Below are 64,667 nucleotides of genomic sequence, written 5' to 3'. Positions count from 1 at the left end.
TTTATACATTTTCATTCTGAGGATTTCCACTGAACAATCTATTTCCTGACTAAAAACGCATCCTTTGAAAAACACAACCAAAGTGCTAAGGCATTTAAAAACATAAGAAAAAAGAATGTCCAAAGGGAAGGAAAAGAAGAAAAAAGTCACAAGATTCTCTACTTAGGATATACTACTGGCAAGTTAGTGATATATATGATTTACTTTTATACTGGTCCATGACAACATTTATCAGATTGCAGTCATTCCCATTTATCAGACTGCTCTCAATGTCAGAAGCAAAGCTTTTTTTCTAGAGGATTTTCTTGTTTACTTAAAACAAACATTTCATACATCCAGGTTGCCTTCTATTTAAAGCAGACATGCGTCAAAGCGTTTTAGTCAGCTGTCAGGAGCTTCTTATGGCAACAAGCACTATGTGGAGACAAATTAACAGCAAGAATAGCCTGGAAAAAAACCTGTACACAGTAGAAATTAAGACTGGATTCCAAACCCTCCTACCACTCCAGCTTCTTATGCTGCCTGTGGAAAATGTTTACATACTTCTAAGCCCTGTTTCCCTATCATGTATGGTAACTGTGATGTACATGAAATCACACATGATAACACTCTTCTCGGATCTGTAAAGTTACATGAGAGAGATTGGAAAGTCATGACTGCTTTATGGCCTGTGCTGTGGGTATAATAACAACACAGTGGGATAACATAGGGAGGAAGGAAATATGGTGAGTTGTTTGCAGAACTCAACCAAAGCAGATTAAAGAAAGCCAGGCTTTAGAGTATTCTGTTCTTTGTCTGGATAGACTCAAAATACAAAAAGACTGTGGTTGCACATATGGTTTTAGGGTACCTGCTGTCATGTTAAAAAATTACTGCCACAAGCATTCAAAGTAGTGCTTTTGCTTTAATGGTTCAGCAAACTATATGCCCAATCAAATGTCACCTATTGTCTCACACATTACACGAAATCTGTACCATGTGCAGAAATGCAATCGTGCTCTTGTTTTACTTAGGCCTACTTATCCCAGCAGGAGATCTGGCACTTTACAGGTCCAATGTTAATGGATGTGGCTATTTGAAGCACTGCAATAGGTTAAACAAGCAATCCTATGTCAAAACACATTTGGTGACACAAGTACATCATCTTTAATATGCATAGTGAAATATTTTGCTGATTTAGATTGTGTCAGTGGGACAATGAATGTGAATTACACCACTATAAAAAATTCCTAGAGAATGCAATCTTATTTCTGTATGTCCCAGGTCTGGTATATACCAGAAAATGATAATATGTCTACTTTAATATAGATTTTTCTGCATATTCAAGCATGCAACAGTAAGACAAAGCTCTCCTGCTACTGATGTCACTACATCTATATAAGAGATGTACGTTTGTCCACATCCTGGGCTAGTACAGCTATGACACTAATTTTTTCTTGCACAAAGTTGGCTGAAAGGCTGTAACAGACAAATCTGGATGAGTCTTCTGGGAGAGTTTAAAACAAAGGATTATAAACCTTTGTTAGGGGCTATTAATCCACCTTCAAAGGCTGGTAACGATCAGAAAGGAACACATATCCATCCGTAGGTGGTCCAGTTTGTACTCTAATCCATTGGCTTAATCTGTTGACAAAGGTGAGCTTGCACTAATGCACAGTGTTGTAAATCGATGCAGTGAGCAGCAGGCAGCTTTTCCCCTCTGTTTTTTTCTGCTATGAAGAATGCCAGCTGGTGTCTGGAGGACAAACGGACACAGCGACATCTTCACTGCTGAGATTTTTTCATGGTGTAGTTTAAAGTCAGAATCCTAAATGTAACTTCACCAGGGTAACAGACACAAATGTTCCTTACACTGGCATAACTTCCAGGATTATACAAGTGAAATCTGTTGTACTCCACAGACTCTTTATTACACTATAGTTATTGCGTCTTTTAGAAGTGTTGAATCCAAGAAAGGTATTTCAAGGATAAGAGTAAACATCACATCCTCTACAACTCTTAAAATATCACAGTTGATACAATGAGAAAGTCAATTAAACTCTTAGCATGACAGTTAAGTATGTCAGCTCCGTAACATGGAAACTCTACAGATTATTCTATTGTCTGCTAGAATTTCATAAATAATTTTTACTGCAGGATTTATTTATTTATAAATCTCACTTTAAAAGAAAGTTTCAATTCCAGTAAACCTTAAGGTAAGTTGAAACCCAAGCAGAAGCAGGAGTGAAGAACAGATAACACAGTGTGGAATTTGAGAAAATAGGCATTTAAAAGTGTGTAGGGGGCAGGATGAGGTTGTATGTAACAGATAGGAAGGGGGGAAATTCCAGAAAAGGTGATAAACACAATGCTCAAGAGATGAGACTGTGCACGAGGCATGGAGCAGTCATGCAGATATGCATGCTGCTGCAGCAAAACAGTTCTTACTCTTAAACTGATTTGAACAGCTTAATTAATCCTCCTCAGAGATGCATACGCATAAAGATGAACTGCCTTCTGACGGTGGTCAGAGAGCACACTCATATCAAGTGTGCTCCACAGTTTTGTTTGAAATAGTTTTATTTCCAGTCCTCTGCTCTTCCAGGATTTAATAGGATGATGATTATCTTTTTCTGGATGAGCAAAACCAATCCCTGAGCATGCAGGGATTGTCCTGGCATATTATTTGAGACTCTGGTCATTTAATGGCTTTTAACTTCCCTTGGGATTTTCTCAGCGTGAGAAAGACTGGGTGACCTTCTCAGATTTCCACTCAGCCATTTACTAAGTTTATGTTTACCTGTAGGTGAAGTAGCTGCCACTTCCTTGATTCTCACTAAGCTAAGAATTAGTTGGCCATGTCCTTCTGCAGAACTGTACCCATTTGTCTTTTCTCAAGTTGCATTGGTGTACTCTTCCACATCTCTGGAGTTAACACTTTAGGTGCAGGTGGAGTTGGAAAACACTTTTTAAGGTAACAATAGCCTGATCTGGATACTTCTTTGCATCTAATGCTGTGCATGTGGCTACACCCAGAAGGGGATAACATGGGCAGATTTGCTTTAAACATGAGTTTAAGACAGAAATCACCTAGGTAACACAATTAGATATTATCACTCTGACAATGCCGAAACAGCAAATGAAACCACGCTGCTTCCCCTCTTTCTAATTATTTAGCTTCCTTGCTGAAATATGCATCTCACTTGGGCATCAGCAAAACATTTACATTTTACCTTGTGCACTTTGAATGCTTGGGATGACTCTCCATCACTTGTCACAATTCCAGCACTCTCTTGGCCCCTGTGAACAAAATACAAATAAATATAAAGAATGAAAGTACTTAGAAAGAAACACCATACTATGCTATAGATTAATGTTTTTTCATCTGCTCTTTACAACATGAACTTTTAATGTAAATTTATTTGTTGTTTCATTTTACATACTTGTATTCAAAGCAGTTTCTTGCCCACGTCGTGCTCTTTTTTTCAAAACAGTCACATAAGTTTTGTGCCTAAGCTCACTGAATTCAGTAGAAATCTTTCCATTAAAAAGCACTGGCTCAGCCTCTTACTGCAGTCCAATTTCAGTGTAGGCATAAAATAACAGCAGATGTTTAATCTGAAAAGAAACTCTGCAGTGCTACTAGTCTAGCTACCATTTTGTTGGGGTTTGTCTTAAGAAACTGCTGGTTTTGCCTCAAGGAATGCATTTTTTCTCCCACTGATCACCTACACAAATTTTTTGCACTCTTGCACTTAAGCAGTCAAACTAGCATTTACACCACTAACTGTTGTGTGAACCCTCTGGCAAAGTGCTTGAGAACATAAACCGAAGCTTCTGAACCATAGCAAAACAGTTCTGATGTACGGTGACATTGAAAACGGAAATGCTTCCACTATGGCAGACCAGTCTCACGCTGGCAGCTGTGTTTTGCTAAGCAGAAGAGCACTACCAGCTAAATGACAGCCTTGTCCCTAGATTGCTGCTTTTCCTCCCAGCTGTCTTCCCTGACTCCGTGCAGGGCCTGTCTGGCCTGCTCAGATCCCACTGCATTCTCGTACTTAATAAGGAGTAAAAGGGAAAGATGTTTTTCTTAGAAAATGAACCACTTAGAATATTTTTAGAATACTAGAAGCTGCTATTCATCCATCAGACTGGTTTAACTCAACTGAGGAATTATCTAGCATAAGCAGTAATCAAAGTAGCTGCAAACCTACATAACAGATTCTAATCTACAACTGAAGACTTTCTTTAAGCCCTAAAACCCTTATATTTGTCGCTAGACCCACTTACATGTACAGCAACATCGAAAGAACAAAGTTTAAAGAACAAAGAAAGCAGAACAAAACAAACTTTACACATATCTGAATGAATTTATAGCTGACTTGAAAGATCCCTGAGGAAAAAAAAAATCAGAGATAAGAAAACCCGTAAGTTCATTTATTTTAACTCAGGAAGACATCCTATCTGTTAACATAATGACTGACCTTAATCTTATTAGATTAAGGGTTCATACACCACATTCAGCAACTTTTAATTCAAATTTCAATATTATAGATGATTTCCAGTTCAATATTGATAACGTCCCTTAAAACATCACCAAAATCAAATAGAGGGAGAGAAGCCGGCATCATGATTAAAAGGACTTTGCAAGTAGTGGGCTTACATCTTTTATGTAGTCTAATAGAAGAATAGTAAGCACAGGCAAAAAGGAAGCAAGGAGCTTATGCCATTTTACCAACTTAGTGATTTTTAAGTAAGCAAGCACTTAATTAACTCATCACCAGTAGTAAATGGACAGTAAAAATGAATATAGAAATGCATGTAAGCGCCCACCAATTTTACAGCAAATGCCACTTGGCCACGCAATGGTGAGACTGTGCATCATGCCCACATTGCTGCCACACCACGCACACCGCCTGGCAGCCCACACAGCGGCCGGCAGCAGCCTCAGGTTGCTGGTGGAGAGGAGGTGCTGCGGCGCTCACACACAGCACCCACACAGCGCGTCCGCGCAGCCTGTCCCCAGCATGGGGGGGGGGTGCCAGCACAGCTTGCTTTCTGCACCTGTGTTTTTCTTGCTCAAGGCATCAAGCCAGCCCAACCGGCTTTGTTGCCCTGATGGCAGCACAGTGGTGACATCGGCACCATTTTCCACACGGAGGGCTGAGAGGCCACTCCAGGGGCCGGGCAGAGAGGCGGCTGATGGCAGTGTGGCTGCCAAGGGCCTGCCCTTGTGTGCCTGCCCGCTGGGGCTCTGGGTGCCGGTGTGGAGCTCAGGGCGGCCTGCAGCTCGCAGTGCTCAGGGCGGCGCACGGAGCTGCCGAGAAGCAGGCGCCTGGTTGCCTAGGGAACCAGATCTTGGCTAGAAATAGTGAATCATTTCCAGGTCACTCTCAACATGGAGAGTGGAGCGGGGAAGCACTGGACTGAGGAGGAGGTTAAAGCCTTGCTAAGCATCTGGTCGGAGAAGAGCATCAGGAAACAGCTCCATGGCACCCTGAGGAATAAAGGAATATTCATCTACATTGCCAAAAGGCTGCAGGAGTTAGGAGTTTGTAGAGATTGGAAACAGTGCCGAGCAAAGTACAAAAACCTGAAGTATGAATACAGAACGGTTAAATACGCCCGCAACTCCGGGGATGCCACTAAAACCATGAAGTTTTTTCATGACCTGGATGCCATACTGCGATGTGAGCCTGTCGCACACTTGGCTGCCGAGGGGAACGCCAGGTGCTCCACCACCGAGGCACGGCTCAACGCCAGTCCCACCGCAGACAGCAGCCAAGGTAAAACTCTTTCTGCTTCTATATCCTCCCTTTGTTTAAAAACTACCAAACAAAAAGCCCCCAGCCCCAGGCAAACAAGCCCACATCCTAAGTTTGCCGGCTCTGCGCTGAGGCTGCCCAGCCTGGCAGTGCTGTAGAGCAGCCCCAGACGGGATGCGCTCCGGCACAGGGCAGGACATGTTAGCACCCACCAGTGTTGAAGCCTGTAAATACAGAGTAATTCTCACCAAAACACACTAACTGCTTGCAGTAAAGCCTCTGTAAGTATTCTGATGTCAAGGCTCCTGCACAGAGCTCAGGCATTAAATTAAGGAAAGATGGTTGTGTGTGTTGCTTTTTTTTTTTTTCCCTTTAATTTCATTTGTGATACTTTGCAACCCTGACTATTAGAGCTCCAGTTCTAAACTTAAAGAAAACTGAATGTAGATGTGGAAAATGTCACGATTATTTCAAGAACTGTTACTTGTGGCACAACTGAAATTTCTAGTTTTTATTTTTATTTCTCTGTAATTGAAATTTCAGCTATGACCAAAGGTAAATGAAATTATTCTATTAGAGATTAACTTCATTTTTCTGAGAAACAGAGGGATGTTTAATAATTTCCTATTAAAAATTGTAATGTGCCAAGGAAAAATAAAAATTGTAATGTTTGTCTGAATATTCTGAGGCAAAACATGTAACTACAACTGCTCTTATTCTGAAAGGGTTTTTTTAAACCAAATTAGTTGCATTCCTTGTTTGATTCTGCCCTCTTTACATATGCATTTAAGCTGTGCTTAACATTTCATTAGGGTTAATCTGCTATTTGACAGCACTCAAAACCTCCTCATCTCATTCTGAATGTCACTGAAGCACAAGCTCCAGTAATAGTTCTAAGTATCCAAATAATATGGCTACAAAGAGAAATTCAAAGATAAGCTCAATTTGTTCCATCCGTATATGCCAATTTACATTAATTAAGACTGTGAATCTTTTTAAAGAAAACAATAAACCCACTAAAATAGTATTAGAGGAACTTGCCAATGGCACAGAGATGCTGGACATAGCTTACCACTGTACTCTTCCAAGGCTCCTTCTACAACGCTGTCTTACAGGTCTGATAAAAAGGAATTAACATTTCTCTTGCCACTGTTTACCTTAGCTAAAAGCTCGACCTTAATTTGTCATCATTAGCATAAAGCCTCTAATCTGTCACAAATCACTTAGAAATAAAATGCCAATTTCATGCTATTTTAACATGTGCTGTCTGCACAATGCATTGCTACTACAATCCATTTTTGTTTTTAAATATGCAGAACTGAGAGCCAAATCTGTGGCTGATATAAGCTGTTAACTCCTGAGGAGTGCACAAAGCTAAATCAGAGTCCCTCCTCTCAGGATCTGAACTTAGGTTATCCTCTGTGTTTTGATGCAGTTTGCACCAATTGTTAATCTCATCTCATGTAATTCTCATCTGCTTTCGACCTCTTGCAAGTTTAAATCAGGAAGAGTTGGTTGCAATTATGAATCCCAAATTGGAAAAAAACACAAAAAATAAAATAAAAAATTTTCGTCCCCGAGGTGAGATGCTTCATTTTGAAGCATTCACACAATCTAGTTTTAAAGGTGGTATAATGAAATGCACAAGCATTTCTACTACTTCCTTTACAAGGAAAAAAAAAAAGCCCAACCAAGTATTTTATAAACAGAAAGTAAATGAAACTGTAACAGCAACTGTAAAACTGTAAAAATAACTGTAATTGTAATAATGTAACACAAGTGGTAACAATTTAAATGCAAAGACTCCTACAACCATAATTGAGCCACCCTGGAAGCTGGCTAAGCAATGAATGTGTCCTGCAGGTATGCAGTACACACACATCTGCACCACGGGCAGAGCGAATAGCCATGACAGCATCAACTTCCTTCATTTAAGGACACAAGCCAAGTAAGCAGCAGCGCTGCTTCAGGGACAGTTTTTTCCCATTGCCATCAGACGATGGCAATGCCATCATCATTGCCATCATTGTGGTGGCTATGAAAGGAGGAGTTGCCAAGCTCAGTGTTTCGAAATTCAGTTGTAAGGCTGAAGTGGCATTTGTGGCTGTGCTGCTGCCGGTCAGAAGTGTCTCGTGGGTACAGATGTGAATGTGGCACTCCCACAGATGGCAGCGTGAGTTTGCACAGCCTGCTGTGCCTATCCAGCATGAACCTCACAGCTCCTCTGCTGCCTTCGGGAAGAAAGGGACTATTTCATACAAGTATCTCCTGTTAAGACCTGTGTACATCTGTGTCCTTGCAGGTGCCCTCCTGAACTTCTGTTTAGCCACTGAAAGCTACAGGAGCAGAGGGAGGCACAGTTCTACCCCTCTCTTTTTCAGAAGGGGCTGAGAAAGTTTATTTTAACAACTGGAGGAACCCAAGGCTTCTGCCTTGCATAGGAGGAGCAGCAACAACAAAAGGCTATCAGAAAACTAAAAGCTGTGCCAAATAATAATATTCACTATGCAGATCTTATCTGGAGAACTTAGCTGTTGTAAAGTGTTATTTAAAATGCACGACAGGGACAGGGCACACTCCCAAAAAAACTCTTTTACCATTCTGCTTAGCCTCAGTTTAAATATTCATACTCATCCTTCATATAAAGCTACAAAGTTTTGTTTGATTATTTCATCTACTACGATACTGCTGAGGAGGGAGAGGAAGGAGAAGAAGGGAAAAAAAGAAGTCTAATTCTATGGGACTGAATGGCATTTCTGCAGTGTTTTCCTCATTTTCCTGATTTTTTTTTTCATATCTTATAAAGTCAGATTCCTTTAGAAAGTAATTTAGATAAGCTAATAGTTAAAATCACAAATCTGAGAGGTGTCTGAAGACAAACTCACTTTCCTTGCCCTTTGCTTTACAACAGCAAACGTAGAAAAAAAATCTAATTTCAGTTCAGTCAGAATAGAAATACATCAGCAAGGAAATTGTTATCATATGCACTCAACTTAGATGGCTACTAGAAAAGATCCTCTGAAAATGCAAACTGCAAATGCCACACATATTTCATTTTCCATGTCTGGACTTGAACATTAAACTTAGCATTCACAAATATTCTATATACTTTACTATAGCTTTATTAATAAAAGAATGCAATACATGCATGTAAACTTTTTTACTCATCAAATACTTTTTTTCCATCAAATATCCTTTCTTTCAAATACAACATATTTCGTGTTTGCTGTTCCTATTTGCTTACGATATTAAGCAGTTTATTTTTAAAGCGTACCTTGTAAATAAAGCTTCTTTATCCCACTGCCCACACATGGCCCATTCAGTGGGCCTCCAACAAAGAGCTTGTTTCCCTCTCCACAGTTTGCGTTGCGGCTCTCAGGCAGATAAAGCACAAGGCCTGGCACTAGGGGTGGAGGCAGGAGCACACCTTTCTTCCTGTCAAGCCAGTTGCAGGGGATTACAGCTTCTGCCAGAGAAACAAGGTGGACAGCTGGCAGCAGTTAGAGATGAGGCCACAATATCTGTGAGTCATTCTGGGTCTTGCTGAAAGTCAGGAAGGATTTAGGATAATGTTTTCAAACAAATCTAGATGCAGTTTTCAATTTCACCTACGTCAGGGATGCCACATTCCATCAGGACTGCATCTTGTCACTGCTTGCTGTTATTACTGCAGTACTGCTGTGCAGGTAGCTTTGATCGGTGTGACCTACCTGGTTGGAAATGACAGCAGCTCACTCAGCATAACTGCAAAATCATCACTTCAAACTTCCTGTCAACACAGTGTGTGTTGAATAGAGCACAATTTAAAAGTCTGTCCTCTCTGAAAATTAAGCTGACTCATAATTTGAGCTACATGTGCTGCTTTCCAAATGCATGTAGCAATTGGTATAATGTTGCTTGTTAAAGAAATGTAGGAATGCAATACTTTAAAAGCTAGATTGAATACAGTTGGCTACAAGTATGTCCATGCTCTACACAAAGTATTTTCCCGCATTCCCTGTACCATTAATCGCTAGATTTCCACAACTCTTTGCTGAACATCATTACCTTCTTTCTATTCTTCTCTAAATGTTCTTTTTGGAAATTTTTGTTTGGTTATATAAATGAATTCATGTTTATCTGAATCCATGTGCAAAGTCTACTTTTTTGTACATCTCTACATTCTCTGTTTCCAAACTACAGTTTTAACGTGCAACCTCAAATACCTAGAATCAGAAAAGCATATGGGTCACTAGAATCTGATCAGTTCTAAGAATTAAGAATTTTAGAATAAAATATATTTCTAACAGACGTTGTATGTAGATGTAAAGTAATTTAATTTAACGCCTGTAACTCCCGTCCTTTTATGGGGACAGGCCAAATGAGTTTAAGTTTAATTTAAATACAAATCAAGTGTGGAGATTACAAGGTTACTGATTTCATTTTGTATGGACATTTTCACTTAAACTAATTTCTAATTTTGTCCATACCTGTTTTTCATCTGAAAACTCTTTCCTCCCCAGGTGAATTATCAGTTTCTTTAGAAGACGATGAGGATGCACCAGGAGATCCACTACTTTTTATGTCACATGTCAGACCAGTTCAACTAGGTATAGTATGATGGAGCAGTGACCCAAAATTAAATGCATAGCTTTCTGAGCTTTCAGAGCATTTTCAATAGCTTGAATATGCCATCATTGTCTGACCAACAAAGCTTTAAAATAATCACACTATTCCACCTTCTCCTTCCTAGTCTTAGTACTTAGCAGTCTCAAGCATTACTAAATACTTTTCACTGCATGTGATATGCCTCCTGCTTGACCACCACTCCCACTCAAAAGACATCCCATGTTGTAGTTTAACCATATCAACCATATTAGTTTTGTCAAATGCTAGTGGAAAGCATGATAAATGGTAGTGTGTGATCCACATGTCAACTTGTGGATTTTCTCCAACTCGTGTAACTTTTGCTTGAAGTAGTAATAGTGAATGGCCTGAGCCAGGACAGCAGTGCAGAAGTCTGACCTCTCCTACTAAGTAATCCAGGTTCACAACAGTTTTCACAGCAACTATGTCTTCTCTTCAAGCAAAGGGTGGTGAACAATGTTTTAGTCCAACAATACAACTTGAAACTGGCCAGTAGGACTCCTGTAAGAGTTTTGCTAAGGCAAGTTATTACAGAGCAAAAGTACAAATCTGGCAAGCTTTAAGGAAGGTGAATATCCTAGATGTGAACCCCTTCAATGGGCTGCTGAAGACAACAGAGAGATCTGAACACATTTTGGGGAGAATCAGAGAGAACTGATGAGCTCATTCCTTCCCTGGATGAACAGCAGCACTGTCCTGAATCTTCCCAAGTGCTCTTTTCACTTCTGTCAAGTCCTTTATGCCCTAGGGTACATCCCAGTCCGTTCTCAACTTTCATTACATAATCTCCAAGGTGCAATATTCTGAGAGAAAACAGGGCCCCAGCTAAACCTATGGCTTTTAATAGCTACACTACACTCCTTCTGCCTGGCATAACAAGAAATCAAGGATGAGACAAGAATACCACATGCAGTAACTGTATACACACATTCACATAAAACCAAAACTTTTATTGCCATATCTGAAACAAAGTTTACAGGAATAAGTCTGTGCTATTCATTAGTGCTCTTGCAGCATACTCTTCCTTTTGGAGTTTTCTATTGTGAGCCTAAGACACAGGTGAGCATTTCATTTTTGATTGTCTCTTTCCACCACGATAATCTTTCTAACTACAAACCTGTAAAATACTATCCTAACTACGCTACTCTTTTAACTGTACATTTGTTAATTGTACACCTACTAAATCACTGAAGTTCTGGAAAAAATGCTTTCTATGAAGACAGCTCAATAACTTAAATTGCATAGGCTCTCAGGTATGTACTGATACTAAAATGTCTTCTCTAATGCCCCAGTTGATCTTCAGATTTCAGACAGTGGTTCAGACACCACTGAAAAAAAATATTGAGCTCTTCATACCCATGTTGCTTAATATTTTGGTTTCATTTCAGCAGATTGCTCACTTTTTTCATGTTGAAGAAGCTGAGAAAAATACCAAATATGGCACATACACCTTTCTGATTAAAAAACATTTGGATATCCTATGTTAATAATTTCAAAATCATTTTTAAACAAATTTGAGCTGAAATGAAGTTAAGACATTAAGGAAAAAATAGAGACTATAACCGCTTTGTCTGATTAAGGGTAAAATATTTTGATTTTTTTTTTTTTAAAGGTAATGGGGAACCAATTTCTATTCTGCTCTACTTGCTCTGCATATAGTAGAACAGATGAGCAATTCACTGAGTCACTAGAACTCATTCAAACTAATGTTTATAACTGAAAGTGAGCTCAGTTGCAAATGAACTTCATAATGAGAAATACTGGACTATACAAGAACTAAAGAAACCTTTTCCCTCTCAAACTACCATATACTGTATGGGTTTGACTGACAAATACAGAGCCAATAGAGGGCTGTTCTTCCCCGGGGCTTTTTCCTCTGGTGTTCACAGTGCTCTCTGACAGCGAAGAATGAGCTACTTTGGAAACACAGATAGGTGAAATACTCCCAGTAATACTAAGCAGAGACCACATCAAGCTTATCTGATGCTGACAGTTGACAACCATGGCAATTCCTATGGTTGCATTCACATGTAAGCTAGCATTTTCCCTCAGGAAGAAATGAAGAAGGCATATCTTATCTGAAAATTACACTTCCTAATAAAACATCAGTCAGTTGGCTGCTGCGGAGTTCCAGTTATCACAGGGCTAACAGGAAAAATATTGGTATTAGTACAGCTTTCTCACAAATGGAATGAATTACAGAGCAAATAATGCCTGTATCTAGGACAAGCTTGTCCCCAGACAGGTTATTATACTCAACTATGTTCCACTTCTGCTGTCTGTGCAAGCAAAGGTCAGATATTTTTGCCATCACACAAAGCCCACTGATTATACCATATCCAACCCCTGTATTCTGGCTTGCCCTGCTAGAATAAGCCACTTGCAAAAGCATTTATGACTTCAGTATGACTGAAAAAAAAAAAAAAAAAAAAAAAAAAAATCAGTTACTGTTGTGGACTTTCAGTTTTGCTCTCTTTGATAAAACACTGTTTTTTTTATATTTTTTAAGTTATTTTTTGAAAAGATTTGTAAAATGCATGAGATAAAACTTCCCAAACTAATTCAATAACTAATCAAAATGACGTCTTTAAGCAAATTTATAATTACAAATAAGGATTTCTTCTTCAATGCAAGAGATCATATTTCAGTGTTTACAGTGATTGTGTGTATCTCCTTTATTTCCTAACGCTAAAAAAAAAAGCTGGAGACTGGAGGGAGTCATAATATATAACACTAATACAGTTCTACAAAATAAGTCGCTGAAATTGTCATTTTTCATTTAAAAATATGTATTTTTTTGATCATTGAAATCTTGATATTTATGCTGAACTACACTGAGAAAGGGAGCAGTTTTGTACCAGCAGATCACAAAATGGCAAAATTCTCCACTTGTCCACTTCCCTCAAAAGGGGTGCTTTGTTTGGAGTTAAGAATTGGATTCTTCAGATCCTTGTGCAATTTGAGTTCTGCATGTATGTAAAACCAGAAGCATGAGATGAATGCAGGAAGTTAAGTCTTTACGCTACAAAAATCATTAGGAACTAGCATACTTCATCCTCATTCTCTCTGTCCTTTCCCTACCCCACCTACCTAATGCAGGTAACCTGTGTCTGTGTCTCTCCCCTACCCCACACGATGCAGGTAATCCACCGCCAGCAGTAGAGGCTTCCAAAACACCGGCTTTCATTCCAACAGTAGCAAATGAAGGAGGAAAACACTGGACTGTTAATGAAGTCAGAGCTCTGATACACATATGGTCAGACAAAAATATCCAGCAACAACTGGAGGGGACAGTGAGAAATAAAAGAATATTTGAACAGGTTGCTGCTAGACTTCAAAAGTTCGGAATTGACAGGGACTGGAAGCAGTGCAGGACAAAATATAAAAATCTGAAACATGAATACAAGAGCATAAAAAATGGCCAAGACTCAGGGAGTACAAGTAGAAGCATGAAATTTTTTAATGAACTGGATGCTATTCTGGGGCATGGTACCATGGAACGAGCAAGTAAATCAGATAATGAGGAAAGTGAGAGGCCTCCAGAGTGGACAGAAGCAAAATCAGGAAAGGACTCCATAGGTAAGTACTCCACCTTCCCACATATCATTTAAGATTTTTAGTTTAAATTTTTTTGCAATAGTAATCTTAAAAATGAATCACAAAAAAACAAGCAGGTAGGTGAATCAATTTGCTGGGTGGGGTGGTGGAGGAACCCAGAGTAAAAAGTTTTTTGTCCAGTAGTTCACTTAATATTATTCAGTGATTTCCTCCAAGCATTTTCTATAGAATTTGGAAACGAAAAGAAGAAAACAAGATGAAAAGAAAGAGACAATTGTAATCAAAATCAAGTCTGAAGACTGTTTGCAGCTTAGATAAGAAAGGATCAGACTGCTACTGGACAAAGAAATCTACAGTTGTAGGCAGTAGTTAAAAAATGTTTAATTTATTTTTCTTATGTTGTCCAACAAATTCAGTTTTACTGGCCTTTTGAGCTAGGTTCCCCAACTAGTGAGACAACTATTGTAAAAATAGCAGAATGACTGGTGTAAAGAATCCTGGCAGTTACTTGTTTTTGTGTGCTTATTGATGGATAACTTCATACTGAATGGACTAATGTAGAAATAGAAAAGACCAATGAACCTACAGTGCAAGAGAGTTAAATTATTTTTCTTATGTGTATACATCCATGTAGAGGCATGTTGTTTAAAAACAAAATTAAAATTAAAGTCATTTATTACACAGTAATAATCCTACATGGTGGACAACTTTATGGCCAAAAATATAAGTCTAGCTTAATGGAAGAAGTCAATGAAGAAAAACGTAATGCAAAGATGAGTGGATAGTCTGATCAAAAACTATAAGAGCATTTTGGGAGAAGTTTCACTCTTCAGTTGCAGTTTCTAAATTCTTTGTTTATGTATCTACTAATGACTGCTAGCATAAAGGGAATCAATACGTTGGATGGCTCATTTGACTTGACACAGCACAGCTGTTCTTCTGTGGAACACAAATGCAATGCCCTAATTAACACTGCATTATTTACACAGAAATACCTGGAGACACAGGTGAAGAGGACTCTGTTAGTAATTTGTCTGAAGACCTACAGGTTGCAGATGTAAAGAAAGTTTCTGATTCAGGTAAACTGAAAAGTCTGCTTTTTTTATATAAATTCTTACATTTAGTAACCTTGGATGGATTTCTAAAAGAAGCGTGCACTGCAACAACAGTCAGAAAATGTAGAGGTCTTCAAAACAAAAGATATCACAATAATAACCATACTTCTAATAATTACAGGCACACGTGCACATTTACAGTGCTATGCTGAATTTGACAAAACCAGTCTATTAAATAACCCTTTTGAAGATTTAGGGACCACAAAATAAAGAAGAAGCTATAGATTTAAGGAAGTTGAGTATAATATTACTACATTTGTTTAAGCAGTATATCCTCAAGGCACATAATTATCCATCTCCTGTGCATAGTCTAATACAGTGTTCTCAATTTCACAACATGATTTGGTCAGTATTTAACAGAATTCTGTCAACACCCATGCCGGCGGTGAGAATTTCATTTTCAGATATCACTTTCTAGCTTGTGGTGGCCACTGAAAACGAAAGTCATACGCTCTTTACAAAGAAACATTACAGCTTACTTCTGAAAGCATAACTTCTGGGGGAAGTGGGAGTTCAGCACTGAGCTAAAGGCATGTATGAAAGTCTGGAAGGCTGAAGGGTGCGTCTTTCCTTGGCAGAGAGGACCTAATGGTCTCCTTCAGTAGCACAAGGTAGAATGTGCACATAAATAAGGTGTTAAGCAGTACTCTAATACAATTTAAAATGGTCTAAAGTGAACTTGAAAGGTTTTAATGTCAAATTAAAAATCTTCTGTCAGTGATGTTACTGTAAATACTTCTCCAGAGAATCTGGCAGCTTTTCATATAAGGAAAGAAACAGCTATGACAAGTAAAGAGATAGTTGATGATTAAATGTAATTTGAAGTATTCTGGGCATTAGCATTCTTGCTTCACTGCTCAAATGTAATTAGATTTATTAATTTAAGTTTACTCACAAAGAAATATGCAACTAGCCTTTTACCGGATTACCACAGACACCTCAGGCATTCATTAGGGAAAAACTAGGTTGTCACAGAAAGTACATTTTCTAAAGAGACAAAGTATATAAGAAATCATAACCGCTATTCAGTGAGATCTACTCAAGACAACTTGTAAAATGCATCAAACTCCATTTTCCCCCATGAACAGGTAAAATCACCACATTGTAATAATACACAGACTCAGCAGTGCTACTAAACTGTCCTAAGGCTTAGCTTTTTTTTTTCAAATGCTTGCTGTGTTAATATTGTAACCTTCTTGGATTGCAAGCTTCTGAACCAGTTAAGGGAAAATTAACTGTATATTTCCACGACAGTTCTGAGCACTCATTTTTAACTTTTTAACATTCCATTAGGATACGTGTAGTAGTTTGGCAGCTACAGCTTACCATAGTTACCATTTCCCTTTTCAAATATATGTACTTTAATGGCATTTCTTCTTTGTTTCTGGGTAATTGCAATTGCGATTTGTAAAATCTCATTTTGTAGGCAAAAAATAAAATTGCAAGTATATCACATGTTTCTCTAGATTAGCCTATTCACTCTGAAGACTACTGTTCCAACTTCTGTGGGGAAAAACAGGCAAAAAACAGGACCCACTCTTGATAAGATGCCGTTTCAGTTCCCAAAATCCTTTTCTCCATTCCCAAATGAACAATACAGAATCAAATTATTTTATCACAGATGGTAAAAACTACTTCATCTTTAATGTTATTTATGGCACAACCATTAGGCACTATATAAAGCAGAGAACAGAAGTTTGCTTCTTACTTCAATATCGTTGGCACTCTATTTTCTAGTTTTGATACTAGCCTTTCCTTGATAATTCAAGTGAATTTAGAGTGAGAAACTTAAATAAAGAGTATGTAGCTTTGTATTCACGAAAAGGCAAGCAGCAGCAGGGATACCATGTTACAGGGATTCTTCGGTATCAACAGAATTCTGGCAATCCATAGCTTTTAGGATGTGACCTCTGTTACCTATTACAGCAGAACTTCCACAGAAAACCTCAACAAGTTTATGATTCTAATCTATATATATACATTTATTTATTTTTCTTTTAAAGAATTGTAAAATAAATAAATAAATGGACATAAATATGAATTTAGAAATTCAATTAACCTTGCTCTGCATTTTCATGCTGGGGCATCTTCCAAATTTGTACATAGAAACAGCAAGTGGAATTAAGTGCATGTTTGTTTCTATGAACTAGAGACTTCTGCTTTCTGGAAACTGCAGTAGCATAAAAGTGCAGAGGTGTATAAGATTCCTCTGCAGTGTATGTACTTCTAATGGTCTTATGTGTGCATCTGAGTTAAAAACTATAGTGACATTATCACCCACTGCCAATCATTATGAACAATCCAGTCAGGTATGTCAGGTTCCAGCAAGGAAAAAGATTGAGACAGTGTTAGTCAAAAGACAAACCCACCAGTCTGAGGCAAGTGCTCAGTTATTTGATGTTTCATTATTTTTTCACTACTGTGCATACTATTTGCCACTTAAGGAGTAGCAAATGTCCACCTGGGAAGGAATAGATAGAGGTAAATAAATCCTTATACATTCTTTGACAGACTGCAACTGTACTGCAGTCTCTCAATCCATTGTGTTTGAAGAGCTTTCAGTGACTGGCCAGCAGAGTGCACCAGAGCCTTGTATCAATCACAGAACCCATTCTCCAGTCAGAAACAGGCAAACCCAGGGTCCCTGTAAACTTTTTCCTATCCTGATAACAGTTATCCATATTAAGTCAATCTGGAAATTAAACCAATGTAGTCACTTTTATTGCTGTTTCATAAAACATGAGATTGCTTTTAAGGGCAGCTAATTCCAGAAATCTATTTAGAAGAGCCAATTCAAAGTCTGCATGTGTAAGCACACATTCCAAACATGTTACTTGCAGCGTGACCACAGACTGCGTACAGGTATTTGATTAAATCTAAAGTAACACAGGAAACAACAGTGAAAATAAAGACAAGACTCTAAAGAATGCCAGCAGACTGATGCAAAAACATCTATGTGTTTTGTTTCCAACAAATTACTTCTCTTATTTATTTTTTATTATTTTTGTTTTTCTTTGTGCTGCTTATGTTACTGTATGTCTCCCTAAGGACAAATTTGTGATAAGCTGTGACACTGCCATGGTACACTGTTAAGAAAATTATTTGAAGTGGTTGTTTAAAGCTAAGGTCTTAAGTCAGAACATACTCAAGGCATTTATGTTGGCTTCTCTTGAATATTGCCTGTGAGTAGAATTTTTAAATGCTTAGTCAAAAGAGAATGTTTTAATGCATATGTCTTAGGCTGGTATGAAGTAGGTGCACTTTTGTATCATAAATGACACAGATGAGGGTAAGGATTAAGATACATTACTAATCTTGCTTAGTGAGCCAGAACACAGGATAAATAGCAATAGTGAGCACAGTACTGAAAGAGAACATAGCTTGTTATCAGTCTGAAGAAGTAAATGGGAGAAGACTGCTACAGTATTGCTCAGGTGGCTTTGTGAGCAGTGTTCCAAATACAAAGTAGAGATTAAGCACGTTTGCTGGCAGTCATTTATAGCTTGACAAAACAACGTGGATGGAGCCAGTATCTTTTATAAATGTCAGAAACCAATGATGGTTTGCTCTGTTTGGCTCAGCCATGCTCTCCTCATGCCCTCCCCCAAAAGCTCAGGCAAATGGTTCAGAAAAAAAGGCAGGCTATCTACCCACACAATCTTGGCTCAAAAGAAAAAAGAAAGAAAGAAAAGCACATGATGCTGGTCACATCATAAAGAATGTCTGATGCAAACAAGTCTGTATTGATTCAGGGGGTAATTTTTAATAAAATGACTATAGATCGTGTGCTATTGCTCAATGTTTGTGGGCAATATTCTTGAATGGACTGAGGCTGGGAGTCAGCAGCTGCTGTCATTGATCTGCAGTGTGGCCTTCAGCATGTAATCTTTGTATACCAGTTTCCTCACCTAGAAATGATGATTGGAGAGACCACTTGCATCATCTGCCAATTTGTCTGAGGGCACAGGGGTGGAGTTCCCCATTAAACAAGGAAGAACCAATGACAGAGGTGCAGAGCTCTCCTCCCCGTGGAGGAGAGCCCATGGACCCACTGTCAGTGTGCCCAGAGCCTGGGCCCCAACAGTGTGAGGTAAGCGCTGCCACAACTGCAGCAGGGGGGGATGCTCTGAGGACAGGAATGTAATACTTTGTCTCTATCAAGCAAGCAATCAGTCCTGCAGATCAATTATCCAGGCAGAGCACACTTATGCCAATGAAAGGACTCTTGCTCCAGCTGAGGCTAATTCAGTGACTCCTGGCATCACTCACCTGGGAGTCTTTCAAATTTCAGTGGGTACTGAAACACCCCCTACAAAAGTCACTGTCTTGCCTGTTCTGCTGCATGCAGGCTTATCAATTACTATGTTATTTACAACCGTGGTCAGAGAACAATTCTAAACATTCTGATCCAGCTTTTACTAACTTAAGAGTTTGCACATTTCATCCATAAACTTACCTGACAAGTTGTCACGTGGTATTCTGGAGTTATTTTATAATTGCTTACACTAGGCTTTTAAGCCCAGCATTGTCAAGAAGTGACAGTCTTAAATTAAGAGATGAAATCTCTAGCAATAGTAATCATTACAGACACTGTCAAGTTGGTGGTCCTAGAGCCATATCTTAAGGACTGTTTAGTTAATAAGAACTCTAAATCTCTATTGCAGAAATCCTTGAAGATGAGGAGGACTTCAGCAATTCCACCCTGGCAGCTCTGGAAGCTACACAAATAAAGAAGGAGACAATTGATATAGGTAAGTGAAGACCGTGTCCTGATATTTATAACAGTTCTACTTTAATGGGAGCTGTAGATCCCTAAGATTCATGTTACTCCTACGTATACTCATTCTACTTCTAGGTTATGATAAAACCTGTTCTTGTTTAATTTCCTAGTGAAAAAAATGCATAAACAGTTACCTCTCCTTTCATCCATTAAAAAAAGATTGTATTTCACCTGACAACATACTTCTTATGCTATATGTGATAAATATGTGCTTGTTTGTGACACAAATACAGGTTTGGTTTTTTTTTTCTTCACAGCTACTAGAGGGTGACCTGGATGACTAAATAGCTATCCCATAAACACTAAACGTTTTATGCCTTGTCTGTCTTTTCCAACTATTTCAAGACAGTCCATTAAATTTGAGACTGTTCACTATCCAACAGTTTGCATAAATATTCTGTGTTATCTTACCTCTAAAACTGAAATCAGAGTTGAATACATTCAACAACACGTATTTGGGAAATATATTAAAACCACTTAAAATTGACATCAGAGTACACGTGGGATATTAACCTTCTGGAATAACTGAACATAGAAGCTATGGATGGCCATGGAAGAAAGGCATTAGAGAAAAATAGCAATGACATTGAAATCTACTATCCTGACATCCTGAATCAAATCCTACTATTACAGTATTACTGTTTATGCCCAGAATTTAAATGAATGAATAAAAAAACTCAATGCAGTGATTTTTGGAATGAAAATTCTTTGCCCTCTTAGACTGAAAGAATATTTCCATTGTATGCATCAGTATTTCTGCAATCCAGGCAAGGAGCTGTCCTTGGCAATTACGTTATCTGAAATTGGTTGTTCAGACCTCCTGTTCAGCACAGCTTTTACAACTGTTTACATAACTGTAAGGAATATGACACTGAGGACAACACCAGAGCAATGCCATCACAGCAATGACACTGAAAACGCAAATTACATTAAGGATAAAGTAAGACCTTGTCCCTGAAAGTTCAGGGGCATAGCAAGGCCACCTGAATGCAAAGAGAAGAGTTCATGCACAGTGAAACAGAATACAAATGATTGCTTTAGTTGCACCGATTCCATTTTCTTGTCACATAATATCCATTGAAGATAGCAATCACTTAGGTCAGAAGTACACAAATGCACAATGAGATTAGAGTGCACGGTTGAGAGAATGAACACGAAAGCAAAGCCATCTTTCCTGGGTCACAGTTTAAAAAAGAAAATAATAATAATAATAATCACTCAAGAGCCCAGGAATAGAATCATAGAATGTTTTGGGTTGAAAGGGACATTTAAAATCATCTAATTCCAATCCCCCTGCTACAGGCAGGGATACGTCCCTCTAGACCAGGTGTGCTAGTGCTGCCTTTGGGTTCAAGGCTGTATTTCCAACAGCTGAAAATGCAAGAATTTTCTGAAGAATTATGGGGTGCCTAGTCATGAAATAGATGTTTATGAAACAATTTTTCTTGTTGTCATCCCAAGTTAACCACACACACTTTTTTTAAAAAAAAAAAGAATGTAATTTCTGATTATAATTTTCAAGAAGTTTGATCCCTACTAGTATGAGTGAATCTGCAAGAGCACACCTGTACAAATGGCACCCAAAATGGGTGGCACACCTGTGCCAGTGAATGTGCAGAAACATGTTATGCAAATCGACCTATATGAGAGATACAAACCATTGATGTACGCCTACACATTTAATTAAGTATTTAAACTTGTGTGCAGCATCCACAGCTACCTTTCGGGGAACACAGCAGCAGAAACAAAGATAAGGCTTATGAGATATGCTAACAGATAATTTGATTTAGGGAGGCATGTAGCAAAAGACTTATTAAAGCCCTCTAAGACCAATGGGTTATGACATTTTTAATTAAGACAGGTGTTACCTGCAGAAAATGACAATAATCCCTGTGATTAATTTGCCTATGTCCACTTTCTTTAAACCTGTGTGTTTCTATAGATGATGATTCTATAAGCTCTACCTCAGAAGACAGATCATGTACGCCGCTAGCAAAACAGATAGTTGGAACAGGTGAGTATTGATTTCCATGCATTTACTCTGAAACAAAGTTGCATTGTGATTTCAGGACCAAAGCTGGATCAATCAAATCTCTACCATAAAGGCTACTTTATTTGCTTTTGTCTGTTGTCTAGTCTTTGCACTACACCCGAAGTTTAGTTTCTTATCATTATTCTCTGTCATTAGTAAAACTTGAATTAATATTTTAGTGAAGCTTTGTATTTATTGTATAAACACCATCTGCTTTCTTCTAAATATCCATAAAGATGTTTTTTTCTTGTATTCAATCCCTAGAAGCACTGTCATTTGAATAATACTTCTTCTTGCCACTCTAATTTGACAAAACACTGGAAAACCAATTTCCTACAACTGCTGATAAATTGTTGCTTTTAAAGCTTTAAACCTATTGCTGTCCTGCACATAGCACTCAGATACATCTGTCTTTAGTTTGACAACAGCAACAAAATCGAAAGAGAAAAAATGTTGAATTTTTTATGATTACCAGGGACAGGAGATTATATATATATCTTGCACTAGATCTATATATATATAGATTATATACATATCTTGCACTGAAATCTAGAAAGAAATGTAATCACATCTGGATATTAACATTGCAAAACTAAAAGATTTTTTGCAACCAGACAATTATTATAAATGTTAATTAATCCTTCAGCTGTCACTTAACTATTAATTACAATTACACTTCAATGTGTGTATAACTCAGCAGTATCCGGTTGCTTCATTATATTTTCAGATAATCATATCCCCTTGGAAGAAGCACAAAATCACTTTAAAGTTATCACAGTTAATGATACTGGAGCAGGAAAGCACTGGAGTGACAATGAAGTCAGAGCTCTGATAAATATATGGTCAGATGAAAAGATACAGCAAATGCTTGAAGGGGCAACAAGAAATAAAGAAATATTTGAGGAAATTGCCAGAAGGTTAATGAAATGTGGAATAGACAGAGACTGGAAACAATGTCGCACCAAGTACAAGAACCTAAAATATGAATATCGTGCACTGCAGAAAGAAAATGAACATCTTGGTAATCCCAGGAGGAAAATGAGATTTTACGATGAAGTTGACTGTATCTTAAGAAGACAGCCTCTAGGTCCATCAGGCTGGGGATGTGAAAGTTCAAGCCTCCTGTCAGGTACTAAAAACTTCCATAATGAGATAAAGCAATTACACACAATGTTAAAAGTTGCTTGTTTGACACGTTGTTCTAGGGGTGAAGTACATGGTCATAATAAGGAGGGAAAATAACTAAAGAGCATGTATCTGGACTTGATGATCTTTGTGGGTGTTCTCCAGCTCAGGATATTCTAAGATACTATGATTATTTGATTCTGTGCACAGTCAAATAGGCAATACTCAAAGAATAGCAGTGGTTCTCTGGAGGAGTTTAGAATTAAGAAAATTACCAAAAATGTACAAACACATGAAGTATTCAGTGTTACTGGAGAGTCTTTGTGCTTAGGGAATCTTAAGTGACATACAGTGAAATGGTGCTAGAAAAATATGGCAGATTTCAGAGGTGATCCAAGAGGCATGTAAAGCACTTATGGATAGAGAGCTGCAAGCTGATACCAAGTGCAAGGGCTCCAAACATACAAACTTCATTAATTCAATTCACAGCCAGGAGAGAAAAAATCCAGGGCTGTGATACATATTTTGATACATATTTCAGCACTTGTAATTATTACCTGCCTGGAGCAGAGGCAGGTGCCCCTGAGAGTCAAAGCAGTCAGGTAGATCAGATCATATAGAAGCAACTTTGCAAAGCATCTTAGAGCTCAATGAATTATGGTAAACTATGATTTTTGTCAACGTATTAGGCAATAATTTGCAATGTTGCAAATATTATTTGAGGACTTGAACCAGTTTGGTAGCAGAGATCACAAAGACAGCTTGAGTAGAAATGGCTGAAGCCACCCTTACTTACATCCTTAAGTAAGCTGTGCTCACTCATGAATCCGAGCCCTAGTGAGGTGTCCAGTGGCACCATCTTGTAGTGCCATCAGTTGTAGCTAGAATTAAGTCCACACAGTTATGAGATGACACTTTCCCAGCTCCCTTGTTCTTACTCTAAATGATATTCTTAAAGCTTTCATTTTCTTCCAAATCTTGAAAATGCAGATAGTATCACTCATTTCTAGTCTTTTTAAATAGAATTTTTCAGCACCAAAAATATTTGAGCCAAACTGGTTGCTTTATATTTTATTATGCTAGAAAAGGGTTGTGTAACCTGTGCTGTGAGTACTGCTGCTGAATAAAGGAAAACAACAGCCATTCATAAAAGATGCTTTAATTATTAGCTTTGCTAAGGCATCTGCCAAGCAAACACATGTCTCTACCTTCATTTTGTTTGCCAGTCCAGTGCCTGACTTTTCTAGGAGACTCCTATTGCTCCAAGTCACTCATCGCAGTGCATTTGCTTTTACAGTACTAAGGCATTTTGGTTTGTGACTATGTTTTTAGAATCTCCGCAAAATACTGAAGTTAACTTGCTTCTCTCTTAAGTTTCAGTAGGAGATGTTACAGCAAACGCAGGATCCTTGGCTATCAAGAGAAAAACATGGAATGATGGTAAGAGCCTCTGACTTTTTAAAGCACCTATACATTACTGTTAATTGTAAGCCATATACTAGTTTACACTTAAGAAAAAGAACCATCCTAGAACTTAATACCAACCCCCAAACTAACATTCTTCTTGTACCACCAACAATCTGTAAAAAGAAAACTTCAGATTAAAATGTGAACCAGAGGGAAAAAGTGCAATTCCTTTGAGACCTCATCTGTGATAAAAATGAGGAAAACATCAGGAAGTAATTCTCTGATTTAAAAAAATTAAATGTAAGGAAAAAAAGAATTAAAAAGAGGAAGCTGTTTTAATAACCTGTGCTGCTCAGAGGAAAATAATGATGATATCACAGTCATGGTTGTGGTTTCTTTATATTATACTATGTAGTGAGTAAATGAGAAATTTTGGGCCTAAAACTGCACAAGAGAAAAACGATTTAAGACACCTATTCTCAAAGAAATATGTTATAGAATTACTGTGAGAGAAAAATGAAGGGATGGACAAAAATATATGATATGCAATTTGATATAGGAAAGTAGAGGAGCTATTTTCATTCCTGCCAAAATTGGCAAGCCCTAAATGATCAAAAACTCCAACAATGAGGAATAAGAAAGCTAGTTTTTGGGAGGTTCCCCCTTAATGTCTGTCTGCAGGCAAATGAACACAAACAGGTCCAAACACTACAAAATTTTTGAATTCAAGCTGCTCAGTGCACTGTTACAAACTACCCCAAAAAGACTAATTTTATGTGATTAAATACACTTTCATTTATTGTCACCTAGATAACTATGTCTTGTAGAAGGCAATAGGTAAAACTAAAATTTTCAAATACATGTGAGCAACACAATGATTTTCACAAGGTCTACTTCTTTCCTACCAGTCATTATACAGTGTCCCGTTATGCAACATTAAGTAATGCTTGCCAAAAGAGGGTACTCCAAGGCCAGTATTAGGAAAATCTAGCATGTGCTAAACTTCAGAGTCAGCATTTCATTGACTTGTGCACTCTAACTAAATACTTTGCTTTTGTCCACAGAGATGTCACCCATTCCACTTAAGAAAAGCGCTTCTGAAAACACCATATTCCAGTTTCAAAAACTATTTACAGAGAGAGTGAACACAGTAGCAGAAGGCAAAAAGTTACTATTAGAAAGGCTTTGTAAGCAGGAAGAAATGCAAGACCTCAACAGAACACAGCTGTATGCACATCCTTCAGCCATGCAACAGGTTGGTTTAATGAACTTTCTACCAAATTAGCATGCAAAAAATTCTCTCGGATGGTAAGAAGTTAAACAGACTTTTTTTGTGAGAGAAGGTCACCCACATGAGTACATGGTTGCTCCCTTTTGATTTTTTTCACCTTCTGTTATTTAAATTGAAAAAGGTATGAGTTTCAATTACAATCTTTAACAATGAGATTTTGGAAGTAGCATCAGTCTAATAAAAGATATAACTTCTCCCTGTATGCCTTAGCTTACCTACATGACACAAATAACAGGCTTAACTGAAAGCAAATACCACTCTGATCAAATAAAACATCTACACTTAACATTTCAACCATCAAATATGACCATGTTAGCAAGTCAGAAATTTTTATGATAATTATACCATTCCATGAGTGCAAAGCTAACGCTGCATAAACAAACTGAAGCTGATTTGATAACTCACTGCAACAAGATTCACTCTTTATTCTTTCTGGATCCCGTATAAATCAGTTCAGTTTGCTAATACAGCCCAGATGAAAAAAAAAAGAAAAAGGAAAAAAAGAAAAAACAAACTGTATTCTGTGTAGGTAGTGAACAGAAGCAGCCCAGCAAGTTCTCAACAGTGCTAGCCCTAACTTGGAGCAGCTCAAATGTCAGATTTGTCATACTGTGTCTGTCCTCACAGAAGGGCGACGCTAGGAAGGCTGTATGACAAAGAAGACAAACTTCACTTAAAATTCTGAGTAATGCACTCTGAGGATTGCAATCCTTCTAGAGCTTTGCTATCATTCAGTACAACAACCCCACCTGCACCCTAAATCCTTTTTTCCTCACCCAGAAAATAAAAAATACATTTATTTTATTCATTAAAATATGCAGATCTTTCAAGAAACAAGTATTTAAATGGTACTGTTCAGGTAAGAACTGCACAAAAGCACGGAGGCAAATGACTGTCCGAATTCTCAGCAGCTCAGAGCAGGTATTGGAGAATGCATCTGCAATCTACATATGGAAATTTTCGTATCAGCACTAGAGGGTAGGCACAAAGCAAGAACTGACAGGAAAAAAAGAAAAAAAAAAAGAGCACATGGCTTTCTAACCAAAAGGTGTTGGTTTTTTTCCCCTCAGAAAACATGTCTGCACATGCCATAGAGCAGGATTTACCTAACAAACAAATGTGCAAAGAAGGTGGATCTGCTTTTGTGTATTCTGCTTTGTGACTACAAAACATAGCTTATTTTCTAAAATTGTTTTAACATTCTTTATCATTCTTTTTTGCCATTCACATTTATTCTCAGTCAGTAGTGGCATGAGATCAAATGTATAGGGCCATTTGGCATCATCTAATATTTTCTTGCTACTCCCACTTACTTGTTACAATTAACCTGAATATATAGGAAGATTAGACAGATAAATCCAAGTGGTGTAAGGAAAGTCCTCCTTCATTGCAGCCGTGGTTATGATTCAACACCATTTTTTGGTTAGAGATAAAATAACATGAATGTTCCACTTAGAATTCCAGTTGTGTAGAGCTATGGTGTGTCACCTTTAGACAGCATCACCGAGGGTAGTGACAATGGGCCAAATCAAGTATCACCAAAATGAAGGATTTCTCAAAAAAAGTCCCTTGAAATTAGCAATTACTTAGGCCAATATTCTCATCCTTTGAGAGTATTTTTACATCCACTTGAGCTTGTGCTGTGGCTCTGCTCTGCTTTAAACTTATAATAGTCACACAATATGTAGTCTAGGCACACTTACAAACAAGTTGAATGGAACCTGGGGTACTGACACATGCTAAATGTTAGGTGTGAGAGCACTGCAGGAAAACTGAAAGGGCTTGGGGAGTACAACTGCTTAGAATCACGCTCTTAGGAACCGCAGTATGGTTCCTGTTCAGCAGCATGGCCAGACCAAGTTGTTCACATATAACTGCTCTGAAAATCTAATATAAACTACTTCATAGAAATGATCCAGTTGAAAAATCAAAACCAACATCAAAGAAATGATGGGAGTAACAGCAAACCTATAAAAAAACAGAGATCTTTGCTCTTCTCCCTTCTCAAATATCCATGCTTTTGCCAGAGGACCATTCAGAATAGCATAAGGACAAATCTGTTTCTTCCCCAGTTTGCAAATCACAGAATGGCCAGGGTTGGAATGGACCTCAAGGATCATGAGTTTCCAACCCCCCTGCCACATGCAGGGCCACCAACCTCCCCACTTACTACTAGACCAGGCTGCCCAGGGCCCCATCCAACCTGGCTTTGACAACCTCCAGGGATGGGACATCCACAACCTCTCTCTGTAAAGAACTCTCACCACTCTCTCTGTAAAGAACTTCCCCCTGACATCCAACCTAAATCTTCCCTCCCTCAACTTAAAACCATTTCCCCTTGTCCTGCTGTTATGTACCCTTTCAAGGAGTTGATTCCCCTCCTGTTTGTAGGCTCCCTTCAGGCTGCAATGAGGACACCCCACTGCCTTCTTCAAATGAGGATATTGATTTTTTTGAGATATAGCAGATAAACATCACAATCACCTCTCTGATCTATATTAAGTGTTCAGTTCACCTCTAAAACACACTTGTTCTGATATGAATGGCTCACTTTATGTGCCTTTGGTAGGGCTATTACACTGCAAGGAATGCCCCATTTAGATTTCCTGGTAGACCAAACTACATCTGGGACAAATGCACGGAGAATGGGCTTCACTGAGCAGAAGTACTTGCTTTCTGGGTGGATCCACAATCACCATTGTTGCTTAAAAGGCGCTCTCCTCCAGACTCCCACTTTCTTCTGCAGCAAAGTAATCTTTGTGCTGGTACAAGCACTCGTGCTCAAGCGAGTTGTCCAACCATAAGTTCTAATCTGATAAAAAGCCCCTCCAAACAACTCTGTGTTGCTGGTTTTGTTGTTGTTGTTGCTGCTTTTTTTCCCCGTTAAGATCAAGAACAGGAATGCAAGACATGTCAGAAAGAGCAGCCAAGATAGTCTGTTTTACCCAAACTTCCTGTGTCATGTACAAGCCTCCCTCCATGCATCAGGCTCTATTGTGAAGTATGGGAAGTCAAGCCAACCAAGAGCAATCCTGTGAAAAGAACTGGAGAGCTGTATCACACCTGCATGGATGACTTAACTAAAGTCAACGAGAAGAAAAATTAACAGTTTCACTCTCACTCCATGGCTAGGTTAACGTGATGGAATTAAATTCCATTGGCCACAATGAACATAACAGCTGTTCTGAAAGATCTTCATTTAATAAACATTTCAGCACCACTTCCCTCCTGTTTTTCCCACTGCTTATGTTATTTCATTCCAATTGCTTACTCTACATCCAGAAATAAGACCTAAGGCTGAGCTGCATTTTGTGAAATGAGCATTAGATTTCAGTGATTTTAACTTACAACATAAACCTGCCTTCACTTTCCGGAAATCAGCATGCAGGAAGTTATACAAAAGCAGAGCAGAGCAACAGCTCACCACACCCAAAGGTCTCCATTCTCCTCTTCCTGCAGTAGTGAGGGTTGGAACATATAATTGTCCACATCTAGCAGCACAGAATGGCCTATAAACTTACACCAATCTTAACTGAAGATGAAGTGTTAGTACATCTACATGCAGTATGTGTCTCTGAAAGTACTCAGGAATGCTTAACCAGCACATGCAGCATAAATTTGCTGTAAAATATCACAAAAGGTCAAATAATTACTAGACAAATATCTTTCCCAGCATATTCCACAGGTAAGGTATATAGAAATATGATTAACTAAAAAAACCTGGCATTTAGACAATTAAAACATTAACAATACTACTTTCACCTCTTAGGATGGAGGATGTGCTTAAGTTAAATATACTGAAGGTTAAATATACTACATAGCAAATTATAAGGATCACTACCTGTAACACATCCATGCTCCTCAGAAAATTCTCATTCAAATACTGCTGAGTCCAATTTGCTCCAGTAAGACTCACAGTGTAAGATAGGATACCAATAGCTTGCTAAAAAGCCTTTAAAAATCCATCTTGCAGCGAACAGGATGCATAGAAAAGGTAGATAACGATATTTAATATGCTATACTGATTACAGATATTAGAAAGAGTGGCTAATTGGAGGCAACAAGTAATTCCACGGGAGAGAAAACGAAGTAAAAATTCTAAACATAAAATGGTGATTGTTTTGGCAATACTGCGTGAGTTTTAATAGTGGACAGTAAGAGGGAAGACATTAGAAAAGCATGGCTTCTTCTCCATTTACTTTCATTCTCCTAACAAATCCCATACACAGACCCAGCTGAACTGGGATAGGTAGGATTCCCTTATTTAACCAGGCTTCCACCTGCACAGAAGAGGACTTTCAAAGACTTTGTTAAAAAATCAGTTTCGGTATATGGCATTACTGCCAAAAATATTTCCCAGAGAATTTTGCAAAAAGTTAACAGAAATCACACTTGTTCCAAGATTAATGTTGCAAATTTGTCCTGGTCAAGGACTTCAATGACGTTTAATAGATTTGTAACTCAAAGTACTCCTCCTCCCTCTCTCATTGCCCCCAAGAAAATCTTCTCCTTACCAATATGCTTTAACTTGACTTTGGCACGCTGTCGGTCGATTTTACAGTGACTTTGTTCTCTAGCTTACTTTTCATAAAGATGACTTAGAATACCTGTTTTTAAGTTTTCTTAGTGTTAAATCCAAAGTAACAGTTTTAACTTTAATAGCCTTAAAGTTTTGTGTTTAATGAGAATTCACTGCTAACGCAGCTATAGAATGTGCCAAGATCAGACGAAAATCGCTTAAAAATGGTTTTAAGTTAAATTGGGACTTAGTGTTCTTAGTGCAGGGAAGGCCTTGATTAGTGTGCAAGTAGGAATACACTCAGTTTTTGTTTCAGTTCACAGTACATGACTATAAAGTAAAGCCAATAAAAAGCCATATACTGCCTTCTGCTTTGAAGAAGTGCAAATTTAAGCAAATTCAGGCAGCTGTTTTTTCATTAGAGAGGAAAAACTAACAAACAAACAAACAAAAAACTTAGAAGTTGTTGCTCACGTCAATGCAGTGAGATCCTAAGTCTGTCTTTCATGTTGTGCCTGCTTGTGGGCTCACTGCAGAACCCAGCTGACACATATACCTGACTTCATGCAGATGAGTTTCAGTGGTAGAAAGAGCACCATTCAAATACATGCATTTGAACTCATGCTAAAATATTTTCCTGGAGCAATCCAGTGTACTGAGTTTTAAGTTTTCAGTTGCAAAGATCCTCACTGAAGTAAATCTCTCCAGTGTCTGACTATCTTTCTAACACTATAAAAATCTCACCTCATTTTAGGCCACTTAGCACAAAAAGCAAACCCCTTCACATTGCTGAAAACAACTTTATCAATCAGGACATTAAGCACAAAGAATTCATGCCATGTGTTCTTGTGTCATGTAACAAAAACTCTACGCGTACAGATATGATTTCAAAGACCAGAAATTGTAACAACTTCCCAATAGCTTTCTCTTTTTTTGTGGGTCATCTCAAGAATGCCTGAAGATCCTAATTTTTAAAATCCAAGATGAATTAAAGGACAATTTCTGACATGTATAGCACAGGAATAATCAGCAATGTAGAAGAATTGTGACCGCACCCATCTCAAGCCAGCAGTCACTACCTACACATCCCCACTAATTTCAATGTGAGGCCTGAAGACTATATGTTCCATTGGACAATGAAAGCTCTGTTAGTTGCTGAGGGCATGGTTAGGACTATCCATTAATATTTACCGCATCCCTTTCATATTTAACCCCCTCAAAAGGAATATGGCTAAGAGACACTTCTTAGCTTTTCAGTTTAAAAGAACAGTCTTAACAGATTTTACCAATGCAGTATATGCAATGCAGTATATGCAGTATATACCAATGCATATGCAGATGTTTTATCTTGGTTTTCAAGAAGTGTTCCAAAAAGAAGTAAGAACAAATTTGGTACCCTATTATCTCTGGAAAGGGGATGGCACCTTTCACTACACCTCACAGCAGAATGCTAAGGAGAAATATAGAGAGGACGGACAGAAATGGTAAAGAAGGAAAAGGGAAAGTTAACATCTCAGCTATACAACACTTCTATTGACTGCTTGCAAACGTGTAACAAGTTGCATGGCTTCAAGCAAGTTTCCTTTTACATATGCATCAAAATTTATGTCTCCAAGAAAGCAGCCTTTAAAATCTTTGACTTATATTGAGTTAAGAGATCAGAATCAGAGGCAGGGTCTGTATGCCTTTATTCTGTAGTTTTGTATAACTTGCAAACTGCTTACAGCTTCAGCCACAACATTAGTATTACTATCATATAAGATGCCACAGGAAATATTTGATATTAAATAGCTCATGGAAATCAAATAGAGCTGTCAAGTATCCATTAGAAAAAGAGAGGAAAAAAAACTATTTTTTTAAAATTGTGAAACAAGGTTGCAGTAAACACTGAGAGAGTACGTTGCAAAGTGACGAAAATACATCGTTTTATTTCCAACTAAGAAACTTCATCCATGTCCAGCAGTGTGACTATAAGCACAAATGAACTAGGATGTTTTTCCAGGCTCTTTACAGAAAAATGGCTCAACCAAAAATGAGGCCACTGATCACATGGCTTCATTCCTTGCATTCTGTAGCTTTATCATTCCCAATAAAAATGATTTTGATGGACACTGACAAACATGTATAGTTCACAGATGACACACCTGCAACCAAAGAAGACTTAGGATGTAAGTGTGATGTAGGGGTGCAGCATTTTACCTGTAATGTATATGAGACTCAGATCTAACAGAAAAACTGATTGTGTTGTCTACTGTTGATCCAAACCAAATTCGGAGCAACCCTTACATGTTTGTGACCTCAAAAATGTAGAGAACAAATTTGTGCATGTGTACTTAGAGCAGCACGCCTTCCCGAGTTGCCATGCATGTGAATGTTGCCTACCGTCCAGCAAGAGGAAGTTAAGCAATATTGTGCAGGTGTTCGCAGGCCAGCAGCCAGACGCAGCATGTGCATGTGAGCCTGTGCGGGTGCTCCCACGAGGAGGTCGCACTTTCCACAATGAATCGCAGCGAGAACCGTTCTGTTTCTGTAGATTCAGGTCGGCGGGACTGCACTTAGGCACGAGCATCTCGCACAACGCCGGGCATGGCATGGCAGAGCAGGGAGTCGCTAAGGCAGCCGCGGGGCGGCCGGGCCGGGCGCATCCCTGCCGCCTTCCCGCGCGGCCCAGGGTCGGGAGGAGCGCAAAGCCGGTCCGGGGCGATGCCGCTTCCGAAGCGTGCCCGGGAGCAGCTCCGAGGCCTAGGGAGGCTGCCCGGCCGGTGCGGGATCGGGCCGGGCTGGACAGGTCCCCAGCCGCACAGTTCCCTCCTCCGCCGTCGGCAGGACGGCCCGGCCCAGTGCCCGGCCCCGCGCTAACTTCCCCCCTCAGGGTGCGCCGTCCGAGCGGCCGCGTCCCCCTTACCTGTGCTGCAGCCCCACCAGCCCCAGCGTGATCACATGGGGCACGTCCAGTTCGGTGGGCCACACGCCGGAGGCGATGCAGCCGAACACGCCGCATTCTTCGCGGATGCCCAGCTCCTCCAGCTCCATGGCGGCACGTGGCGGCGGGGCCCGGCTCGGCCCGCTCCGGCGGATCCCTCCCGCGCGCTCCTACGGACGCCGCGCGCAGCCAACAGCGCCGCGCCGCGCGGAGCCGCGGGTACCCTGCCGGGCGGCCTCCTCATTTACATGCGTGGGGGGCCTCCGGCCTCGCTCCCCGCCCGGCCCCCTCTTCGCTCTCCACCCCCCGCCCCGCCGCCGGGACGGCGGGGAGCCGGCATTGGTCGAGGCGTGGGACGGGGCAGCGCTCGCTCGGGGGTGGGGATGGAGGGGCGCGGGTCGGCCCCGCCGCGTTGGGCGGCGATTGGCGCGCGGGCTTCGCCGCCCCGCCTGCCCGCCCCTTCCGCCGGGCCCTTCTTACTCCCGCGGCGGGCTGGCCGCGTGTGCTCAGCTCTTCTCCTGTGCCCTAGGTGCCCGTCGCCGCCGCAGTCATCGCCATGGCCCCCGCCGCCTCAGGTAACGCGCGCCGCGACCGTTGGGTGCCGATGGGGTGGCGGTCGCGGGGAGGAGGGCGTGGAAGCGGGAGTCGGAACCGCGCTGCCGCGCTCCCCGTTGGGCCGTCTGCAGAAAAGTTTCTCTTTGCGACGCAGTCTTCTAACCGTTTCTCGTTCCCTCGCCCTGGAGGTGGAGGTGCCGCTATCCGCGTCCCGGAGGAGCGGAGGCGGAGCGTGGGCGGTGAGTCCCGCGGTCCCGGAGCCGAAAAGCTCCGCGCCTCGCGGTCGGAGCGCCGCGGGGCGTGTCGCTCAGCTGCGCTTCTGGGCTTCGGAGTCTGGAAAACGGTGAAAAAGTTGCGAAAGGGGCTCCCGCCGTACCAAGCCCTCCAGGCAGCGCCCGCAGCCCCGGGCTGCATGTGGAGATGGCGCTGGGGCTGGTTGCGCCTCTCACGCGAGCTGACGTACGCGACCAAAACTCGCATCTAAAATGCTCTTAATTTTACTTTTTCTCTAGAACTGAAACTTGGTAAAAAAGTTAATGAAGGTAAAACGAAAGAAGTGTATGAGCTGCCGGATATCCCGGGATGCGTTCTGATGCAGTCCAAGGACCAAATAACGGCGGGGAATGCCGCCAGGAAGGACCGGATGGAGGGGAAGGCTGCCATCTCCAACACCACCACCAGCTGCGTGTTCCAGCTGCTGCAGGAAGCAGGTTTGTATTGCAGAGGTGGAATTAATGCCTGCATGCTGCACGTGTTGTTGTTACTCAACACTGCCGATTCCATGCTCCTCCTTAGCCTCCCTGAAGGCTCTGATATGTTTTGTTCAGACTTAATTTTTAGTTCACCTTTTGTCTCTGACACTACAGAGCTGGGTGGGTGGCCCAGTCATTTGGAACATGAGAGTATCTGGCATAATCTTCTGACCACGTGGTAGAGGTTCTACCTTAGTCTGAATGTAGCCCTGGACCTCCCTTTTGCTGCTCAGTCCCAGCTGATGTAAAAACTGTATGATCTATTATAAAAAGTAATAAATCTTAGTCAGCAAAGTCATAGCTAGTATGTTCCATGTGTGAGAAAGAGAAAGAAGGCCTCTGTAGAATTTTATCTACTTCTGTACAAGTAGTTCTTAAAGCATTAGCAGATATTGAGGTCTTCTGCAGATTGGTGAAGAGGAGTGCATGATTGGGTCATTCGGTATAACCTCCAGCTGCTGGCTTCCCTGGGAAGCCTGTTGTTGATGCACGAGTTAAATACTTTGCCTAAGTTTGTATGGCCAGTAATTAACCTAATAATTTAAATATCCAATAGCCTACGGGTATAGTATGAGTTTTAAATGCTAAGAAGGTGCCTCAAAGATTATTAAGTGGCTTTTATTTGGTGGCTTCTGGCACTATAGAGTAAATTCCAGTTACGTTTTAAAGCAACAAAATAATTTCCAGGATTCTTTCTATTCTGGTTTGATTATTTGAGGGCATAAATTGCAGATAACGTGAATGTCTTATTGTAGAAGTTTGTTTGCTTTTCGCAACTCTTCTTAACCTTAACTTCTTCAAAGGTGGTAGTTCAACAAATTCTGTTAAAGTTTTTCTTTCCTTTATAATGGAACCAGTGTGAGCCTTTGAAAAGCACATATACAAGGGGGGAAAAAAAAAGCCCTTTTCTTAGGCTTAAAATATCCTAAAGAGATTCACTTCATCCTTTAAGTACAACAAAGTGCAAGATTTCGTTGTGCTTAAACTTAGTTCCTTGTGACTCTTGACTCAACTGTGGAGTTTGCCTACTAATGAAACTAAGCTGCCATCCTTCTGTTTAGGAATCAAAACAGCTTTTGTCAGGAAACAGAGTGACACCGCTTTCATAGCAGCTCACTGTGAGATGATCCCAATAGAATGGGTCTGCAGAAGAATTGCTACTGGCTCTTTCCTCAAAAGAAACCCTGGTGTCAAAGAAGGCTATAAGTTTTACCCACCTAAAATTGAGATGTTTTACAAGGTAAGTTGCTCTCTTGTGGTGAGAATCAAACTTAGAGATAAAACTCTGTAGTATCTTATTAAAAATGCTAATGGATAAGAGGTTGCACTGACTGACCTCCTTTTAAGGAGTAACTAGTTCAGGTATTCTGATGTTTTCGTGTGTTCTCATCGATACAATAATGGCTCAAAGCCATCAAAGAATAACAAGCCAAATTATATAAAGATAACTCAAAGTGCTTTTGAAAATGCTGAAAGGTAAAGAGTATATTTAAGTTTTATTTATTTTTTTTTTTTTTTAAAGCAATAACGTTATTTTCTAATGGCTAATTTTCCCTTGTAGCAACTGAACTTGCGTGCTTTATGTTTGTTTCCTTAACAGGATGATGCTAATAATGATCCACAGTGGTCTGAGGAGCAGCTAATTGAAGCAAAATTCTCTTTTGCTGGACTTACTATTGGCAAGACTGAAGTAGATATTATGGCTCGTTCTACTCAAGCTATTTTTGAGATCCTGGAAAAATCATGGCAGCCCCAAAACTGCACTCTGGTGGACCTGAAGGTATGAAAATCTGATTTCCCGTGATCTTAATTTTGATTGCTATATATTGCTATAATTCCTTACAGAAGCTTCTTATTGTCTTTATAGATTGAATTTGGTGTTAATATTTTGACCAAAGAAATTGTTCTTGCTGATGTTATTGATAATGATTCATGGAGACTGTGGCCATCAGGAGACAGAAGCCAGCAGAAGGACAAACAGGTAACATGTTGCTCTTTAAATTTTAAGTCAGTGGGAAAGGAGAAGGATTAAGAAAAATTCCACCCTTTAGTTAAGCATCTGTTTCTGTTTTCTTTAAATAGTGGGGGAGAGTAGGGAAGCAGGGGTGTTACTTCATTGTCATCAAACTTAAAGCAGTTCTGCTGTCTGATTTATTGTATTACTGAATGAATCATGTAGTGGCATCCTCAAGTGAATTGCTCTGAATGTACTTTTATTCATCTTTCTAAAATAAGGTGCATGGTAACATCATGCAGAACCTTGGTTGGCTAGTGCAGTGCTGTTGCAGGCAATCAAATCACTGCAAATTCCAACTTCAAATTGGTTGTTTCCCTAAGCTTACCCACCCAGAAGCTACTGAAACCTTGATAGCCCTGTGGCAAAAAGCTTTCCATGTTACAAGTGGCCATGAATTCTAATGTAGTTTGTTGGTTTTTTTTTTTCTTGCTTCCATATCCATGTTTAAAAGAAGTAATCACATCCACTCAAACTCTTATTTTTGTAGAATTAAAGACTTTGCTCTTTCCATTTCCTTTTCTACATAAAGAAAAAAATCACAGAATCACCCGGGTTGGAAGGGACCTCAAGGATCATGTAGTTCCAACCCCCCTGCCTAGCAGGGCCACCAAACATACACATTTAGATCAGGTTGCCCAGGACCCCGTCCAACCTGGCCTTGAACACGTCCAAGGACGGGGCATCCACAACCTCCCTGGGCAGCCCGTTCCAGGGCCTAACCACTCTCCTTGTAAAGAACTTCCCCCTAACATCCAACCTAAATCTTCCCTCCTTCAACTTGGATCCATTTCCCCTAGTCCTGCTATTGTCAGCCCTTTTGAAGAGTTTACTCCCCTCCTGGGTGTAGGTTCCCTTCAGGTATTGATAGGCTGCAATGAGGTCGCCCCGCAGCCTTCTCTTCTCCAGGCTGAACAAGCCCAACTCCCTCAGCCTGTCCCCATAGGGGAGGTGCTCCAGCCCCCTGATCATCTTAGTTGCCCTCCTCTGGACCCTTTCCAAAATCTCCATGTCTTTCTTGTACTGAGGGCTCCACACCTGGACACAGTACTCCAGATGGGGCCTCACAAGAGCTGAGTAGAGAGGGACAATCACCTCCCTGTCCCTGCTGACCACCCCTCTCCTGATGGAGCCCAGGATCCCATTTGCCTTTCGAGCTGCCAGAGCGCACTGCTGGCTCATGTTAAGTCTTTCGTCCATCAGGACCCCTAGGTCCTTCTCTGCCGAGCTGCTCTCAAGGACCACTCCTCCCAGCCTGTACAGGTGCCTGGGGTTCTTCCGGCCCAAATGCAAAACCTTGCACTTTGCTGTGTTGAACCTCATTAGGTTCACCCAAGCCCAGCTTTCCAGCCTGTCGAGGTCCCTCTGAATGGCAGAAAAAAGACTCACTTTAGAATCTCTCCTGTAACTGTACCAATGTCAGCTCATCTTCTTTCCTTGAAATGGCATAAATGCCTCAGTTGGGGTATTTGTACCAATGGTGGTAGCAAAAAGAATTGCTTTGTGCACTTGAAGCAAAAGATCAGCTTTAACTCTTGCTTTTGTTTTTTGTGGGCTTTTTTTTTTTTTCCTTTTTAGTCCTATCGAGACCTGAAGGAAGTGACTCCTGAAGCACTGCAGATGGTTAAGAGAAACTTTGAATGGGTTGCAGAAAGAGTAGAGGTATTTTCTGCTGGCTTTTTTCTTCTAATGAACAGTGTATGTGGTCTTTGATAACTGTCTTCAGTCTCTTGACTGTTGTTTTTTTTCCTCTCCTTTTTTTTTTTTTTTTTTTTTTTTTTCTTCCCCTCCTTCTTCCTCCTGTCTTCTCCCTTAATTCTTTCTTGTAGCTGCTTCTGAAAACAAAGAGCCAAGGTAGAGTTGTGGTATTGATGGGATCTACTTCTGACCTTGGCCACTGTGAGAAAATAAAGAAGGCATGCGCAACCTTTGGAATTCCTTGTGAGTTAAGAGTAACCTCTGCTCACAAAGGGCCAGATGAAACTCTGAGAATCAAAGCAGAATATGAAGGTAGGTGTCAAAGAACTAATGAATGAGAATGAGCAGTATCATGTACAGAAATGACTTGTCAACTTAAGTATCTCTGTAGGCTTTTTCCAGAAGTTTTTTGCTTGTTGAACACAGCAATAAGCTGTTACAGTGCAGTTCTACTCTTGTTAATTACATGATAGATAGTAGACTGCACTAAGCAATTACAAAGTAACATATTGTCTCAGAGCTTCCATTATTCAAGAGCTTGAACTCTGATCATATCTCACTACTGAACTTCTTTGCCCAAGCCTTGATTGTGCTAATACCTGCATCAGTAGGAAGATACTACAGTAAATGTATTTCTGAAACAGGGAAGAATGGTGGTTTCCTCTAGCTGACTATAAACGTTCTTTGCTTACCTACAACACAGATGATGTTGCCATCATCCCACCCATTTGTTGAAAATGTTCAATCATTTTCTTATGCAATGAGAAAAATACTTGATTTTAATTCAGATTTTTACTAAGAAAACTTGACTTTTCTTTGAAATGGTTTATAGGCTAGCAGAGAAGAGATAAAAAATTAACTTGTAGGAATATTCCTTACACAGCAAAAAAATCAGCATTTGGTGACGGGAGGAAGCAGTTACATTGGGTCAAAAGTACAAACATGGTAATCACAGCTGAGATTCACTTATTTTGCGATGAATTAAGACTATAGGAAAAAAAGAACACCTGTAGTTTAACACTTCAGCCAGAACTTAGCTGACTAAATCCCTCATTTTTAAATGTCGCTCTTTCTAAAAGCAAAGCAGCACCCATTCCTCTGATACTTTCTCTCAAGCAGAGGCAGAGTAAGTCATGCTAACTTGTTCAGTTATGGTAAATAGTATCTGGGTTTTAAGGCTGTAAGATCAGTTGTTTCTGCGAAGGGGAAAATTCAGCATAAATTTTAGTGCTGTGTAACGGAATGGAAGAAATTAACTGCAAACTGAAGAACTGTATACTCAGATAAAACTCCAGAAAAGAAAGTGGGAGGAAACAAGATGGACTGCCCTGCATGTGGCAAGGGGGTTGGAGATTCATGATCCTTGAGGTCCCTTCCAACCCTGGCCATTCTGTGTGATTCTGTGTGACTGCCTATTTTTTTTTTTTTTTTCCCCCCTGCAAGGAGATGGAATCCCAACTGTGTTTGTTGCAGTAGCTGGCAGAAGCAATGGTTTAGGACCAGTAATGTCTGGTAACACTGCTTATCCTGTTGTCAACTGTCCCCCCCTCTCATCTGACTGGGGTGCTCAGGATGTGTGGTCTTCTCTCAGACTGCCCAGTGGTAAGATAATCTTCAGCATGTGCAATTGTACAGACCTAGCTATAGTTATTTTATCATAAATATGTACATGCACTGTTTGAAACAGTGGTTTGATCAGTACTGAACAGTCTCTAGAAATCTGCATGCAGTCTTTGTCTGGGCTTTTTGCAGCTGGGAAGTCAAAGAGATTATGTACAAATACTCCTTAGAAAGATATGATCCTTTGCTTATCCTTGCTAAATATACGAGTTTGAAAGAGGAGTTAGTAACAATGGGAAGCTGTTGTTTCTGCTTATACTACTCCATTTTTCTTTAGTAAATTTACTGTGATGAAAGATCGAATAATTTCTTTCTCTACAATTAGCTTGACTCTTCTACAGCAGTGTATTGCTACCATATGAATTCTGATCAGTTAGTGACTAGAACAGGTATTTGGCAACTTACAGGCCCAGCAGCCTGTTAACCTCTTTCCTCATAAACTTATTGCTATGCTGGCTTTGGGTTTCAAATGCCATGGTGAGAGAAGTATTGAGACGTTTGACACTTCAGTAGCTTTAAAACTAAATCACATGCCTCTTGAGGGCTGAAACAAGCACTGTCTTAAACAAGCATTTAGAGGCAACGTTTTGCTTGTGCTTATAAAACATGTTTTTTGAAAGTAGCATTGTGCTTTCTTTGCAGGTCTTGGCTGTCCTACTACTTTGTCACCTGAAGGAGCTGCTCAGTTTGCTGCTCAGATTTTTGGGTTAAACAACCACTTGGTATGGGCCAAACTGCGATCAAACATGTTAAATACATGGATCTCCTTGAAACAGGCTGACAAAAAATTGCGGGAGTGCACCTTGTAAGTCCAACAAGTAACTACTCCTAGCTAGGCAAAGATAAGGGTGTGCACATGCATTTGCATCAGGATTTGCAGTTGTATGATGTGAGAAATCTTTTCATACAGAAGGAAGCATCTTTAGAGCAGCAGATAAGTTTGCTGTGTCCTCATCCCTCTCATGTATTTTTTTTTTTTTTTTTAGTATAACCACTTAGTAAAAGATGAGAATATTTTAGACATCTTTCTGTTGTTGCAAAATAGTGCTGTTCTGCTCTTTAGTGTATACTGTTAACTACTGATGATGGTTTTGTCAACATAAAATTTGTGTGATTTAAATAGAAATCCATTTTTTTTTTTCTGTAAAAGTAACATTTTTACATAGTAATAATGTATGTCCTGAAGCTTATTAACTCAATGGGACTGCTAACTAAAACTAGTGCTGATACTGTTCTGCTTGTAATAATGGTATGCTTTCTTTTAGCAATAAAATGGCAACATGCTGTATTAATAAGAAAATAGGCTAAGAATGAGTAAGAGCCTGAAAGAAATAATTGCCTTATTTAAAAAAAAAACATATATTTTTTCATGTGTACATGTGTGTATGTATATACACCCCATCAATAACTTTATTACATAACTTCTCAAATTAACAGTTCTCTTGTTTGTGACAAACTCTAATTTTGAATGGAACCATAACTAGGCTTGTTGCCTACTTGCTGTATAACTCTTGACTAGTCCAGTCTTTGTCCTTCAAATATTAGGCAGATCTACTGTGGATGTATGTGATGCTGTCAATTATCCTCATACACATCAATGTATCTATATTCCCTCATTCTGTTTCCATGGGAGATATACTGAACTGAAGGTGGGAACAAATAGTAAAGCAACAGAATACCAGGGGCAAGCCTAAGCATGACTGTCTTGTCTTTGCACATAACATTCTTCAAAATAGGTACCGATTCCAAGAAATATGCAATTACTCAATGTATGTACAACTTATGCTTTTATAATTAAATAAACTATTTAATTCAAAGTTGCCTTGTGGAGACTTGATAAGATACACAATAAGTCATCAGCTCTTAAGGTACAGTAAACACTTGTAAAAGAACCTTATGTATTAAACCAGCATAACGTAGTAGATAATGTTGCTTACTGTTAGAAGAAGCCCTGTTGCTTTTTCATAAAATATAGTTTTACTAGTGTGTAGCTCATATTTACTTAATGAGGGTAAACTGGATTGATTTCTGCTGTTCTTGGCCTTCACATGAAGGACCACAGCTTCTGTGTAGCTATAGCAGAGCTCCAAATAGTGCTGTCTTTCAGAGTTGAGTGCAGCCTTCTTAAATTGATCAAAGCCTACACTGAAGCAAAACAACTCTACCTCTTTGTGTAGTTTTGAGGGGAATGTGCTTTTTTTTTTTTTTTTAAACAACTTAAAGCTAGTTAGTGACAAAAAGGTTGAAATTTCATGGCAAAATATCTTTGCAATAAAAACTAGTAGTGGGGCTATGCTCTGTGTAGTGTCTCATTTCTTATATCAAATCACTTTCACCCTGATTATACTAACTTCGTTTGTAAACACTGACAACCTATGTTAGGCATGAGCATATTAAGTGCTTTAGTTGCCATGGAGAAGGTCATTCTTCAGTTTTTGAGTGTTTTTCCTTTCTTGCAGTCTGTACTAAATCCTCAAAAGTGAGGCCCCATTTGTGAAGTTGCCTTACAAAAAGTATTCACTGTAGTTAGCACTGATGATGTATTGCTGAAAGCAGCAGAGAAAACCTGCACTGTCAGTTGCTGAGATATTGAGATTGCCCTAGAATGGGGCAAATCAACTGTTTAATATAAAATTCTTCCCAAAGTTCTTGCTATGAAAGGCAAGCACTTCCCATTGGTTAAAAACAAACAAAAACCCAACACCTTAAGTGTTTGTATCATTGTAAAACAAATAAAAACCCTATAATGGAGAGGTTACTCAAGTTTATTTGCATTTTTCAAGTTGGAATACCCACAGTAAAAATCTGTGAAACTTCAGACTCTCCATGAGATCATGTCATCTTCAGGAGAGTTACCTGTTCTACTGGAGTAATTCTTAAAAGGTAGCAGCAAGCAGAGGGAAATACTGACAGCAGGACTTGTGTTACAACCTCGGTTGCTGCAGGTACAGGTAAGTGGTCCTTAGTCTTTAATAACAAATTCACTTCCAATAATACCCCCAAGCCCCACTCTGTAAAAACATTCAAAGGGAAAAAGCAATGATAAGTAGCATCTGAATATAGATAGAATTGTAAGGAATAAGTTGATGTGCTTGGAGCAGTGACCTTGCTTTTATGGGTGTGGCATAAAGGCATGCTGTTTTTTTTATACTTTTTTTCCCTCCTGAAAGCTACTTGAGCAATTCATTCCCAAAGAAAAACTACATCTGTTCCCTCAACAGAGGGAGAGCACATAGATGATTGATTTACAAAAACAAACCCTACATATAAAGCCCCTGCATAGTTCAAGTGCCCCTAGAACTGAGTTGCAGTCCCAGCTCCATATTTCATTTCAAATTTAAGTACTTGCAGGATTATGTAATTGTTGCATAATCTGACAGGGACCTGAAGCCTTTGGGCATGGTTTTAGTAGCTAAGTTTCCCTACCACTTAAGCATCTGCTGTTGTGCTCGTGCAGAAGCATTTTAGGTCTTTACAGGGCAGAACAAATAAGCTTGCTCATTTAAGGCATATCAGGATACACCAAATCACTACTACAGACAAGTTATCAAAGCATACCTATCCATTCAAAATATGAGACATCCTATATGTCACAACAGTCACCTGGGTTATAAGCAAATAAATCCTTTCTCTACTGGGTAGAAAAAAGTTCAGCTTCATCCTATCTTAGAAGGGTACTTTATGACAAGCATTTGGGAGACCTACACTAAAGAAAGATCTCCATTTCCTCTTCTAGCACTGTTTCTATTTGTTTCTTTAAAAACTGCAATAGAGGTTGAACGTCACAGTGCTGTGGCTACCTGTAGAGCTTTGGGTTTCTTCAGGCATGTAGCAGGCCTTGGCCTTCTCTTTTATTATCTTACTTCTGTATCTGTTTCTGTATGAAAAAGATTAGGACTTGGAAATACCTTGAGTTTTCTGAAACAATTAATTCCAGAAACAACACATTTCTCTCTCTCCCTCTCTTCTGATAACAGATGTCATCAACAGCAGGAGGATATCTGAGAGAAAAATAATACAGCAAAACTGCTGCCAAAAGCTCAACAAGTGCTTGAGAATATCAAGCACCAGGTTTGAGACTTTTCAAGGATGAAGTCTTAAACAGAAAGGAAGAGGCTGGTATTTATGGAAACTTGGAGCTTCTAAAAATTCCAGAATTTCAACCAACAGAGGGCAGCAGGTTGGAACATTTGCTAAGTATACAACAGAGAATGGACTATGGTAGCCCCAACAAGTACTCCTAACAAAATGCTGTCTGATGAAAGGAAGATGAAGAAAAAAAGAACAGGAAAAAAGGGAAACCAAAACTTACAACACTGTCAAGGGAAAAGCCATTTTGCCAAGCCCACGGTATAGCTCTGTGTTAAGAAAAATGTCTTCCTAGCTGACAGATTAGGAAGTTTTGAATACAAGGAGCCGACTCTCACAAAACAAAAAAGTTTTTCGAGATGCCAAGTTCCAAAGTTCTATTTGGATTTAACAAATTGTGACTGTATTTGCCTTAATATAGCACAGATCCCTGTCCTGAATTCTCCCTTACATCATTTCATTTTTAAGGCATCTAAACATCTAGCAAATGGCTACCTTCCTAGTTACTACAAGTTCATTTTCAGCCTTATATATATATATATATATATATATATATATATATATATAATAATAATACTATTATATATACATATATATATATATAATATATATATATAAAACACAAAACATTCTTTCATCTTAACAAAACACAAGTTGTCAACTGGAAGTATGAAGTCATCTTCATCAACTTTTTCCTGTCTGTCCTATCTAGACATGCCTATTGTGTTATGGCAAGCTCTCTGACTGCACTTGAACTACATCACTTGTGATTATCACTGATGTAATTGTTTTTTCAAATTCACAGTGCTATCATTTTGTTGGCCTTTATTTGTGAAAGCAGCTACTGTCAGCAGCAGCTGGGAAAGTACACCTTCAACAAAAATCAAGGCTCAAATCTCACTGGACACTTTGCTTTGGTGAATGCTTTAGAACAAGTTACATCCTAGCACTGAACTTTTTTTTTTTTTTTTCCCTTTTCCTTCCCAGTTGAGAAAAACATTTAAATAAGAGAGCTATGGAGAGATTTCAGCACAGATCCAATGATCCTTAAAAACATACCACCTATCTACTTGCTTGCTGGAACAGCCTCTCATGCTTTCAAGATGGAGCAAAAAATATCAAATAAGGACAAGCTTGTTGCTTGCTGCAAAACACTACACACAAAGTGCAACACTGTACATACCTTTAAGATATACGCTGAAAGGTCTATGCCAATTTTCAGTCCATCTTGCTTGTCTGTTCCGTTCTAACTGCAAAGTGACAAAGTCTGATCCACGAACACCTGAGGCCTCAAAAATCTTTCCTCTCTGTTCTCAATTTCTTATCATTTCCAATGGCAACCATGGTGATGATGTTTGTGGAACAGCAATTAGACAGTAATACTTAAAAGTCTTAATGCAATACATATTGATCTCAGTAACTTCATTTTTTTTTTGTTTCTATTTCTTCGAATTTTCTTATGTTTTTCCCAATCCCAGAGGTAGAACTTACACAAGCACAGGAAAGTGCCAGCCAATTGACACTTCCTTATCTGCTCTTGGCAGAATTTTTATTTCATTAAAAACTCAGGGGAATTAATAAGAACATCTGGAAACCACGTCTTCTGTCAGGTTTGGGAACACACTGTTTGAAAACTAAGGCTCTCTGCATGAAAAAAAACAAACAACAACAACAAAACAAAAAACCATAAATCTACCACTAGATTTTACTGAAAAAAAAAAAAAAAAAAAAAAAAAAAAAAAAAAAAAAAAATCACCTGCGTTCCTAAGGAGATCATGGTAATACAAAAATTCAGCTTCTAAGGCTGTTAAGATACCAAACCATAGGAATAGAAGATCCTCCTTCCATTAATGTAAATAAACCCTTCCCAAATATTAACCCGAACTTAACCTGGATTGAAACCCATGTTACAACTAAATTCAGCAGATTCTTAGTTGCCTGTGGTATCTCAAACCTTAAACACCAGAAGAGAACAAAGCAAAACACCTGGTTAGCAAACCTGTGAAATGTTGTTCTGCAAGAACAATTTCCCATTACTTCCAAATTCTGTGAAAAGAAAACTTTATACTTCAAGTTACCTTGAGTAGATACAACAGTACATCAGAAAGACCCCAGCAACAAACTCGACTGACCAATGATCAGTAAGAGAGGTACTGTAAGCAGAAACACATGCTACTTAATATCATGAAGTGCCCACAACCCTGAGTTGAACAGTTGCTCCTGGCAGCTGTACCTGGCAGAAGTTTCTCAACAGAAGGATATGGAAAATGAAAGTTACTTTTAGTTTCTGATAAAGTTAAAATATTACAAACTTTTAGCTTTTATTGAAAATTAAATATATTAGCAAAAGCAAGATTTAAGAAATATTTTACAAATCATTTACATACAAGAAAGCCAGTATCAGACATATTCACAAATATGCAAACCTTTAATTACAAAAAGTACTTAATGGCAGCATGATGCTTACCTTGCCACTGCAGTGTGCTCTACTATTGATATAAGGCATAGAACTCACATTTGCACCAACTTAAAGAGTTCAAATAAAACTTTAAGCTTTTAAATCCTGGATGCACAACCCCAAATACACACACACGCACACTCTAAGACTTCTCCTTAAAAGCTCTATAAACTAAGTGTGTGCTCTGGAAGAACAGCCAGCCTGAAAAGCCCAGTAGAAATGTAACTGGTACTAGAGTTTAGTTTTCAGTTTTCTCTTTAACATGTACAGGCCTAGGTATGTAAACCATATTCACAGTTTAATTATTTTTAGACAGAAGTACCTTTTTTTTTTTTTTTTTTTTTTTTTGCATTTGATCCTTAAAATTGGCTCTCAGTTCAGCATACAGTTTGTAATGTCACCTGTTTTGTGATGCATACATTTACAAGATAACTTAAAAATCTGTGCCATATTCATGGTCAAGATAATTCAACAAGAAAAGTAATATCCAACAGTGATATTCAACACTATATTTCAAATATTTGTGCAAACAGCAAAAGAACAGTTGTATGAGGCAAACTTATTTGCAAAACCTTTAATACCTGTTCTATGTTGTAAACTCAGACTGTCAGCCTTAAGTCCTGCGCTTCCCACATCTTTAAAAAGTCAGTGGCTAAAATTATCAAGTCTCAAAAACGTTCTCTTCTACATAGTGCAAATTGTAAAACAGATCATGTGAAAAACATATCTAGCTGGATTGACTTTGTGCAATCATCAGTGGTCTTCTCTCATAGTTGAAGAAAGTGTGCATTCAAAGAACCATATGGTTCGAGAAGCTGGGCAGGCGGGAAGGAGAGAGAAAAAGCAGTTCTGTTACACTTCTCAAACCAGTGCTAGATGTGCAAAGGCAGCAAAAATTCCAGCTGCTACTACAACCAGAACAGATTTACTTTTTAGGAAGACCCAGGCGGTTAGTCACTTGGACTGGTCCCTAGAAAAATATGTAAGTATATGTTGGATTTTTATCAGACGGTCTTTTAAAGACATCATAGACAGAACTGACAGCTGATATCTGGGGTCTACTGGGAGAACAGCTAGAAGCCACCAACACCAAGCAGGACCATTGGGCATTGCCTGAAAATAAGAGAAATGTCAGTTACTTATGAACAATGCTGACCAACACAATGAAGACATCAAAAGACAAACGAGTCAAAAACAAGCACTGGTTTGAATTTTGGTATCAACTAGAGTATTACAGATCTGTAAGATCAAGAGGGTTCCGAATTGATCTATTCTGATCACTCTTCACCACAGAAGTCTATAAATAAAGTGCACTTATGTTTGATAAAGCAATCGTTTTCAAGACAACACAAGCATCTCATCCTTTATTGCAGAAAAAAATTGCCAATTGTCTTTTGCTGCTCTCCATAAGAGAAGCAAGATGAAGATGAAGATGAAGTCCTGCTTCCTTTAAACTTGAGAAAAAAAGTATTTTCCTTTTAATGTTTACCAGCTTTTTAACAACTGGATTTTGGTTTTCCTCACCTACTTTCCCCCAGTAAAAAAACAGGCACCCAAGATTTGATATGAAATGATGTCTCACCTGTATATTTTCCTCCCTGTCAGGCATTGGCCCGAAGTGCTGAAGAATTTGAGTGCGGAATTTGTTTCTTAAGTTTTGGAACCAACTGCAAGCCTGACTGTAAACAAAGTTGTGAAGCTCTCTCAGTTTCTTCAGCTCTCCTTCATCAACAACCTAGCAGAAGAACATTACGAAAACACCATTACAGACAAAGAAAATTGCCACAGTTTTTAAGCTAACATAACTAAATAGAGTTGAAATTAAATGTCTTTTTAAAGTTTTTGCACTCTCCTAAGCCATGGTTGCTACTGGCTGAATTGCAAAGAAATCCTCTGATACGTAAGAAGAATTACAGCTTCGCAAACTATTGTTCAAATAAAAAGCAAAATATTTCCTTCTTATTTAATAACAATAAAAAAAGCTATCTTCTCTGTCTTCCTTATACTGACATTGAATCCTCCACAGTTCAGTGGACCTAAAAATTTGACAGAGCCCTCAAAACAAATCAAGGAAAACTCTTAAGATATCAGCTAAAAGTAGAAGTACTTGGACAGCATTCTGAATACCTTAACATCTTCCAAATACTCGATGTCTGCAGTGCAATAACCATCTTTCATCCCTCTCCGTAAAACTCGAAATCTCTTTCCACCAACTGTATCAACAACAGACCGTCCATCAGGCAGAAAATGAACGTTCCTAATTTGCAGCATGCAACCATAATCTGCAAAACTAGAAAGGAGACTTTATCAGTAATGTAATTACACAGTTCTATGACGACAGTTGGCTTAATTTAAAAAGAAGACAGAAAAGAAGCTTACTATTAAGAATGTAAACCTACCCATTTTGAGAATCACTTATACACATCCCAAACTGTTTAGTCCCAGTTTCCATACTTCTGCGAATCATCAGTCGGTATCTTGGCTCAAACACGTGTAGAGGGCAAGGCACAGTAGGATATGCCATAGTGCAAACAAACATTGGAACATTCTTGGTCAAGCTTCAAAAGAATGACAAAAGAAATACACCGCTTAAAACTAATTACTGAGCAATGCCAAGATATTTTTTTTTATTACAGTATGTGTTTGAGGTCATAAAACACCTGTTACAAACTTCAGTAATAACCATGTTACAGTAACTTCCATAATCAGTAAGAACACAGTCACTGAACACTTATGTATTGATTTGAATACGTAACAGCAGTGAGTTGAAACATCTAGTCAGTGACTATAAAGTCCTATAGTTGTTATGTCAGTAAGAGTGTTTCTTGGTTTCTTCCTTTTTGGTTTAGTTGATGCCACAATAACTGCATAGTAACCAGCTCACCATTTAGATTAAGTTCAACAATGCATCCCAAGCTATGGTTTTTACACTTGCAATGTCTCACCAAGGCCTAGCAATTGAAAAAACTAAGCAGAATCTAGGAGTAATTATTAACGGGAACGTTTATCTAGAAATTCTTCCACTGGAAGTGTGTACCCTCAGGAGCTTTTCAGCACAGCTGTGCTCTGTCCTTTCAGTCCCAGCTTGTACGGATAGCAGGGGATGCCACAATCCAGTTGTAAGACCTTGCACTTGGATCTACTGAACCTCATGAGGTTCAGCTGGGCCCACTGCTCAAGCCTGTCTCGGTCAAATACCATTCCAATACTAATTTCTCGGGTTTTCTAGGTAAAAGGTGTGAAGCTTACTTTGAGTGTTCAGCGGTTTCTTCAGCATGAATTCTTTTTCTCTCATACAGCTCATCAGACAAATATTTCATTATTAATTCCTCTAGTAGCTCTGTGATGCTGTATTTTCTGCTTGCAAGGTACTGTAAGCAAATTAAAACAAAACGTCTCTTTATTGATATATTAATAGAAGAATTGAGTCACATCAGCTTTTTTTTTTTTAAGTATCATGCATGAAATAGGTGACAAATGAGATTTATGTCCATGAAAACTTGAAGATATGAAGAGCTCTGAAACTCTTATATTTCTTAACTCCCACCATTAATATCTGAAAATTCTGTTTTAGTTCTTACAGTCCAACATCTCTGGTGTCTAATTCAGTACGTATTTCTATATTTACCAGAATTTATTTTCCACAATACAAAGCCACACAAATATGGAAGGCGTACAGAAACCACAGAGAAGTCTTATTGAATAGTTATCAGTTTCCTAATAATCAGGATTTAATTATATATCATAAAGCAGGTGATCACAGAAACATAAAACCCTCTGAGACTCCAAGGCAAACCTAGTCAATTTGTATTGATATTTACCTCAAGTGTTTTCTTTCTAGGAGCAATCTACTATCTTAATTCCTTGCATTTTAAGAAGCCTTTACAATGATAAAATGTTTGTCTATCTGAGTTCTACTGATCAACAGTACCTCCTTCAAACTCTCCTTACAGAGTGGACACTGAGGAGCATAGTCTAAACACCGTTCCAAGCAACCTTTGCAAAACGTGTGTCCACAAGGTGTTGTCACTGGCTCAAAGAACAGCCTGAAACAAAGTTAGTAAAAATTAAGATACCATGGCAAATTTGTGTCCTGCTTAATAAAGAAAACAAACAACTCAACAATCAACCTTTTTAATTTTTTCCCCACTAATTATTATCTAAAGCAGAGAACATTAATCCCATGTCTCCTAATGCTCCCTTTTCTCCTATGAAGTTTGTTTCCATTCATCACTGCACTAGTTTTGTGCACTTTGTGATTAATCCACACACATCTCTATGCTCTGAATATTTAAACCTTCACTCCAATACAAGAAGATTTTGATCCTACTACATAGATATTCAAAATACACAAAATGAAGTAATTATTTAAAGAGGTATGTTGCTTTCAAAGCAGTTTTGCACACTATTAACATAACTATAGACAATCTAGCATATAGACTATGTTTTAAGATTTCTATTCTAGAACAGAAGACAACTCGATAAGAACTTATATCCATCAACTGCATCTAGTAGATTGTCATTCTGAAGTCATTTCCTTGATCTGAAATGCACAGGTAATCCTTCTAAGCATTAGATCTCCCAAATGAACAAATTAACTAGTTTTACTGGATGAAAAAACCTTCTAGTAGAGTACCACAGAAGATCCTCTCCTTTTTGAGCTACCAGCTGACACCACCAAATCTGACAGGCAACTTGACTACAATTATGATGTAAACATTTAAATAAGTATTTAAATACTGGGATATAGGAAAGGCTGAAAATGTCACTTTCTTAACTGACGTTAGAGCTCATCACAACCTATAAACACCTCAGTTAACACGTGACAAAGATATGAAGTCAAACACCTATAATGAAAATATTGAACCAATGAGAAAAATCTTACCTCATACATAAAGAGCACTCAAAATCTGATACGTCAATCAAATTCCCTGGAACTGTTCCATAAGCCAGTTTCATGTCCCTGTTTGTATTTTCTGAAGAAAGACATAATAAAACACACCTTTCAAAGAAAGGCACAAGACAATAAATACTTCAGATTTTAAATTAAGTGATTACTTACCTCCTTGCTTTTTGTGTTTGTTTCTTCCATCTTCACATACAACTGTATCCTGCTCTGAAAATGAAAGCTTTCTTTTCAACAAAGCACCTTTTTCTTGGCCAGAGAGAAGAGGTTCAGAAGATACTCTCTTTAAGCCATCTTCCTTGGCAAGGGCTTTTGTTGAGTTAAGAGCATGGGCAGACTGTGCACGATTTAGGCTTCCAATCACAGGCGCCAGTACCTCTGATCTTCCTAAACTCTACATAAGACAAAAGAACTGTATATAAGAGATTACACACATATAAGAATATAAAATGTAAACATGCAAAAATGCTAAATCCAAACTGATAGGCAGTTAGCTCATCAGTTAACTGGAAGAATTTGCTAAGTCAAGACAATTCTCAGATTTGCTTATCATTAACAATTAAAAAAATATTTATCTTAAAGAGAAGAAAAACTAAACTTCTTACTTTGAAGCTATACTAAAAAACAAATATAAATATAAAAATATTAATAACAATAATATCAAAAAGTACTTTTTGCTTTGGAACTAATGTAACATCTCAGTAGTTTTTAGTAAGTGGTTCACTTGAATGAGGTATATAATAATCCAAATGAGAAGACACCGCTCCCAAATCATAATTCTTAATTTAACCAATTGCAGAGAGCCAGCATTTATGGTAGAGAATAAGCATGACAAATAAGGATATCAGGATGTCTGATACTGGCATATTAGCAAGTTTTAAGTATTAGAACAAATTATGATTTCTATTACCTGCTCAGGACAAAGCTGTAAATTGCAGTAAGGCTCAGTCATCTCAGAACCAAGCACAAAAGATTTATTTCGAGTATGTGGTGAACTCCAAGCAGATTCCTTCAAATTCTCTCCTAGCTTCTCTGGTGACAGTACATCACGCAATGTCTGGAAAACAAACAGCTAACTGTTCATAAAAATGAAAGGAGGATCTGGATATAGTTTCATTATAAACCTACGCACCAAAACCAACAATTCAACTTATATGAAGTTTCTCCCCAAATACTTAAGAACAGTTAGGAATAAGCAGAAATCCATACATCTGTATAACTAAGCATAATTTATCTTGGAATCATTTCCACTAGAACTGGATGAACTCTATGAACATTTAGACATTATCAATTAAATATTATACAGTTTTTGCAATGCAGTTTGTATTATTAAGGAAAATGCATCTAGAAATTCTTCCACTAGAAGTAAGCAACCTCTTCAGAGTCAGACATTATCAATTCAATATCGCAAACATTTTTCTGTGCAGGTTTTCATTACTGAAGAAAAGCTGCAGTTGTCTACACATTAAATAATTCAATTTACCATATTCCAGTTACCATTCCCTTTGCAGTCACCTACAAGCAAATTCAGAAGCATAAATACTTTGAGGCATGTGCCCTCAAAACCTGTACGTTAGGACTCTCCAACACAGCATGGTACATCTTGAAAGGAATTAAACCATCAACTCTACCCTCTCCGTATGCATGACAGATTTTTTGATGGTAATTGTCTACCACAACAGGAACTTTACAAAGGAATCAAAACAGAGGTAGTAATCCAGTTTGATATATCAAATCACCTTTTCTACTTCTAGCTTGGCTGGAAGAAAATCCTCATCAAGGGCTAAGCACTGTAGAAACAGTTGTAAGGCATCGCCTACAAAGCCAGAGTCGTGCAGCACTTTTCCTTTGCGGAAGTAGACCTGAGAAACAGAAAACATGTTTACACTTCTGGTGAACATACAGAGCTGTAATATTCACCTTACAGGCCTTACAGCAGAGTCAGAACAAGAACCCTCAATGACAAAGGAATGCACCTCTTCAGCAATCTTCAGCCATACACAGGATATCTGATACACACATATCTTGCCTAGCATAAGTCCCCTACACTGAAAATAACTATGGCATAGGCTGGTGTTCATCTCCTTCCAGTTAATTTGCTCTGGCTTAGATAAAAGCCAGACTTTAAAACAGACTTAAAATCCTGACTAGTGCTGAATTCACCACACAAGGCCTTAATTTCACTATTCTGTGAGGTTTTGAAAATGGAGAAGAGGGAAATACAACAAAAATTATTACATATCCTTGTGAAACAGCTTTCACTGGACACCTTTTTTGCTGTTTTGTCGGAAGTCTTATAGCTTTAACTTACATGAAAAGACAATCCCCACAACCCCGCACTCCTTACATCTATCTTAATAGAGATTCCTAATCCAAAACAATTAAGTTTTGGAATTGCTTCCTCCAACTACATTTTATTCCTGAAAACTAAATAAAAAAATGCTTACTATTTTTTATATAGGGTAGAAGGGAAAGAAAGAGATGAGACCACTGAATGTTGGTGAACTTACAAAAATACAATGTTGGACCCAACTCACATGAATTAAAAAAGTTGTGTTTGCAGTAATATAAACAGAAGGTCAATAAAAATAAATTCTAAACTAGATTTTGGATAATGGGCAAGAAAACTGAACCCGAAAAAGAAAAGCAAACAAGCAAAACACTGAATGCAGTTTCTATAGACTGCCAATATGAAACAGTAATCTTAAACAAGGCTGTCAGATGAGGGCGTGCATCTTCTCTGATGGATTTGGGCAGTTTCATTAAGAAGGAAAGCACGCTAATCCTCCTCTTACAGTTACTTCATCTCCTTACACAGATAATAATTTTAATCTATCAAACCAAGCTCAGTTAAATGAAGTCTGAGAAAGAAAGAAAGGCACAATGGTCTCTGAATTTGCAGCAGCCATGAAATTGCTCAACACAGGAGAAAACCAGACCGAAGCAGTTATCTGTCCCTGTGCAGCAAAATCTTGCTGCTCCTGCTGTGCTGAGTTCAGATGCTGCTGCAATAAGCAATATTTAAGTAGTTACATTTCGGAAGGCCAATGACTCTCCAGTTGTCTGCACTGTTTGCAGAATTCAGCTTCCAATGAGTTTCTCTGTGCTTTTCAAAGAAAAACTTTCCCAGCTCAAACAGCAAGTTTTCTTCACCAGACAAACAAAAGAAGGCAACTGTAAGAAGTTACAACACCACAAACTATCCCAACTCCAAATACTGAAGCCAGTAACGAAGGCCCTAAACAAACACATTTTTTACTACTGCAAATAATACTGCAAAAGAATTTAATGTTCTCTCTACATGTTTTTGTTTGTTTGGTTGGTTGGGTTTTTTTTGGTTTTTTTTTGTTTGTTTGTTTTTTTAAACTCTGGTAGCAATTGCAAAAGAAAACTGTTGTCCTATTAGTATTTTTTTTTTTTCCCTAATCAGTGAGACTCAAAAAAACCTGAGAAATGTTGACTCAACATAGAGCCAAAAATCCTAATCTGCACTGGCAACAATGCTCACTCATCTCACATGATATTCAAAGAACAAATAGCGCTTAAAACGCTCTCAATTTTGGGAAATACAGTCAAAGTATAAAAACTTCAGGGAAATGCAGAGCTTTAAAAGGAGTAACTTTTATATAGAGTGAGAAATTTCAAATCTCAGTTACATCAATAAGCCAAACACCTATGGCTCAGAAATTCTGCTCTGAAGCAGTTAAAGCCGGCTGCATGATTCCAGCCAGCCACCCACTCAAATAACATTCAGCTGAATTTAAGTTCGTAAATATTTTAAAACTTTTCTTAAGAGAACTGATAAAAGCACTGTTCCTAAAAAAAGAAATAAGCGCTAACAAGCAACTGTAAACAGCACGAAAGTTCTTCATAGTACTTCTCAACAAATCAGTTCTGCTCCACATCACCCTTCATCCAGCATCGCTATCGCGTGTTGCGATGGGAAATAAAAGCACCTGAAGTTGTTGATGAAACCTGAATCAACAGCTCCAATTTACAGTGCTGACCAGTTGCCTGTCTCACGTACAAGTACCTATTTTAAGAAACTTTTGAGTACTTTGCACGTACTTACAAAGAAAAACAAGAAAACCAAGTGTTTAAAGCAGCTTGCTTCATTTGATGAAAAGATCATGCAAAATACCTTATGTTTGCAGATAAACGTAGATTTTGAAAAATTAGGAGTTCAAATCAACTTACCTCTGGCCAATTTGGCATTTTAGAAATAACAAAGTTCAGATCTTCTATGGCTGTTTTATACTCTTGGAGGCCAGCGTATGACTCAGCCCTGTAGATTCTTAGCATCAAGTTACTGGAATCTGAAGACAAAATTAAACAACAACCTTAATAATTTGGAATGTTGTAATTTTTTAATTAGATGTTTTATAGTGATACGTCAAAGCCGTACTGTACAAAAATATTTACTACGCTCTTCTGTACTGCACCTTATAACAACTGAGGTACCTCCTTCCTGCCTTTTCACCAGTATTTGGATTTAAAAAAAGTGGCAATACTTCCAAGCTTATGTCTTCCAAGATTAACTTTTGAACCCCTTTATATTTTAAAAGATTTAGCACCAAAGCTGACAAAATAAAGTACTGCTCAATACTGCTGTGACAACAGAATTAGAGAACAGAGCTGATTTTAGTTTTATGGTACAAACACAAATCTGTCATTTTTCAAGCACAGCAAATCTCAAGTATTAAAAAGTCTAAGTATTAGAAAGCCTCCTTTCAAACATTTGACTTTTTATTGAGACTGTCCTTTGTTCTGACAATGCCCAGCCCCTGCCAGCGATAGCTACAGACAGCGTTAGCATCTGATGATTTATCAGAGATAGTCTATACCCCTACACGGACTGAAAAGATAGCCAACACCAGAAAACCACTGCTGCCAGCTGGCAGCCTGCTCTAAGTAGTTGTGCTAGAATCACCTCCACAGAGGAAAAACATTCATGTGTGTTCTTTGAAGACAAATTCTCATGTCCCAAATGCAGCACTTTGGACTTTCAGCACAGGAATCTTGAAATAAGAAATCTCTATGTCATTTAAACCATGACTTTCATAACACAGCAAACTGCACACCTGTGCTTTTCACCAAAATAAATAAGTTAAACATTAATGTAATGTAAACAACACTCAAATTAAGTTCTGTAAGCTTGTTTGAACAAGATTCCCTTGGAGGGATGCAGAGGAATCATTTCAATTCTATATTCTGTCTTAAGTCTACCCTAAATGCCTAGTTTAAGTTCCCATAATTTCCAATGCTAGCTTGTTTTACACATAAGTCTGCTTTAGCAGCAAGCCAGACCAGTCACTGAACCAAAGTATTTTAACACACTGTTTTATATTTAGATATCACAGGTAAAAGACTTTAACAAAAAAGAAATGGTAAGTAAATAAAAACTGCCAACAGATTCCATGGATGAAAACGAAGCGTGCGATTCAGCTATAGTTCAGTTTCCCTTAAAATACATATACTTCTCAATCTGTTTCTATGTTTCAGACAGTTAACAGAAATCGGTGAAAATTGTCTAACTTAACACGTAACCCTGCAGATGTAAGAACACTGATGCCTGCTTTCTTGTGGCTTTGTGACTATTGTAACCTCCTGAGGCAGGAGCTCAGTTCTTTTCTATTGCGTTCGACTTTTTGGTGTCCAGCAGAGTCAATATTGATCTAAATTCCTTTCTTCAGAGGCAGCAGTGAGTGGGAATCTTTGTTCTGTAATAAACTAGCAGCCTGTTCGCACTTGATCAGAACGATTTCATCTTTTTCAGACTTTCAAGTGTAGAAGATGATCTCAGGAGTCCCAAATCTCAGGAAGATGGGGCTAAGGGTAGTCTGAAGATAAAAAATATAAGTCAAATCTAGAGCTGGTGGATAGTTTTTTCTTTATCAAAGAGAAAAGCACTGAACTGCTACAAAATTAAGGTCTAAATCAAGGAGTTTAACTAGATCTCAACTCTGCTGCTACACAAAAACTGCCAATGAATCACAGAATATCCCAAGTTGGAAGGAACCCATGTAGATCAAGTCCAACACCTGGCTCCACAGAGGACCATCCAAAAATTAAACCATATGTCTGAGAGTGTTTTAAAATGAGAATTTAATTCCTAGGCTTTGTATTGTGGGAAAAAAAAAGTTTTACAACGTTGCAGAATGCATTTTCATGCTTGCCACTTAACAAGATGACATAAAACTACATGGACTACTTCAAAAGTAATGCCTGTTGATTACCATGGAAGCTACAATACAACAAGCATAATTACACTATGTAACAAATTCTCAGCTGCAGAACACTATTTTTTTTTTGACACAGTCACCACCATCAGCTATGCATCTACCAGCACCAAACAAGAGCCTGTATGCTGCGCTCTTAACAATCTGCATGGCCATCCAGAATGGGGGTTTGTCTTTCATGTTGCTGATGTCATTGCTGAAATGCACCACCTACTGCCTCACTGCTGACATCCAACGTTTGGTCTCTATAAACATCCAGCAAGCTCTATCATCTGTTGCATGGCAACAAAATGTAATCGAATATTGGTGGGATGGTTCAACCTCTACTGCCATATTATCATCTGCCTCTGACATCATGGACCAACATAGTAAAATAGGAGGCATTACTTTTGGAGCAGCCCTCATATTTCAATTCCTTATATCAGATATTAAACAAAACCAGAAATAGTTTGTTTGAACAGCCAATTTTAACAGCCCAGTATATTAAATAGAGACCACTCACTCCTAGCAAATCAATACAAATTACTGCAATTAAAAACAAAAAGGTATTGAATATCTTCAGTGCAGAAATGTGTGCACCATATATTACTGCACACAAATAAAAAAACTGTACAAAAGTTTACACACAAAAAACACCAGGTAAGCATTCATTTCTTTACTCTCAAAGCATCTGCTTCTGCCTACTGTCAGCATGAGAATATCATAAATGGATTGCTTCTGGTCTGCTCCTACATGATTTTCACCTGGTTCCCTAGCTTCAGTTGGTAAAAGAAGCACTCTGCACCAGTGTTCAAAAGAACTGCAGGATGCAGTACTTATGAATGCAGTACAACAGGGTCAATTCCAATGGTCAAGGGTGCAAACACCTGAGAAGAGGCTGAGCTCACTGGTGTTGTTTAATGAGGAAACATCGGAGGCAGCAGAAGAACCCAAGAGCCTCCTGAAATCCCAGAAGAGGCTGCCTAGATCACAGAACCTGACATGCACAGCAGGAAAAGCAAGTGACAACGCCTTATAAACCAGAACAATGGTAGTTCTGCCTTTATGTAAATAGAAAATGTTTCACTAGGATGGTAATTAACCATTCAACAGGTTGTCCTGACAGCAGCGGAATCTTCGCCCTGGTGGCGTTTTCATGGTCCAAAAGAACAAAGCCTCCAGAAAACTGCTCTAATTCAGAGCCTGCCCTTTGAACACAGAGTTGGTCAACAGACCTCCTAAGGCTCTTCCAGCAGGAACAGGTTTGTGACTGTACAACCTCTGGTGAGAGAGCTGGTGTGTTGGGATTAAAGCCTTCCTTTACATAAGGTAATTCCTTCCAACGCCTGCACAGCACACGTTATCTATGTGAATGTTACCATTCCTCTCGCCTTTCTCAAAAGTAACTTCTTTCTCGTTTCAACAAATTTCCTTATGACCCATGTAGTCAACACTGTACTTTAGAACACGCCACACACGCACACACAAAAAAAAAAAAAAAGAAAGAAAGAAAGAAAAAGAAAAAAAAAAAAAAAAAAAAAAGAACCTCTTCCAACACTTCCAATAGGAAATGGGACCTGTGGAGCTGTCGAAGCCCTAAAAACCCACAGATGCACAAAACCAACACAGCGGGTCGCTGTGCCAGCACCATCCAGGTGTACCCACCCCCGGGCCGAGCCCCGCAGGGTGCACGAAGCCACGGCCGTACCGCGGTCCGCCTGGCGGTCCCGCCCGCCCCCCGCAGCCTCGCCCGGCACCAGACGGGGCGCGGCTCCGCCCGCCATGATGTCACCGCCATTACACAACCTGTCCCCGCCGTGCCTCGCGCTTATGCAACCGGGCCCGGCCCTCTGGAGCCGAGCGGTGACACTGGAAATGGGTCTCCGTCAGGAAACGGGGTTACGCGCGGTAACGCGGGCGCAGCCGCCACGGAACGCACCGATCAGCGCGGCGGGAAGGAGGCACCGGAGCGCACCTCAGCCCACGGGGAGGCTCCCTGGGTCCCAGCGACAAACTTGGAAAACTTCAGAGCGCTGAGACACAGCGCGCCGAGCGTATCCTTCCCCGTCCCTCCCTCAGGAGACGGGACGCCGCCTCCCCCCCTCCGCACCCGGCTCACCTGCCCGCAGCGCCTGCCCGGCGGCGCCCAGCGCCTCTCGGAAGCGGCCCTGCGCCAGCAGTTCCTCCAGGCGCCCGCCGGCCCGCGCCCGCTCGCACTCCCTCGGGAACCACTTCTCGGCCAGCTGGCTGAGCACCACGCTGGTGCGCAGCGGGGCGGCGGCAGCGCCGGTGCCCCCCGCCGGCAGCAGCCGGTCTCGGCAGCGGCGGCAGCGGGCCCGCAGCTCTCTCCGCAGACAGCGGCGGCAGTAGGTGTGCCCGCACGGGACGGTCACCGGCTCGCTCAGGAAGCGCCCGCAGCCGCAGCACCGCAGCGGGCCCTCGGCCGCGCCTTCGGCGCCGTGCTCCCGGCCGCGGCCCGGCCCCTGCCGCAGGCGGTAGTTGAGCACCAGGCACTCCACCAGGGTCCCGAAGCGCCGCGGGCCGGCGAGCGGTCCGAGGCACAGCGACGCCAGGGAGGAGCCCGCCGCTTCCTTCAGGCGGCCCCTCCGCTCCCCGTCCGCCTCCTCGCCGAGCCGCCCGCCGCCTCCCGGCTCCGGCGACGCGTCCGAGCCCACGGCCACAGGAGAGAACGCCATCGGCTGCCGGCTCGGCCGAGGGGGGTGTGGCGCTGCCGCTCCGGCCGCCGGGCCCGGCGCTGCGCAAGGCGCCCAGGCACTGGCAGCGCGGGGCGGGGGAGGAAGCGAGGCACCCTCCGCGCGGGGCGGGGGGCGTGTCACGTGCGCGCCTCCGCGCGCGCGACCCGGGGCAGAAGGGGGTGCGGATACGTGTGCGCTCCCCCCGCCCCACCCCGCTCCCACCCCTTTCAAACGTCTCCACGCGCCCTCGCCCCGCCGCTTACATAAAGAACCGCGTCAGCTGATGGCCGGGCCGGCACGCCATTGGTGGACGCTCCAGGGGCGGGAGCGAGGCGGTTACAAAACGCCGCGCCGCGCGCGCGTTCCGTAACAGGGTGGGAGGGGCGGGGTTGGCGCCGGGCGGACTGGGCGTGAGTCAAGCGGGGGGCGGGCTGGCGTGGGTGGAGCGCGTGCGGCCGTTAGGGAGCGAGCGTTGGGTAAAGCCCTGCTCTGTCTTGGAGGGGAGCGGGACGTGGGGGAAAAGGGGACGGCCGCGGGGAAAGGGTTCGGTCCTGCGGCTTCGGATTGTGGCTCTTATAGGCGCTGCAGCTCCTTGGAGTGTCTCTAGCTCCGGTGGGGGTCACGCGTTAGGAGTGCTGCCGGGAGCGGTGCGAGGCGGAGCAGCCGATTTTCTCGAACGTTTTTTGTTCGCCGTGTATCGTGCTTGTAGGATGGCGGCTGATGCAGTCGCTGGTCAGATAATGCCGTAACTGCCAGTTGTTGCAGAGCATCTCCAGTTTTCCGGGAGCATAAAATAGCGAGCCTAGCGCTTTTGGGAAGCCCCCGATTTCTGCCTAAAGTGTAACTGCAGCCCGCTTTGATGGGGGGATGTTTTGGGTTTCTACGTGTTTGTTAAGCCTCTAAAGAAAGCATGGAGTCCATGGCGTGACATCCGGCTGTGCTGTCGGAACTCATTCCCTCTCAAGCCTATCCTTTGCGTTTACAGTGCCTTTCTGCTTCCTGAAGTCAAATATGAGAGATGCTGTGGGAGTTGAAATATCAAGGGAGAACGTTGGACAGCTTTTAAATGTGGAGAGATAGCAGTCTTAAAATGACTGTTGATGAAAATAGTCAACATGAGTTAGGAAGTGACAGCCTCAGGAAAGGTTGAAGTAAAAGGTGCTTGGAGTGTGGACTTGAATGGTGGTGGGATAAGGTGGAATGGTTTGAATCACCATGGATAGTTGCAATGGTTCTGGGGTTTTTTTTAAGCTTATGAGGAAATACGAGGACAAAGTTTCAAGGAAACTAGCAGAGATTTCAAACAAAACTCTTTAGGAAATAGGGTGAATTGGCATCAAAGAGAGCAGTACTTTGTTTTTCATTTCAGATTAGATTACCCATGCAAACAGAAAAACAGGGCAACATTCAGGGGGTTGTGGAAATTCATTGAAATGCTAGAGTTAGGATGATAATAAAATAGAAATAAAAACCCTTTTTCACCATTTCCAATGAATCTTTTGAAAGTTCACATGTTAACATACTGGTCATTTGAACAGTATTATCAGCTCAAGTCAGCTTTTTAAAATTTTTTTTTTTATTCACAGATTACAAGAATAAAATAGACCTTTGCTAACCGGAGTGTCTTAGGGCACAGCGTTATCCACCAGTCCTCCACTTCAAACCAATTAGAAACAGTGAGAGACGAGAGTTTGGATTGGATGGATGAATGGGTTGATAGGGAGCCTGACACTATCCTGCTCCCACCAGTTTTAGAAATCTATCTTTAGTATCTTCCTTCACAGCTTATTCTTTGTGTGAGTATACTTACTGTCACTGTAAGCCTTTACTGTCTGTTCATGTTTGCGACACATTCTGTTCTACATTCGTAGCTGTCCTCATTTCTCTTGGAAATTCAGGACTTCATGCATCCAAAAAACATTGTCTAGATTTAGATAGAAAAAGTGTTTTTCTTGTTCTGTGTGATTGCAGAAAGACACTGAAGCATTTCACTAAAGACCTCAAATATGTTGTTAAATACATCAGCAGTATGTTGCAGGTAGGGAAGCCTCTGGATAACAGATAATTTTGGATCGTGGCGCATTAGGGTTGGGCTCAAGATGTGTTGAAAGAAGTTCATAGTAAAGAATCTCTTACGTAAAATTAATCACTTCCTTGTCAGGAAATTCCCAGGACACGGATCTCTGGAATGTGGCACATTACTTGAGGACAAATTTGCCTGTATGTTCACCTTGTCCTAATTTTTAGATGCACATTTTTCTAATCACTCTTGGAAGCAGGATTCTAGGCCTTGTTAAACCATGCTGTTATCCAGAGTGTTTGTGCTTACATATTTAAGTTACATTTGTTCCTTCAAGCCTAGTTTTGGGTGCAGTATTCTATCACTGGCATGCCTAAGAAAAAGCTCAATTTTCTCATATTTCACTGTGTTACTATCAGAATCTGATGGTTACGTAAGAAGGGAATAAAAGACCTGCAGCTTTTTACTAGATTAGATAACACACATAGTTCCACCAACACTTGATTATAAATAACACATGCGAGGTTTTTTTTTCTTCCTACCGTAGGATGAGATAAATTATACTTTCAGACAGCAACACATATCTGTGCAGTTGCACAGTTTGTGTGGGCTGTTCTAAGAAGGACTCCAGGGATTGTCCTTCCCCTGCCTTCTGTAGAGCAGAATTTTACAACTGCTTGTGTAAGTCTTGGTTACCCTCATTCAGCAGGGTGCCTACAAAATGTTAAGCTTTCAGTATAGTGAGGTAGAAGTACATTGCTTATGATTTTAAGCTATTGATTTGATGTTTCCGTAAGCAATTGTACACGTAGCGTGTGCAGCCTGATTAAATACAAGATGACCATAAGAGTGTTTTGTCTTTAATTATGCCTCTTGTAAATTATATAAAATTATCTTGATTTAAAGTTTTCAGAAATAAACAGCACTGTAAACAAAATGAAGCAAAACCAATGCAGGCTGAGAGAACAGGCAGTAGCAGGCAGTGGACCTGAAGCTTAATGCCTGGAAGTCTGGAGCTGTGTCTGACAATCTCTCTTGATGTATATCCCAAGAAAAAAGTAGTTAATCCAAGGAAAGTTGCTCTATCTCATGAGAAATGTGGTAATTGCTTTCCAGCTACTTTCCCTCTATTTCTTTAAAGGTAAAGTTACCTATCCAGCTGTTGTAAATTTTCCTAAGGTATGTAGAACAAAATAAAACTAGTTGGAGATTCAATTAGGTAAAATAATGTTCATACTTTTTTAATTTTTAAATGTTACTGTTCCTAAGAGTGAATTGTTCTGCTAAGAAGCTATTAATACTTTTTCTTTAAAAAAAAAAAAAAAAAAGAAAAGAAAAAGAAAAAAAGCAAATATGAGAGAGTATATCAAACTGTACTTAGAAAAATCTTGAACTTCTGAAGACCTCAGTGATCTTTGAATCACTTCAGATGTGGCTAAGGAATAAGGAATAATGAATCCTTAGATGCAACTGAGTTTTGTTTGAATTTGTTCATTGTTGCTTGGTAGACTTTTTGGAGCTTTAATAAGGTAGTTCCAGCAGGCAGAATTCTAAGTGCAAAAATGCTCAGCATTTCTGCAGTAAAGCAAGTACTGACCTTTCTGCAGTACAGCCTTTAGCAGAAGTACTTTTTAAACTCTTTTTTTTAGGCATGAGCTGCAACAAAGTTGCTTTTCCAGCTTGGCCTTCAATGTTCAGGTAAGCTTATCAGATCTAGACAGCTACAGCTATCTCTGGCATTTTTGTGCAGTACTGCAGCGTGGGTTTTTCAAGAAATTCTAACTCTCTTCTAACTAACTTCTGAAATAGGGCACTCAAAGTTATTTAATTACACTTACTAAGTATGATAGCACTATCGAATAGAAAAAAAGCCACTACAGATGGGATAAATGGTTATCTACGTGTTAGGTAAGGATCCCATGAAAAATAGAAAGAAAGCAAAGTATAACAGAGCTGAAAATACCAGCAAAAGACATATACAGATGAACAAAGAGGGAGTTTATTGGTGAGATCCAATAAAGGACTTGCATACCTAAAGCAAGCTTTAAGAGGGATTTAAGTACTGAGGTTCTAAAAAAGAGATCTAAGAAATCTCGCACAGCTGCTGCCTAACTGGGAAGATGCCTGAAAACTTTTTAATTTATATCCCTAGAGTGGCTAGGGTTTTATTTCTGCAGCAGCTGGAACTGCTGCAGAACTTCTCTGCACTTACTCTTAAACCAGTACAGTCTTCAAGTGAGTTGTCAAAGTGACTCTACTTTGTCAGTATTTTCAGGCCCCACCAAGCACGCTGTTGTGTTCAGAGATTCTTAAAGTTAGGTGTATGTGCTTGCTTTTCACATTTATGTGAAGGATGATGAGATGGAGTAACTTTTTATTTAACAATCTATCTTCAGTTCCGTATCTGAGCTGGAAGATTCAGTTTGGTTCTATTTAGGAGTTTTCAAACTTGTCTCATCTCTCCAAGTAATTTATCCTAAAGCGTGACAGCATGAATTTAAATTGTCTTGGGAGCATG

At 39.7% G+C, this 64,667-nt stretch overlaps 2 protein-coding genes across 2 annotated transcripts; one reads left to right on the top strand and one right to left on the bottom strand.

The window, feature by feature from the left end:
• Positions 1 to 5,380: 5,380 nt before the first annotated feature.
• PAICS (phosphoribosylaminoimidazole carboxylase and phosphoribosylaminoimidazolesuccinocarboxamide synthase) lies at positions 5,381 to 40,571 on the top strand (the record flags this gene model as incomplete). Its single annotated transcript, XM_079534129.1, has 20 exons — positions 5,381 to 5,768; positions 10,250 to 10,336; positions 13,515 to 13,952; positions 14,921 to 15,010; positions 19,711 to 19,797; positions 21,769 to 21,840; positions 22,586 to 22,987; positions 24,358 to 24,423; positions 25,455 to 25,645; positions 32,543 to 33,073; positions 33,117 to 33,500; positions 33,653 to 33,698; positions 34,191 to 34,388; positions 35,492 to 35,670; positions 36,031 to 36,210; positions 36,298 to 36,411; positions 38,023 to 38,106; positions 38,274 to 38,454; positions 39,586 to 39,744; positions 40,405 to 40,571. 20 exons carry the CDS (start codon positions 5,381 to 5,383, stop codon positions 40,569 to 40,571), a joined length of 4,044 nt encoding a protein of 1,347 aa, XP_079390255.1.
• Positions 40,572 to 47,263: 6,692 nt separating this feature from the next.
• Positions 47,264 to 60,129, bottom strand: LONRF1 (LON peptidase N-terminal domain and ring finger 1; the record flags this gene model as incomplete). The annotated part of the gene is made up of 12 exons (XM_079534878.1): positions 47,264 to 47,422; positions 47,892 to 48,044; positions 48,437 to 48,599; positions 48,709 to 48,867; positions 49,559 to 49,680; positions 50,241 to 50,355; positions 51,195 to 51,285; positions 51,372 to 51,609; positions 52,126 to 52,272; positions 52,955 to 53,077; positions 55,413 to 55,531; positions 59,553 to 60,129. 12 exons carry the CDS (start codon positions 60,127 to 60,129, stop codon positions 47,264 to 47,266), a joined length of 2,166 nt encoding a protein of 721 aa, XP_079391004.1.
• Positions 60,130 to 64,667: the final 4,538 nt, after the last annotated feature.

Source organism: Tetrao urogallus, assembly GCF_951394365.1.
Source record: "Tetrao urogallus genome assembly, chromosome: 4".
NCBI lineage: Eukaryota > Metazoa > Chordata > Aves > Galliformes > Phasianidae > Tetrao > Tetrao urogallus.
The sequence above is the reverse complement of the archived record's forward strand: the minus strand, read 5'-3'. Positions and strand labels throughout refer to the sequence as shown.